Below are 72,089 nucleotides of genomic sequence, written 5' to 3'. Positions count from 1 at the left end.
ATTTCACAGAAAAATTGAGTTGTGACCACGTTGCGTTTTGCACTGTTTGCTGTCGCAGCCACTATGCCTACCCACGCAAGTGAGATACCATTTTTCTCGGGAGACCTGGGGGAACGCTGGGTGGGTGGAAATTTGTTGATCCACGCAGATTCCGGAACTTTCCACCACAGAAATGTGAGGAAAATGCGTTTTTTTCCCAATTTCTTAGCTTTGCAAGGGATTCTGGGTAAGAGAACCTGGGGGTAGGCAGTCGAGTCACCCCATCCTGAATTCCCCTGGGTGTCTACTTTTCAAAAATATATAGGTTTGCTAGGTTTCCCTAGGTGCCGGCAGAGCTAGGGTTCAAAAACAAAAGGTAGTCTCTTTGCCCAAAAAGGCCACAATTTCACAGAAAAATTGAGTTGTGACCACGTTGCGTTTTGCGCTGTTTCCTGTCGCAGCCACTATGCCTACCCACGCAAGTGAGATACCATTTTTCTCGGGAGACCTGGGGGAACGCTGGGTGGGTGGAAATTTGTTGATCCACGCAGATTCCGGAACTTTACACCACAGAAATGTGAGGAAAATGCGTTTTTTTTCCCAATTTCTTAGCTTTGCAAGGGATTCTGGGTAAGGGAACCTGGGGGTAGGCAGTCGAGTCACCCCATGCTGAATTCCCCTGGGTGTCTTCTTTTCAAAAATATATAGGTTTGCTAGGTTTCCATAGGTGCCGGCAGAGCTAGGGTTCAAAAACAAAAGGTAGTCTCTTTGCCCAAAAAGGCCACAATTTCACAGAAAAATTGAGTTGTGACCACGTTGCGTTTTGCGCTGTTTCCTGTCGCAGCCACTATGCCTACCCACGCAAGTGAGATACCATTTTTCTCGGGAGACCTGGGGGAACGCTGGGTGGGTGGAAATTTGTTGATCCACGCAGATTCCGGAACTTTCCACCACAGAAATGTGAGGAAATGCGTTTTTTTCCCAATTTCTTAGCTTTGCAAGGGATTCTGGGTAAGGGAACCTGGGGGTAGGCAGTCGAGTCACCCCATCCTGAATTCCCCTGGGTGTCTACTTTTCAAAAATATATAGGTTTGCTAGGTTTCCTTAGGTGCCAGCAGAGCTAGGGTTCAAAAACAAAAGGTAGTCTCTTTGCCCAAAAGGGCCACAATTTCACAGAAAAATTGAGTTGTGACCACGTTGCGTTTTGCGCTGTTTCCTGTCGCAGCCACTATGCCTACCCACGCAAGTGAGATACCATTTTTCTCGGGAGACCTGGGGGAACGCTGGGTGGGTGGAAATTTGTTAATCGACGCAGATTCCGGAACTTTCCACCACAGAAATGTGAGGAATTCGCGTTTTATTTCCCAATTTCTTAGCTTTGCAAGGGATTCTGGGTAAGAGAACCTGGGGGTAGGCAGTCGAGTCACCCCATCCTGAATTCCCCTGGGTGTCTACTTTTCAAAAATATATAGGTTTGCTAGGTTTCCCTAGGTGCCGGCAGAGCTAGGGTTGTAAAACAAAAGGTAGTCTCTTTGCCCAAAAAGGCCACAATTTCACAGAAAAATTGAGTTGTGACCACGTTGCGTTTTGCGCTGTTTCCTGTCGCAGCCACTATGCCTACCCACGCAAGTGAGATACTATTTTTCTCGGGAGACCTGGGGGAACGCTGGGTGGGTGGAAATTTGTTGATACACGCAGATTCCGGAACTTTCCACCACAGAAATGTGAGGAAATCGCGTTTTTTTCCCAATTTCTTAGATTTGCAAGGGATTCTGGGTAAGAGAACCTGGGGGTAGGCAGTCGAGTCACCCCATCCTAAATTCCCCTGGGTGTCTACTTTTCAAAAATATATAGGTTTGCTAGGTTTCCCTAGGTGCCGGCAGAGCTAGGGTTCAAAAACAAAAGGTAGTCTCTTTGCCCAAAAAGGCCACAATTTCACGGAAAAATTGAGTTGTGACCACGTTGCGTTTTGCGCTGTTTCCTGTCGCAGCCACTATGCCTACCCACGCAAGTGAGATACCATTTTTCTCGGGAGACCTGGGGGAACGCTGGGTGGGTGGAAATTTGTTGATCCACGCAGATTCCGGAACTTTCCACCACAGAAATGTGAGGAAAATGCGTTTTTTTTCCCAATTTCTTAGCTTTGCAAGGGATTCTGGGTAAGAGAACCTGGGGGTAGGCAGTCGAGTCACCCCATCCTAAATTCCCCTGGGTGTCTACTTTTCAAAAATATATAGGTTTGCTAGGTTTCCCTAGGTGCCGGCAGAGCTAGGGTTCAAAAACTAAAGGTAGTCTCTTTGCCCAAAAAGGCCACAATTTCACAGAAAAATTGAGTTGTGACCACGTTGCGTTTTGCGCTGTTTCCTGTCGCAGCCACTATGCCTACCCACGCAAGTGAGATACCATTTTTCTCGGGAGACCTGGGGGAACGCTGGGTGGGTGTAAATTTGTTGATCCACGCAGATTCCGGAACTTTCCACCACAGAAATGTGAGGAAAATGCATTTTTTTCCCAATTTCTTAGCTTTGCAAGGGATTCTGGGTAAGAGAACCTGGGGGTAGGCAGTCGAGTCACCCCATCCTGAATTCCCCTGGGTGTCTACTTTTTAAAAATATATAGGTTTGCTAGGTTTCCCTAGGTGCCGGCAGAGCTAGGGTTCAAAAACAAAAGGTAGTCTCTTTGCCCAAAAAGGCCACAATTTCACAGAAAAATTGAGTTGTGACCACGTTGCGTTTTGCGCTGTTTCCTGTCGCAGCCACTATGCCTACCCACGCAAGTGAGAAACCATTTTTCTCGGGAGACCTGGGGGAACGCTGGGTGGGTGGAAATTTGTTGATCCACGTAGATTCCGGAACTTTCCACCACAGAAATGTGAGGAAAATGTGTTTTTTTTCCCAATTTCTTAGCTTTGCAAGGAATTCTGGGTAAGAGAACCTGGGGGTAGGCAGTCGAGTCACCCCATCCTGAATTTCCCTGGGTGTCTACTTTTCAAAAATATATAGGTTTGCTAGGTTTCCCTAGGTGCCGGCAGAGCTAGGGTTAAAAAACAAAAGGTAGTCTCTTTGCCCAAAAAGGCCACAATTTCACAGAAAAATTGAGTTGTGACCACGTTGCGTTTTGCGCTGTTTCCTGTCGCAGCCACTATGCCTACCCACGCAAGTGAGATACCATTTTTCTCGGAAGACCTGGGGGAACGCTGAGTGGGTAGAAATTTGTTGATCCATGCAGATTCCGGAACTTTCCACCACAGAAATGTGAGGAAAATGCGTTTTTTTCCCAATTTCTTAGATTTGCAAGGGATTCTGGGTAAGAGAACCTGGGGGTAGGCAGTCGAGTCACCCCATCCTAAATTCCCCTGGGTGTCTACTTTTTAAAAATATATAGGTTTGCTAGGTTTCCCTAGGTGCCGGCAGAGCTAGGGTTCAAAAACAAAAGGTAGTCTCTTTGCCCAAAAAGGCCACAATTTCACAGAAAAATTGAGTTGTGACCACGTTGCGTTTTGCGCTGTTTCCTGTCGCAGCCACTATGCCTACCCACGCAAGTGAGATACCATTTTTCTCGGGAGACCTGGGGGAACGCTGGGTGGGTGGAAATTTGTTGATCCACGCAGATTCCGGAACTTTCCACCACAGAAATGTGAGGAAAAAGCGTTTTATTTCCCAATTTCTTAGCTTTGCAAGGGATTCTGGGTAAGAGAACCTGGGGGTAGGCAGTCGAGTCACCCCATCCTGAATTCCCCTGGGTGTCTAATTTTCAAAAATATATAGGTTTGCTAGGTTTCACTAGGTGCCGGCAGAGCTAGGGTTAAAAAACAAAAGGTAGTCTCTTTGCCCAAAAAGGCCACAATTTCACAGAAAAATTGAGTTGTGACCACGTTGCGTTTTGCGCTGTTTCCTGTCGCAGCCACTATGCCTACCCACGCAAGTGAGATACCATTTTTCTCGGAAGACCTGGGGGAACGCTGGGTGGGTAGAAATTTGTTGATCCATGCAGATTCCGGAACTTTCCACCACAGAAATGTGAGGAAAATGCGTTTTTTTCCCAATTTCTTAGATTTGCAAGGGATTCTGGGTAAGAGAACCTGGGGGTAGGCAGTCGAGTCACCCCATCCTAAATTCCCCTGGGTGTCTTCTTTTTAAAAATATATAGGTTTGCTAGGTTTCCCTAGGTGCCGGCAGAGCTAGGGTTCAAAAACAAAAGGTAGTCTCTTTGCCCAAAAAGGCCACAATTTCACAGAAAAATTGAGTTGTGACCACGTTGCGTTTTGCGCTGTTTCCTGTCGCAGCCACTATGCCTACCCACGCAAGTGAGATACCATTTTTCTCGGGAGACCTGGGGGAACGCTGGGTGGGTGGAAATTTGTTGATCCACGCAGATTCCGGAACTTTCCACCACAGAAATGTGAGGAAAATGCGTTTTTTTTCCCAATTTCTTAGCTTTGCAAGGGATTCTGGGTAAGAGAACCTGGGGGTAGGCAGTCGAGTCACCCCATCCTGAATTCCCCTGGGTGTCTACTTTTTAAAAATATATAGGTTTGCTAGGTTTCCCTAGGTGCCGGCAGAGCTAGGGTTCAAAAACAAAAGGTAGTCTCTTTGCCCAAAAAGGCCACAATTTCACAGAAAAATTGAGTTGTGACCACGTTGCGTTTTGCGCTGTTTCCTGTCGCAGCCACTATGCCTACCCACGCAAGTGAGATACCATTTTTCTCGGAAGACCTGGGGGAACGCTGGGTGGGTGGAAATTTGTTGATCCATGCAGATTCCGGAACTTTCCACCACAGAAATGTGAGGAAAATGCGTTTTTTTCCCAATTTCTTAGCTTTGCAAGGGATTCTGGGTAAGAGAACCTGGGGGTAGGCAGTCGAGTCACCCCATCCTGAATTTCCCTGGGTGTCTACTTTTCAAAAATATATAGGTTTGCTAGGTTTCCCTAGGTGCCGGCAGAGCTAGGGTTCAAAAACAAAAGGTAGTCTCTTTGCCCAAAAAGGCCACAATTTCACGGAAAAATTGAGTTGTGACCATGTTGTGTTTTGCGCTTTTTCCTGTCGCAGCCACTATGCCTAGCCACGCAAGTGAGATACCATTTTTCTCGGAAGACCTGGGGGAACGCTGGGTGGGTGGAAATTTGTTGATCCACGCAGATTCCGGAACTTTCCACCACAGAAATGTGAGGAAAATGCGTTTTTTTCCCAATTTCCTAGCTTTGCAAGGGATTCTGGGTAAGAGAACCTGGGGGTAGGCAGTCGAGTCACCCCATCCTGAATTCCCCTGGGTGTCTACTTTTCAAAAATATATAGGTTTGCTAGGTTTCCCTAGGTGCCGGCAGAGCTAGGGTTCAAAAACAAAAGGTAGTCTCTTTGCCCAAAAAGGCCACAATTTCACAGAAAAATTGAGTTGTGACCACGTTGCGTTTTGCGCTGTTTCCTGTCACAGCCACTATGCCTACCCACGCAAGTGAGATACCATTTTTCTCGGGAGACCTGGGGGAACTCTGGGTGGGTGGAAATTTGTTGATCCACGCAGATTCCGGAACTTTCCACCACAGAAATGTGAGGAAAATGCGTTTTCTTTCCCAATTTCTTAGCTTTGCAAGGGATTCTGGGTAAGGGAACCTGGGGGTAGGCAGTCGAGTCACCCCATCCTGAATTCCCCTGGGTGTCTACTTTTCAAAAATATATAGGTTTGCTAGGTTTCCCTAGGTGCCGGCAGAGCTAGGGTTCAAAAACAAAAGGTAGTCTCTTTGCCCAAAAAGGCCACAATTTCACAGAAAAATTGAGTTGTGACCACGTTGCGTTTTGCGCTGTTTCCTGTCGCAGCCACTATGCCTACCCACGCAAGTGAGATACCATTTTTCTCGGGAGACCTGGGGGAACGCTGGGTGGGTGGAAATTTGTTGATCCACGCAGATTCCGGAACTTTCCACCACAGAAATGTGAGGAAAATGCGTTTTTTTCCCAATTTCTTAGCTTTGCAAGGGATTCTGGGTAAGAGAACCTGGGGGTAGGCAGTCGAGTCACCCCATCCTAAATTCCCCTGGGTGTCTACTTTTCAAAAATATATAGGTTTGCTAGGTTTCCCTAGGTGCCGGCAGAGCTAGGGTTCAAAAACAAAAGGTAGTCTCTTTGCCCAAAAAGGCCACAATTTCACAGAAAAATTGAGTTGTGACCACGTTGCGTTTTGCGCTGTTTCCTGTCGCAGCCACTATGCCTACCCACGCAAGTGAGATACCATTTTTCTCGGAAGACCTGGGGGAACGCTGGGTGGGTGGAAATTTGTTGATCCATGCAGATTCCGGAACTTTCCACCACAGAAATGTGAGGAAAATGCGTTTTTTTTCCCAATTTCTTAGCTTTGCAAGGGATTCTGGGTAAGAGAACCTGGGGGTAGGCAGTCGAGTCACCCCATCCTGAATTTCCCTGGGTGTCTACTTTTTAAAAATATATAGGTTTGCTAGGTTTCCCTAGGTGCCGGCAGAGCTAGGGTTCAAAAACAAAAGGTAGTCTCTTTGCCCAAAAAGGCCACAATCTCACGGAAAAATTGAGTTGTGACCACGTTGTGTTTTGCGCTGTTTCCTGTTGCAGCCACTATGCCTACCCACGCAAGTGAGATACCATTTTTCTCGGAAGACCTGGGGGAACGCTGGGTGGGTGGAAATTTGTTGATCCACGCAGATTCCGGAACTTTCCACCACAGAAATGTGAGGAAAATGCGTTTTTTTTCCCAATTTCTTAGCTTTGCAAGGGATTCTGGGTAAGGGAACCTGGGGGTAGGCAGTCGATTCACCCCATCCTGAATTCCCCTGGGTGTCTACTTTTCAAAAATATATAGGTTTGCTAGGTTTCCCTAGGTGCCGGCAGAGCTAGGGTTCAAAAACAAAAGGTAGTCTCTTTGCCCAAAAAGGCCACAATTTCACAGAAAAATTGAGTTGTGACCACGTTGCGTTTTGCGCTGTTTCCTGTCGCAGCCACTATGCCTACCCACGCAAGTGAGATACCATTTTTCTCGGGAGACCTGGGGGAACGCTGGGTGGGTGGAAATTTGTTGATCCACGCAGATTCCGGAACTTTCCACCACAGAAATGTGAGGAAAATGCGTTTTTTTTCCCAATTTCTTAGCTTTGCAAGGGATTCTGGGTAAAAGAACCTGGGGGTAGGCAGTCGAGTCACCCCATCCTGAATTCCCCTGGGTGTCTACTTTTCAAAAATATATAGGTTTACTAGGTTTCCCTAGGTGCCGGCAGAGCTAGGGTTCAAAAACAAAAGGTAGTCTCTTTGCCCAAAAAGGCCACAATTTCACAGAAAAATTGAGTTGTGACCACGTTGCGTTTTGCGCTGTTTCCTGTCGCAGCCACTATGCCTACCCATGCAAGTGAGATACCATTTTTCTCGAGAGACCTGGGGGAACGCTGCGTGTGTGGAAATGTGTTGATCCACGCAGATTCCGGAACTTTCCATCACAGAAATGTGAGGAAAATGCGTTTTTTTCCCAATTTCTTAGCTTTACAAGGGATTCTGGGTAAGAGAACCTGGGGGTAGGCAGTCGAGTCACCCCATCCTGAATTTCCCTGGGTGTCTACTTTCCAAAAATATATAGGTTTGCTAGGTTTCCCTAGGTGCCGGCAGAGCTAGGGTTCAAAAACAAAAGGTAGTCTCTTTGCCCAAAAAGGCCACAATTTCACTGAAAAATTGAGCTGTGACCACGTTGCGTTTTGCGCTGTTTCCTGTCGCAGCCACTATGCCTACCCACGCAAGTGAGATACCATTTTTCTCGGGAGACCTGGGGGAACGCTGGGTGGGTAGAAATTTGTTGATCCACACTGATTCCAGAACTTTCCACCACAGAAATGTGAGGAAAATGTGTTTTCTTTGTCATATTTTTAGCTTTGCAAGGGATTCTGGGTAACAAAACCTGGGGGTAGGCAGACGAGTCACCCCATCCTGAATTTCCCTGGGTGTCTAGTTTTCAAAAATGTATAGGTTTGCTAGGTTTCCCTAGGTGCTGGCAGAGCTAGGGCTAAAAAACTAAAGGTAATCTCTTTGTCCAAATAGCACAAGATTTCACTGGGAAATTGAAGTGCAACCACGTTGCATTTTGAGTTGTTTCGTTTCGCAGCCACTATGCCTACCCACGCAAGTGAGGTACCATTTTTCTTGGGAGACCTGGGGGAACGCTGGGTGGGTGGAAATTTGTTGATCCACGCAGATTCCAGAACTTTACACTACAGAAATGTGAGGAAAATGTGTTTTTTTTGTCAAATTCTAAACTTTGCAAGGGATTCTGGGTAACAAAGCCTGGTGGTAGGCAGTCGAGTCACCCCATCCTAAATTCCCCAGGGTGTCTACTTTCCAAAAATGTATAGGTTTGCTAGGTTTCCCTAGGTGCCGGCAGAGCTAGGGTGCAAAAACTACAGGTAGGCACTTTGCCATAAAAGGGTCAATTTGTAACTGCAAAATTGAGGTGTGACCACGTTGCATTTTTCGCCGTTTCCTATCGCAGGCACAAGGCCGACCCACACAAGTGAGGTACCGTTTTTATCGGGAGACTTCGGGTAATTCAGATTTCTAAATCTACTGTTATTACCAAATGAGCTTTCTAGCATTTCTCCCTTTCAATGACAGACATTGTGTAAAAAAAAAATGAAAAATTTGAAAAATGACCAATAATTCTCAAGCTAGTATGGGTATTCCCAATTTTGAAAATGTGCAATTATATACTGTTTCTGAACTCTATATTTTGTACCCAATTCAGAAATACATAGGTGTCTTTCATACAGATTTTTCCATGTATACATTTTCTAAGACAAAGTGCTCTATACCCAGTAAAAGAAAAAAAACCATTGCAAGTTGCTGCTCAGTTTTTGGATCTGGGTTCGTTGGGTTCTTGGTGAAACTACAATTCCTATATATCCCCACAACCAGGAAGGTCTAACGGATGTAACAGTATATTGCTTTCCAAGAGCTGTCAAGATTAGAAAAAGTTATAGGTGAAAACGTTGAGACAAAAGGCTGTTTTTTTCAACAAATTTTCTATTATTCCAAGATTTAACTGTTAGTTTCGATAAAGAATCCTTCATGGATTTAGACAAATGACCCCTTTCTGAATTCAGAATTGTGTTTACTTTTCGAAAATGTACAGCTTTCTAGGATCCATTATTGCTTTCAAACTCTTTTCTACCATTAATTGGAAGGAGGTGGAAAGCTCTAAAAATAGCAAAAATAGGCTATGTCCCAGAAAAATGCCAAAACTGTGTGAAAAATGTTGGTTCCCTGACAAAAGACTGTCATTCCCTGAAAGCTGAGAAAACGGAGATTTCAGCCCCCTGGGCGCCTTTGGAATCCACATGATGTTGGAAGAAAAGGACGCAAATTTGGCGTGGATAGCTTATGTGGTCAAAAAGTTACAGGGGCCTAAGCGCGCACTACCCCAAATAGCCAAAAAAGGGCTCAGCACAGGAGGGGAAAAGGCCCAGCAGCGAAGGGGTTAATTTAGAAAAGATCGTAAATGTTTCCTTGTTGTTCCGCTACTCTAGCCAATCCGTGCGCAAAACTCACCAACAAGCTAATCAGGTTAAGCCATGTCACTACCTTGCTCAACCAATGAGAATCCTGTTTTCAGAAAAGGACCAATCAGCTAACAGCTCGTTCTGGTCACATGAACCAATCAGCACGCTTGCTGTGACGTATGTTAACCAATCGCAGCGTGAACCCTGTGACGTATACTGCCGCTGCAGTGAAGCTGCGCGCATGTCAGTGTCACTCCGTAAACTCACCCCTCCTTTACAAAATATTTTCACAGCACCATTTTAAAACAATCCCTTTCAATGGATTTCAGTTAATTACTACGGAAAAACAAACCATTTGTCTGTTTCGTTAAATAAAGTGATAGTTTTACCAGACATTCAAGATTTCATTCTCATGAAATAGATGACGGTACTTTCACAAAAAACAATTTTACGCATTCATACGGGAAAACCTATTCATGTATACATGAAATCTTTGGCAGGTCTCTAACCAACCAATAGAAATCCACAACCGCCAATTAGAATAGACGACGCTACCTTATCCTTCACACAAGCTCGGAAAAAATCCTACTACTCTTTTCACAACGAGTTTTAAAACAGGCCCTTAGTCCCTTTACTCAGAGCTACGATTTCATAGGCAAACCTCACTATACATACAACCTGTCATACCTAAAATCCCTAAACTCGTGTTGTACGTCCACAACACTTAGTGATATTTCAGTACCACTAACTTGAAAACAGAACAAATGAACTGTGTATCTTCACCTGTCACACTACTCTGCCGGCTCATGGAATTTTTCTCACTGCTGGAAAAAACCTTTCGACAACATATAACAACTAGACAAACTTAACATGTGTTAAACATGTATCCTATGTAATTACCATGTAACATGTCAGTTACCATAGTAACCGAACTCTGCTACCAGAGATTTGATCCAGCGGGCCAAAGGAAATTCAGTCTCATATGTACAACTCTACACCACGATACGCACCATTACTCATAAATTCAACACTAGGCCCATAGATGACTGAGACATGAAATGACCAACTGAATCATATGACCTAATTTATCTAACACTTATAAAAACATTTAATTAAGTCAAGATCATAGGCAATGGATTAACTAATGGTAACTCAAATGAAACAAACAAGACCAGCTTGTCATTTCAAAATCTATTTTATTAACTTTATTTATCGAGCAAAGAGCATATTAAGAATTTAATCCTTTATTAGCATTTTATTAAGCAGCATTATTTTATTAGAAAGGCACATTAGACTGTCAGTTTAAATCAAAATAGCATGAGAAATGCTTAAAACATTATAGTACTTATTCCCTAGACCCTATTTCCCTAACTTAACTAAAGAAACCTAAAGGGAAAAACATAAGTTTGAAAGGATCTTACATGAGACAAAAATCCGACAGCATCTCTGGAGCACAGGAACGAGCCAGCAGAGCTCTTTCCAAGGGGGCAATTTTTATACCTTTTCTCTATCTAAAACTAACTAAAAGAATACAAAAAGATGACCAACTCGAAGCGTGATTGGTCAAGAAATGTCAGTCCATGAAGTCATTCGCCTTTCACATTGCAAAAATCATATTCCTTAAGAGCGGCATTGTCTCTTGACTACGTGTGTCACAAGCTCTTCCGAGGCTTGCAACATTAAGCAAAACAATTCTTTGCTTCCGCTGCCCAATCTTTTCCGCCACAATGTCCTGTCCTTGGCAATGAAAGGTATACAATGATTATCTCAATGTTCAGCACAGCTCGACTTCCACAAGTTTATTTTTCAAAGAATTATGAAGAAAATGTTTTCTTTCATTCTCTGCTGTGCAAGGCCCAGCTCGACAGCACTTTGGACATCCATTTTAGAAATAGGCCACATGCCTCTTTTAGCAAGACTCTAGTATGCATGGAAACACAAGACATCAATTAATTCAAGTAATGATAATTATTCTGTTACCCACCCCCTTCACTACTGTTAACCCATTAGTCTATGTTACCTAACGTTAAGCACAAAAGACAAACAAGAACTCTGTTACATGAATAACATGACATAAACAAAAGCACATTCAAGAAAATGCACATGCTATTATTTTAAACAGCCGCAGTTTCAGTTAATGTTTGACAAAACAAAAGACAAAGTTAATATATTATTAAAACGTAGTGACAAATGCAACAGGAGCGCATAATATTAGTCCCACGTGTTCGTGAGGATGCACATTATTCTAGGTTGAATTAATACAAAAACATGCAACACTCGTTAATGTATTATAAATTATGGGAGTTTGAATCTGCGAACAAATTCTAATCTCATCTCTGTAGTCCGCTTCATCACGGCGCATCATGGCACAAGGATAAACAGATGCGTGACGCATCTCCCGTCAGAGGGGTGGCTCATTGCTGGAGTCGTGTCGCAAGCGCAACACAACTCCAGCAATGCTTGTGGCCTGCCCATACACAATGTGGTGCGTCAAGTCTTAATCATGCTTCAAGCAGGCACAAGGTTTTGACCTAGCGGCGTTGGAAAAGTGAATGAGTGAAACCTTGTAGATTTCACTCTTCCGAGGCGTTACTGTGCTGGAACGCCCACATGAAGCCTGACGCAGGTTTCATGTGGCGCAGTGCTTTACAACAAGATGCATCTCCCTAGATGCGTCACGTTGTAAATCCATCGCAGCGTGATGCTAGCTTTATGCCGCCGCTGCATCAAAGGAGTGGCACAATGGCATTTCAAAAGTGGCGCACGGGGCTAGTAAATCTGCCCCAGTGTCTATTATCGATCAAAGTGAAATTGATGTGTCCAGTAAAAACACAATAAATAAAACTGTGCAATAAACATAACTTTACAGGCTCAGCCCACAGTGATGATCATATTGAGCATCAGTCTACGTGACACCAGGAGCGTGCAACAATTGTGGTGTAAATCAATGAGTTGGTTGCTTAAATGGTATTCAGATCTGCCATGTTTAATCGGGGCATTAATGGGATATGCTAAGTTTATTATGGGTGGGGAGTTACATATATTTACTTTCACCACAAATCAACAATTAAGGGGCTCTAGTGTCATCTTTGATTTCACCTTTGAAGCCATATAAAAGGTCTTAAAAGGCCCCTAGCCTCCTCTTTTCATAGAGCTGTGGCCTCTTCTTCAGTCCACCTCAAGGCTGTCTCATGCCAATGTGTTGTCCTGGGGAGAGATGGTACCTTACATGTCATAGTAATGGACATTCTGGCTCATAAGAGAGCTAGGTCTAGAAACCTTAGCTCTGTGTGCCTTAGATCACTTAAAGAGACACAGGTGCAAATCTCCAGACTGTATAGGTCAGTGCAACTAGTGATTGTGGTTAGCCTTTTGCTTATTTTCTCACAGTAATGCCCAACAATCAGACAATCCAAAAACGTGTTTAATATCTACACAATGAGACAATACCAAAACGTGTTGAATATCTGCCCCAGAAATATTCCATCTCTAGCGTATATTCTGAGTAACCACTCAAGAGTAGGTGCAATCCAGTATGTTAAACTCAATATATTGAAACTTTGCGTTGCAGGAGATTTTGTGAGGGTGAAATAACTTCTCCCGTTCTTTCTGAGTTAGGTAATGTAAACCAAAAGTGTATCCTGTCTCCCAAAATAATCAGTCGCTATGCCCTGCTCCTTAGTGCTCACAAGGCACAGTACATGTGTTCTTATAGAACCTTCCCCCACATGCCAATCATGTGGCAAGCTTCATAATCAGGTCCTCACCTGGTGAGGTGCTCACCACCAAGTGGGATAAACCTCACAGTGGGATGGGGTCTTTGATATTCATTATGTTCTTAATGCAATCTTAGTATGGAAAACATTAACAATATCTCCAGGGACTCCTAAGTCCTAACACACTTCTTTAATGAGAGGGGCCCTGTGATATGGTCAAAAACATAACAAGACACAAAGAGGCAATTACTGAGCTAGTGTGTCTATTTTAGGTCGACATGTTTCACCTGCTTCCCAAGATGTGCAGATTTCATTAGGACCTCTAAGATCCTTGTATTTATAATCTATATCTAGCTGGAATTATGCATCCACACGCATTCTTTGCAGGATCAAGAGATAGTTACCCAACCCTTCTATACAAGGTGGTTCGATTGAAAACTGGAGATTATCCACTTGTAAAATCCTGAAAAAGGAGAGAGAACACAGAAGCAAAAATATGTATGTATTAGAATATGAGTAGCTTAAACAATGAAACCTGTGCACTACACTACACCCTCTAAAATGGCGAGATCTCAAAGCCTTTCAGTAACAGTCTAAAACTATATGCAAAAATCAAGTAGAGTCTTTGGTCAGGTAGGCTTGGGCAGAAATAATTACAACAGTGTTGGAACTGGCACTTTCTGTTTGGCTGAAGGGATACCCATATCAAGGCATAACCTCCTGCTTACGTCAAGGGCAGGTGATTACATTCGCCGTATAATCTGTACTCACTCTTCGGAAGCTTGGCACTGAGCAGTCAGGCTTTCTTCAGAGGCAATGTGTAAAGGAAAGACACAGCAGTCTCTCACGATAAATACACTGAGCATCACAAAAGAGACTTCATACAGGATGTATGCAAATAACATTTAAATTATTATATCGGTACAGTGGATTCATCCCGTCGGTTTGGGAGTGGTCGAAAGGAACAGGCTCACAGGTATGCTTATACAATGCATTTGGAGGGCTTGTATAATAAGGTTTTTTTTAGTTGGGATCGCATGTAGCTAATTACATTTTGGTATTTTTGACCAGCAACAGATGGGGCAGTTGCATAGGAACTTCTATAACTTAAAACGATTATGGTGAATCGCCAGATCTGATCAAACTTGAGGTATGCCATTAGGTTTCAAACACTGTGCAAACATGCATACTGCGTGGATAGTCCAGGATTTTTTAGACTAATTAAATGATGTTATTAATGCAGGATCCATTGTTATTGATGCAGGATACGCTTTTCCACATTCCTACCGGCAGACTTCCCATTCTTCTCTTTTTTTCTCCTTCTTTCCTGGAGACTTGCTGGTCCTTCCCTAAAGTTCATCATCAGCTGCCTTCTTCTCAGTAGTTCTTCTCAGTTGGTTATTTTGCTTCACACACAGAAGTATTGTTATTGCAATAGTGCCATCTATTGGCCAGTCACAAGGTTTATTTTTTTGTGGTTTAGGAACTCGTTGTAAAAAATGTAGTGGTTTGGCATTGCTCGTTGTTTAGCCTTCATGGTTAAGCAATTTGTGGTTTGGGGAGTAGTTGTTAAATCGTATATCCCCGTAGAAATGAGACACAATGCACCGTGCACAATGATATAGGTTGCACCAGACCAGTAAACTCACATACACAGACTAACGTTCAGCAGAGCTACATGAGATAGAATGAGGTACTACTATGGGTAGATCCCCACCTACGAGGGTCGCACCTTGTGAATCGGACACCGCACACAATGAGCATGCAGTCGGCATGACGCACCTGAAAGCTGTGGCATTATCGACAAAACGGACCAAGCGGGAATTCCACAACAAGACATTTATGAGTGTCAGGGTCCCAGCAAAACCGGCACCACACACCTTAGATGCAGGCAATATTGCTAGGGATCCACACTAGACAATCCAGTCTCCAATCACAAGTCTTAATTCCACGCTCACACTGCGCTACCCGATGGAATTCCGAAGCTGATGTGGGCACTTGAGAGGGCATGACTCTTCAGATGTCACAGGGAGATGGAGTCAGTCGCTCACTGGAGACCATTGATGACACTGAACAGGAGGTTCTTTGGACAGCACACTTCAGGGCGTTCACGCTTCAGTAAGTCTTTGGCCCAGGCCAGCCGATATTCAGAAAGGGCACGCAGTCCCCTTCATGGGCAGTTATCCTCCATGTGCACATCCAAGTCCTCTGGGAATGTGCACCACCTAATCCTGGTTCTCCGTACCACATCCCCACAAGCGTATCCCCACCCTTTGTGCAAGGATGCACCAGAAGTTATACTATTGTGTGTCTTTGAAGTTAGGGGTGGTTTAAGGGGTTTCCCTTTGAACCGCATATGTCTCCCCTATATATTAGGCCTGTCTGCCATGGGATCATTGAATGTAGACCTTAATCTTTATTGAGGCTGTGACCTGGCCCCCAGAGGCTAAGGGCCTTAATATGAGTCGTCTCATGGTGGCGGTCTCCCGACTGCCCTATTACAACCAGGGCGGTTGGTCCACCCTAAGACTGTCAGAACGATGCTTCGCTGGTGGTTGGGAGGTGGTCCTGAGGCGGCAATATGTTTGGCAGGACCACCAAAGTCCCACCAAGCATTATATGAGTTTCCTTTCCAACACGGTTTTCATAGCAGTGTGCCCACTATGAAAACCATGGCAGAGAGGAAACAAAAGGGGCCCTACAGGGCCACCTGGTGCCTCATGCCATGTGAATGCACACAGGGGGCATAACAAGTACCCCCCTGTGTGCATGCACCCCAGTACCTGCACGGCAGGTACTTCAGCAGTCCATGCCATGCTTGTACTGACTTTGACATTCCGTTTTGGTGCCTATTTCATAGGCACTACCCTGGGAACACCAAAAAACCACCCCCCAGACTGGGAAAAAACTCCTGATCTGGCGGGCGGCTCGTACTAGGGTTTGGTGGTGCAGGATCGGGGTGGTCCCGCTCCTGCACCGCCTAACTTGTAATGAGGCCCTAAGTGTCAAAACCTCTATCTCCAATCTATACCACTTGGACCTCAAATGGCAGAGGTCTTGTCGTTCTAGTGGAAAGCCCATGGTTTATGACAGTGGTGAGGATGCACGATGTACTCCCCAAACCCCTGGTGTCCACCGGAGCCAGGCAGCATGGTACACAAGACCTTTGGGGAATTAATTGAATGGAAACATCATGAGGCTAGTCTCCTGCAATCCACTATTGCAGCTTGAAGTAATTTCAACCCCTTCCCCATGTTAACCTATGGGACGTGCATGCCTCATAGGTTTGAAAACACACACAGATATTTTTCACTACCTGGGTGCAAGTGTGCTTATTCACACACAGACTAGCGATGGCAGTTTGGGCACCTAGGACCAGATGTAGGTAGCCAAATACCGGTCATTAAAGGCCGAAATTCAGTAATTTCGGCCGTTACCAACCGGTATTTAGAATTTGAAATGTAGGAGGCAAATATTTTCCGATTCTGTAAATATGAGTCGGTAATCTACCGAATCGGTATTTACCGAATCCCTATTTACCGAGTTCTTATTTACCGAATCAGTAAATAAGAAATGGTAAAAAATGTCCATCGAGATGTAGGAAACCCAAAAAATACCGAATTCCATGAAATTCTGTATTTAAGAGTCGGTATTTACCATGGATTGAAAGCAGGTGGTAACCAGGTGCAGGCTATAAAAGAAGGTCCCAAAATGCAAAAGTGCAACCAGAATGGTGGCATTCTACGGCATAGCAAGGCGGCTACGGCTACAGGCAGCAGGAGAGAGGGTATGGAGAAGAGAGGAGCAGGTCTACAGGCAGAGGATAACGCTCTTCCAAATGACTGAGCCAGAGATACTGCAGAGGTACAGGTAACACCCCAGAACCATCCTGGACTTGATTGGGGACCTCCACCCACACCTTGATCACCCAACACCAAGGGCGCACGCCATCCCACCCCATGTGCAGGTGCTGTGTAGCCTACACCTGCTTGCCTCTGGGAGCTACCAGAGTGTGATCGCTGCAGTTGGTGGTATGTCCCTGAGCTACCTGTCCCGTTTTTTCCGGAACTTCCTTGATGCCATGATGCAGAGAATGCATCATTACATCCGGTTCCCTGACACACCTGCGGAACTTCCCAAGACCAAAACTGATTTGTATCAACTGGCACACTTCCCTCACGTGATAGGCTGCATAGATGGCACCCACATTCCACTCTGTCCACTTGCAGCCACTGAACACATATACAGGAAAAGTAAGTCAACGCACTCCATCAATGTGCAGGTGATATGCAATGCTGGCAACATCATTACAGACATTGTGGCTAAAATTCCTGGGAGTACCCACAACTCGTACATATTCCAGAACAGTGGGATATACACAGCCTTGTTGCTGGACAGTTTGGGGATGGAAACCTGCTCGGTAAATAACAGTGACACAGCCTGATAGTCATAGCAGAGGAATGTATCATGAGCATGTAACCAATGGACCTTTCATTTTAACCTAGGCGATAGTGCATATGCCCTACGGTCCTTTGTGCTCACACCCTACCTCAATCCAACTACCAGGAGAGAGAGGCGTTATAATGTAGCTCACAGGTTTACTCGCAACTTAGTGGAGCGCACATTTGGACTCCTCAAGAGCAGGTTCTGCTGCCTCCACAAGAGTGGAGGTGCATGTCAGTATACTCCCATCCTGTGCTGCAAGTTGATAGCGACCTGTGCCATGTTGCACAATTTTGCCACCAAGGAAGGCACAGAGGTGGAGCTCACACATCACGAGGATATTGATGATGACCAAGAACAGGCAGAGCCCCATGCAACAGGAGCAGCAGCAACGGATGGAGATTGAAACGGGCAGAGATCCCACGTCGATATTTCTAAGCAAGTAAGGAGACACAGACAGGCATAGTATGTGAAATATGTAGTTTAATTGTCACTAAAGTATGTTAAAGGTTCAACACCATGGTCCTACAATGTCTGTGTCCATGACTGGGTGGTCGCAATTCTCCACACTGTGACCTGTCCTGTGGGTTGAGGCCTTTTTTAATATTTGCGCCAGCGCACTACAGTGTGGGATGCACGAGGCTGGGTCTCAACACTTCCGGTGGTGCCTGGGTCAGAAATTTGGCGCCTCCCGCTCCTACGCATCTCAGGAACAGGAGTGCTGGAGCCACTCCTGCTGGTGGACTCTTCAGTTTCATTGACACCTGTGTCTCCACCAGTGCCTGCCTGTTTTGTGAGCATCTGCTCCATGGCAGAGGTGACTCTCCCCATCCCCCTTGACTAATCTGTGCAGCAGTGCACAATTGCATCCTGCATGGGGACAGAACGCCGGCACAGCAGTGAGGTTGCTGCGGCAAAGCGGTTTAGGGCTTTTGACTGCTGGCCCTCCCTGCGCCGCTCTGAGTGGTCTCTATCCAATTTGTCACATAGAACACTCATGTACTGTGTGATGTCTGTCATCCCCTTTGCAATTGACTGCATGCTCTCAGCCATGTTGCCTATTCCATGGTCAATGCTGGATATTTTGCAATTGATACTGCGCACCTGCCTGTGCACTGTCAACATTGCCTTCGCCTGCAGGCGCTGCACCTTTACCATGGTGGCCTCTAGTCCACAAAAGACCCCCTCTCCTTCCTGGCCTTCACCTCTCTCCCGTGCCCTTCGGCCAAGGACACTGGCCCGCACAGCGGCTGCAGTACTCTGCTGCCTGGCCTTGTCCGCCACAGGTGAATTACTTTGCATTTCACCCTCCTCATCTGAGGTTTGCAGGATCCTCAGAGGGGGCACATGTTGGTGTTGGGGAAAGTGCTGCTGTTTCCAGCTCTTGTGTCCCAAAACACAGAGGTGATTGAGGCTGTGGTGTTGTGGGTCACTCAGGTGTTGTGGCTTCCTGCGCTGTGGTGTTGTCTTTCTCAACAGAGCTGTGACCTGCTCTTTCTTTCTTCTTTTCCCTCCTCTAAGTTGTTGGTGCCCTCTCCTCCCTTTCTGGAGCTGTACTGCGTGAGAACTCTCCTGTGGACAGATATGGACATTGGGTAAGTGGTGTCGTTCACCTGTGTGTCATGATTAAATTACATTTCATTCACACAATTGCCTAGTCTACATCAGCTTCTCGAAGTACTGTGTGGCATACTGAATTCTATAGTGACTGCATTGAATGTATGCACCTATGACTACGTCTCCCATGATGCATTGCTGGATATCAGTAAAACCTGTTCTGGAGTGTTATGCTTACACACACAGTGGGGAAGGGGGATAGGGAAATGGGTGGGGATTACTGTCCATGCATCTTACCTTGCTTCTTTGCAGCTCTGGCAGAGCTATCAGCGTCCCCAATTCCATGGATGCTTTCTAGCTCCAGGTGGATTCCACCAGCTCCTCAAGGTCTGTTAGTCTTGGTGCTCTGTTTTTCCTCCACCTGTGGCTCCAGCTTCCTTTCTTTGTGCAGCAAGTTTTTTCTTTGTGATGATACGCAGATCGTACCATCTTTTCTTGCGGTCATCAATCTCCCTGTGCGTCACCCCAATGGCATTGACCTTCGTGTGGATGTCTAGCCATGTATTACGTTTCACAGACTCTGCAACATGCAGAGACTGCTTACCGAAGATTTGGGTGTGGTGCAGTTCTGCTGGGCTGAATTTTTTTTTCCTCCTGCGATCTGCTGCATCCTCTGGCCATCCTGGGACTCGATTCTGGTGATCAGGTATGCTCAGGGAAGCCTGCTCCTCTCTGTTTCCTCCTGCTCTGCAAACAGTTCAGTTGCTCTGCACCTGCATGGGTGTGGCCACTCCCAGGTACTGGGGAGGGGTGGTTGAATCTGATTGGTTGGTTCCTCTGTAGCTTTGTTGTGGGGTGTGGTAGGTGTTCCTGATTGGTTCACAGCCTCACATGGGTTCTTTTTCATATTACCAATTCGGTATTTTACCGATTCGGTATTTTACCGAATTGGTAAATACCGATTCAGTAATTCCCATTCATTCCTATGGGCAAGGGGGACCATAGGAATGAATGGGTATTACCGAATTGGTATTTACCGATTCGGAAAAAAACGATTCGGGACATACCGATTTCATTTTCCGAGTGATACCAAATCGGTAATGTTTACTGAATTTTTACCTACATCCTGTTTTCCGAATTTTAAATACCGATTCGGTATGAGTCGGAATTTAAGAGTTGGTAATCAGGATTTACATACATCTGGCCCATAGTCCTCAGCACCAGGGGTGCAAGTGCACTCGCCTGAGTTTGTAAAACAAACTGGACATGTCTTTAACTAATACGTGTCAGTACTCACGCACTACTCTGTGAAGGCAGGTGGCACACGCAATAACGGGCACCATAGGTGCCAGTTCGCACCTATAGCGGTCTGCAATGGCAGGCTGCTCATGAGTATAGTCACAATAGATGTCTGTGCTCACACACCAGTCCGCCATGACAGATTGGCCAGTCTTCCATAGCATTTAGTCAGCGTCACTTTCCAACACAGGTAGGAAGGGTGCCTGCACTGTCATACAGTATTCAGAGTGGGAAAGTGCCCAGAACCCGGAGGCCACTCCACAGAATCAGCAAAACCCAGACAGAAAAAGCTAAAAGTTTAGGGAAATGCTATCTGATAAGTATCAGGTCCAGCAAATAGTTTCTCCACAATGTTAGGAATTCATAGGTGGCCTGGTTTAGCCAATTGTGTCCAGAGCTAGTAGGTTAGTTCTATGGTATATACATTCTTTGTAATACTGCTATCCTTTCCTAGAGGAAAAGCAAATAACACTTTGAATCACTGAAAAACAACTATATTCTATGATTATATTTGAAACCATGTAAAATGTTTTAATAAATGTGTGCACCATGGTTAATGTAAAAGGAAACTAGACAAAAACCATCAATACTGAGCCAGTATTTGGGTCACATATTTGGCCAAACAAATTCATCCTCAATTGAAACCCAACTCACTGCCCTTGTGTCTATTGAGCCTGCTACATAATTATCCACAGTCATAACCCTTTCCTGTAAAATGATTGTATTTTTCGGTTCCAGCTTTACCCACCTTTAATTTATCTACAATATCCTTGAAATTCATCTCTTCATCCTATAACCAATTGCTCCCTGTCTCCTACATTCAAGACGCTCCAAGTGATAGTGATTTTGCTCTTTTAGTGTTGCCTTTCAAGAGTCAGAATTTATCACCTAGTGCTTCAGTAGTTGCCATTGACAAGATGTCATTAATCTAGTGTGAATGTAATATATTTTATTAGCTTCAAGTGAGAAATCTAGCACCATCAGCAGCACTCATTACCTCGATGTAAATGAGTTTACAGTTCATCACATCTAAAAGCCTTTTCTCAACTTTCCTTGCAAAATAAGGCATTGGGATAGTTGAAGGTTCTGCATTGTGTACAGTGTTGTGTGTTTCATTCTTACTATTGGAAATGAGCACATCTCTACTGGGGCTTATTATACAAAGGTTTTATTGCAACTTACTTCGCCAGTACTCCTGATTTACTCCTGGAATTCAAAGTGAATCAGGAGTATTACAAAAGTAAGTGTAATCTTCTCCCAGCAAACTGTTTCTGAATGAACGCATCTGGAAGTGGTGTTGCTGGCTATAAATATGGCTGATAATCTGATTTACCTACACCCATGGCCTCAATTCCATTGGGCCATCTGTGTAGGTTTCCAAAAGCGGAGCCAGTTGGGAAACCGCCATCAGAAACATGATGGTCTGCCTGACTCTCAAAAGAACCGGCAGACCATCAATTTAATGGACAGGGTACTCCACCCCAAATGCGGTGGAGTACTCTATCTAGCAAACTCTGAATCACGCTCATAGCCACTATGTGTAGGGCAACACGACAGATTCCTTGAGCAGAAGACAAGAGTTATTTTGAATAGTTGATGTTCTATCTAGATCGAGCAGGCCCCAAACTACTCACAGAAGAACAATAGAGGATAAAAGATTAGTGCACCCTCCAGGAGAACAATTACGTGGGCAGGGGTGCCCTCTCTGGAACAAACCTATAGAGGGCAAAAGAGGAACACTAACGGTCTGACCCCAGAAAACACCTTATAGCACAGATCTTCAAACGATGGGGTGCACCCCCTCAGGGTTCGTGACTGCATTCCCAGGGGAGCAGAACTGCATCTGCAAGGAAGGACTTGTAAATGAAGATGGCCTGGAAGCTGCAACATTTATCTGGCATATTCTCAGGCTGTCTTCTTTTATATGCAGATGTTAAACTGCATAAAAAGTGTGCAACTGTAATCCTGAGGACCAGGGCGCAGTCAGTGAGTAGGGTGACGGGGCTCTGAAGGCTAAAAACAATATACTAGGTAACTATGTAATGTTTTCGCCTTCAGAAAATTGAATATAAAAAAAATGAAAAACACTAGGGGGCATATGCATCAAGCTAATTTGCGATCGCAAACGTTGCAAACTGCAAAAAAAGCATGTTTGTGACCGCAAATTAGCCATTCAAAATAAAGGAAACAACATTTGTGGAAAAAAATTAAAAGTGTAAAAATAAGGAATCGTTAAATTTGCAAGCATCAATTTTGAGATTCCGTAATTGTGATCAACAATTTAGCAGATACATATTTGCGAATCGCAGATAAGGAATCGCAAAGCCATGCAAATAGCGATTTCTGTGATTTACGCTATTTTGCAAGCGCTTTTACAGAATATTACAGGCAGATGTTAACCAGGGGTAAGAATTCCCTACAGGTGATAAACATCAGCAAACTATTTAAACAGACCCAGGAGGCTTCAGAATCTTTCACAATGGCAGCTCTCCATGTTATGGCGAGGAGGATGAGGCTCCATGCAGCAGCGCAGTGAAGAAGAAGAAACAGGAGTTTATTTTCAGAGTGCGCATCACATTGTTGGGATAAACAGATGAGGAAATCAACGACAAGTATAGGCTAAATGGTGCCATGATACTTGATCTAATTGCAGAATTGGATCTGCTAATGCGGCACCAGACTCGTAGGACCAAAGCCGTTCCCACTCATGTGCAGGTTCTATGTTGCCTGCACCTGCTTGTGTTAGGCAGTATTCACGGTGTAGTAGCTGTAGCTGGAGGGGTGTCACAAAGTTTCTAGTCACATTTTTTAAATTAATTCCTGAATGCCATTATGACAAGGATCCACATCCACATTAGCTTCCCCTCTACTCCACAATAATTGTTTAAGACTAAACTGGACTTGTATCAGGTAGCCCGGTTTCCCCTTGTAATAGGTAGCATAGATTGTACGCATGTTGCCATTTGTCCACTAGTAGTGAATGAATACATTTTTAGGAACCGTAAATCCTATCATTCACTTAATATCCATGTAGTCTGCAATGCTAACAATATCATAAAAGACATTGTGGCTCAATACCCTGGAAGCACACATGATTCCTATATATTTTGACACAGTACATACACACTCGTCTGCTTGGGGTGATTTTGGAGAAGGACATCTTCTTGGTAAACATATGTTATGATTTCTCTCACACAATTGTTAAATGGCAATGCATAACTGTTGTGAGAAGTTGGCCTGGTATATAATGCTCACTAATTCTAGTGATCACTTTGTACCATGCCAAGCAACCCTTATGATGATTGGTTGTAATTCAACCTTGTAGACAGTTATCCTAGTGGTAACGTGGACAAAGCAGTCTTAGGCTAAACTCTGAAAGGCATGTGAAGCCAGCTGCATTACCATACACAACCCCCTTGAAAACCAAATGAAAGGGACACCACACAGATATATATTGAAAAGATATATTGATTTATTAACTATAAAATCCCCTGGACTCTTTATGAGCACAGAAACACAAGCGTTAAATCACAAGACAGTTTAAAATACACAAAAGTTGCACAATATGGATGAGCCATAGGGGCCACCTAAACCATATACTAAGAAAGTGGTATAAGAGATACCAGTCAGAAAGGGAACAGGCCTAGGGCCTTGGGAATCGCTGGAGCTATTCGAGACTAGCAGTGACTAAGTCGGAAAAGGCCCGCGGGACTCGGGTGCAGTGTTCAAAGTGCACGCACTTTCCAATGTAAAGTCTATGGTGCGTAAAAAGTACAAAGTTAGTTAGTTAGGAACCCTCCGAGTGACCTAGAACGCTGAAACTTAAGACAAAGGCCCTTGAGATGTGTACCAGTGTAGGAACACCGGCGGAGCTGAGTTGCCTCACCCACAGGAACTGGGGGGGAAGGGTCGAAGTAGTGTCGGGTTTCGTCACGCTGGTCGATGGTGCTTGGAGCTGAAGATGCTGCAGGCGGCTCGATGTGAAGAGTTCCAGTGGATCCAAGGGTGGATCTGAAGTTGTGAAGACCTGAAAGCAGAGGGGACAATGTTCAAAGTCACTAGCCAGTGACTACCGTGGAACCAGATTGGAACCAGGTGATGTCGGGTGCAAACAGGCGTTGTCGTGTAGCTTCTCTCTGCAGCCACGTGGACACCGGGGGTTGAGGACGTCCAGGAGTCGGTCACGAGCTGTCCCATGCAGGCTTCTCGCTGTTGGCAGTGTCGGCGACCTGATCGGAGCAAACAGGCTTTGGCTAATGCAAGCCACGCAGGAATCGAAAGATGCTTAACACTCGGACCAGCAAGGTCAGAGCGAGTGCTCCTTTTCACAGGAGCTTGGGCAAGTCTGGAGCCACCAGACCCGCTGTGTAGTTTGTCGGTTTTGTTGCCAAGATGGCCGCTGACCACGTGGCTAGTGGCCGGGATGGCGCGTCGAGTGGCACAATGCAAAAGGGCCCCACGCAGATCGTGGAGATGCTGGGGGGCTGATCTTCGGTGCAAGGGCTGCTCGATGGTGGGGGTTCTCAGTCCCCAAAGCACAACACCGAGGATGCCTCAGATGCTGCGCAGTCAGCTTTTCGAGTGTCTTCCAAGATGTCCGGTCCCACGTCACTCGATGCCTCCACGGGTCCCTTCTTTGCAGGGACTGTGGTTCGGGCTCTCAGAGGTCTGGGAGTCTGGGTCTTGTCAGGCTCTGGGCTCGGTCTCCGGCGGGAGGCGGCGGCAAAGCAGATGTCGAGTTGCTGGTTGGTGCCTGTGTTCACAGGGTGGCCACTCCTAGGCCACAAGGGAGATTCTCTTCAGTCTTCTGAGCAGCAGAATGTCGAAGTCCAGTCTTCTTCTTTATTTCAGGTTGATTCAGAATGATATGCTGTGCAATGGCACTGCTCCCACTCTTATTCCCAATCTGAGGGGTGGATCACCTACTAGGTCCCTCCTCTGGGAGGAACCAGGAAGGGGGCGGTTACACCCCCTTTCCTTTGTCCAGCTCCTCGCCAGGCCTGGGTCTGGAAAGTCCCAGGACCGGTTTGGACTGGCCTATGCACGGGGACACCTTGTGTGCCCCGGGCATGTCTGATTCTATTCAGCCCTGTCCTACCCAATACACAAAACCCTGTCTGGGGTGGTGCTCTCACCTCCCAAGGCAGGAAACCCTTTGTCCAGGCCACCATCTGCCGAGTTTCGGTCAGCAGCAGGAGGCCAGACTCGTGTCTGTGGTGGCAGCATCCATTTTGTGATGCTGAGGCTCTGGTTAACTTTAACCGGGGTTAAGGCTACACACATGTCGTGTCCCTCTAGAAGGGTGGAATGCTATCCCCGTTGACAGAACTGTCGAGGGGATAGTATTCCAATTCGTATGACACCTTACTCGACATGTTTTGATAAAGCCAAACCAAAGATAGCATTTAACCGCGAGGATTATAATGCACTTAAGAGTATATGGTATGGCAATATCCCGGAACAGCTTAGGGAGTGGTTCCCGACAGCTGCAGACAGGCTCAGCTCATGCTAGAGCACCATCTCACATATTTCCAAGCACTCTGCCTCCAGGATTGATGAGGCCTTCCATAGGAGTGGCTGATAGGAACATATGTGTCCAGTTTAAGGTTAGATATAGGGATACTATATCTAAGTAAGAGGTGATTACACCAACTTACCCCAGCTGAGTGATCAGCCAGTTTTGTCAAATATGGAGGCCAGGCCAGGGGTGGCACAATACATGCTGCAGCCCATGGTAGGCCTTGGATGCACCTATGCCCTGGGTACCTAGGGTACACTGTTACAGGGGCCAATAAGTTGAACCAGTTCCAATTCGTAATGCACCTAAAGTGCATTGGCAGTAATTTAGAGAGAGAACAGCAGGCTGTGGGTCTGATTAGCAGGCCCACAGCCACATTAAGTCATAAACCAGTGAAGCAAAAATTTGGGGTGACCATAGGATAGCAGACCCTACTCTCCTACAACTGTCACTAACCATTTGCTTACAACCCTGTAGGTGACAGCACATACGCTGTACGCAACTACATAGTGACACCATACCTCAACCCAACCACCCCAAATGAGCAGAGGTATAATACAGCGCACATCCCCACACAAAGTGTCATTGAGTGCAATTTTGGGCTGATGAAAAGTCGTTTTCGCTGCCTCCACAAGCTTGGCAGAGCATTGCAGTACCGGCCCGCGACCTGCAAAATTGTCGCTGCATTTGCCATTTGGCACAATATCGCTACCAGGAGAGGCATACCCCTGGAACTGTCAGACAGCGAGCCTGAGAAGGGACAACCACCCAGTGCCACAACTACGACCAGCAACTGAGGCAGGCTTAGCAGAAGGGAGAAGGAGACGTGCAGAAATTATACAACATTATTTTTGAGGTGGGTAATGATGAGACACGACATAGCATGTTTGAACTGCACTGCATGTATTTGCATTTAACTACGTGGTTGTGTTAAAACACACATACCAAGTGCAAATTAGGACATTGATTGTAAACAACATAAACAACAATATCTCATCATCATACTTGTGACAGTCACTACTATGGCATTGTCAATGGTTGCATCACCATCTGTGAGCTAGTCTGGCAAGTCCCCACTATTTTATTCAGCCATGCACTCTCAAACACCTCTCCCTGGCCTCATTTTTGACCTTCATGGAGGCTTCGGAAGGTGTTGTGCTCCTAGTGGTGTGACTGGCACCAACAGACTACTGAGGTTGGATGCCTCCTCACTCCCCTCTTACCCGTTACATTGCTGTTACCAGCAGTAGCAGTCTGGAATTGCTCTGCGGCATTAGTAACCTGGACCAGTGCCCTGGCTACATCCCCACAACAATGGCTCATTTTGAGCTGCATAGCCACTGACTGCCAGGACAGCAGTGCTGTATTGTTGCCCAGGCGGTTGTTTGATTCTGTGTTGTCATCTAGGCGCAGTATTATTTGGCGATGCCTTCCTCTTTGTGACACTTGGTCCTCCTGCATCACCCTGCTTAGCTCCTGCATGACCTCATTGGACCGCCTATTGCCTTCACCCTCTGTTGTTGTCAGCTCTTTCACACAGTCACTCATTACTGCCATGTTTTTCACCATTTTACTGAGTTGTGCCTGCATCGATCTCATGTGTTTTGCTGGCAGGCGCTGCACCTTCAGCATCTGGCTCTCCAGCCCACCCCAGACATTTGGACTCTTGTCCTCCTGTGATGACATCAGTGCCCTTGACCTGCACCTCTGGCTCTGGTTTGTGCTGCGCCGGACCTGTGACTGGGGTGATGATGTGGCTGTCCCTGAAGGCTGACTTGTCTGTTGAGCTGGTTCACTCTCCTCCTCAAGTTCCATGGGCTGCCGTGGTGGGACTGGGGACCTGCGTCTAGTGGGTGCAGAGTCTGTGCTTTGTGGGACCACAGGTGTTTCCACATTTGCCTCAGCCAGAGTCTCCTGTGTGTCTCCGCCTTCACTTTCCTCTGACTGATCTGCTGCTGTATCTGTGATGTTAAACAGTGCAATATTTACTCATGCTAAAAGGAATGTTGTGTCACATTCAGCATTTTTTTGCCTCATTAAATTACTATCTGACACACAGTGTTCATGTGCTTTACTCCCTTTTTATATGTGCCTTCCAACACATTCGGCTGTTGCAAGAACAATGTGGACTGAAGTTTGATTCTGAACACTAGAGCTGAACTGGGATGATGTTTCATGATTTATAACATCTTTAAATGGACATTTGCATGCATCTTACCTTGTGAAGTACTGACCGCTCCTGAGGTATCTAACTGCGTCACTCCCACTATAGCTCCAGGCTGGTGTATGGACCTGACTAGGTCCTCCAGGGGTGTAGTCCCAGGCAGTATTGCTGGTCCCCCTCCAGTCTTCTTATCCTCTTTGAGCCTGTTCCAAATCCTCTCCTTCGCACGTCTGCACAGGTCATGCCACCTTTTCTTCAGATCGTCAATTTGTTGGTATGTGACCCCCACTGTGTTTACTTTTGTTTTGATCCTGAGACAGATTTTTCTCTTCTCTTACTCCGGTTCCTGGAGAGATAGTTTCCCGAAAATCTTATTGTGGCTCCTCACTACCTTCTCAATGAGGATTTCTATTTCTGTTTCAATTAAATTTATTTTATGTTTTCTTGTTGCTGCACTCTTCCCTGGTGCTGCTGATTGCATGTTTTTAGCACAGGACAGTTTGGCAAGCCCAAAATTGCTTTCTCCTGCTGTGCTCCTGCACTCAGCCTTCTCCTCTGTCTCTCTCAGTGCACTGACAAAAGCATGGGATGGATCCCTTCCTGGTTATGATGTCATCACCATGCATCAAAAGCGACTCGTAATTTGCGAATTCGCTATTTGCGATGTCACTAATAGCGATGTCGCAAATAGACTATTTCTTTATTAGCAATTCTGTAATACGCAATCGCTATTTGCGATTGTGATTTTTGCTGATTCACTAATTATTTGCAAATTTGTTCATGCATTGCATATCGCGATTTCTTAATAGCGATTCTTTAAAATCTGCTATTAAGGAATCACTAATTCTGAGTTTGATGCATGTGCCCCTAAGCAAATTAAATAAATATTTGGAATATATACTCTTTTACATTGTAACTAATGCAATCATTGCAGATTTGTGTCTGACCAGAGAGTCACCATATTAAATCCGGGTTTGCACAAGGGGGAATAGTATCTTGTGTATTTACAGAGGTAAAATTTCCAAACTTGTGTTATAAAGCTCTCTGGCTCCAGCAGTTAAAGCATATATTAGCTCCTCAGCAGCTTTTTTGTTTGTTGCTTAACTAGTTGCACAGGGTCCAGCATTATGAGGGGCCGAATAAGGCCAGGAACACTGGAATTATGAAGCAATGGAGGACCAAAACATGTGGCAGGGTGTACTAAATTATGCAGCAAGAAAAGGAAAATTATGTGGCGTGATAGAGCACATTTTGTGATAAATTCACTTTGTTATTTTGCCATTTTTTTTATTTGTTAACACTATCTGGGCATAGGTTACACCTCATTAATACCGGTTTAATACCTAAAAATGGCAAAAAGCAACAGAAAGGTGACCAGTCAAGCTTTGCAATAGACCTTTTACTGAGCAGCAACACAAAAAAGAGTATGGGTTTAATTTTCCTTAGTAGCATAGAGATGAGAGTCCCTTTGCTGCAGAAAGGTGGGGGCAACATGGTGAAGCTCATTATTTTCTTAAAGGGAGGAGATGTGGCCTAATGCTCCACCTCTGTGCTCATCCATGCCTCTCCTGCTTCCCGATCCTTGCCATGAAGTTTTGCAGGGTGGGCCCTGACTTCAAAACATTTTGATTTAGGAGCCCGAGAGCAAATAATATTGAAGACCTCTGCCTTAAAGAGGCTAGGGCTTTGTAGAAGAACAGAGTGGGCTACAAGGGAATATAGGAGCTAGTCTCAAACCAATCTGAAGGAGTGTGCACATTTACCCCCTGACCTTGGCAAGGCCCCTATTCGAATGGCGAGCATTAGGGAGTTACTCCCGGGGCTCACCCTCATTGCATCTGCAAAAACAAAGACTCCCAGAAACTCCTCAAAAGAAAATATGCTTCAGAATCCAGACCCGCAACAGTCCTTAATACACAAAGCTAGCGAGAGCCCAGACCCCTAAACACCGGCCACCAGATGATATCCGCACACTTCTCACAGAGTTCCGCAAATACATCACTTCTCTCTGACAATATTTCAATAGAGCTTTTTCAGACCTTGATCAATCTCAATAATATGGAGTCACATTTGGACCAGATAGACCCTACTGTGACATCTAAAACCCAGAAGAATAACGATCACACAGCATGGATAGAAGCATTGGAATGTCAACAACACTCACTGCTGAATAAGCTTGATGACCTAGAAAACCAATCTCACTGCCACAATGTCTGTATTGAAGGCATTGCTAGATCCCGAGGTTCACCCCCAGGCTTTTATTCACACCTACTTGAGCTCCCAAAAGATGCCCCAGTCCACTGGGACCATATCCACAGTGTCTACTCAGCTTAACAGCAACAACGTAACCTGACCCCTGATGTGCTTACCCGAGTTCACAATTTCAAAATGAAGGAAAACATCTTAACAGAGACTCGCCAACAAGAATCTTTAATGTTTCAAGGACACTCCATCTCACTTTGTCAAGATGTCTCTATCAATTCATTGGCGCAATGAAAAGAATAGCCAGAAATCGTGCAACATCTCCAGATAGAAAAGATACTCTGTTGCTGGACCTACCCATTCCAACTCCTGTTCACATACAAAGACAAGCGCCAGGTGGTGAGGGACCTCTGAAAGTTGGTAATTCCAGGCGCTGTGCTCGTCACCTAAGGCAGCTCGAAAACTCTGTGGGCAAAAAGAGAAAGAGCAACATGTACTGTCCGCTGAGGAAGATGACCTGCTCTGAAGCGAGACAACCAGTGGCACATGACTGTACAACTGCTGCTTACACATGGCTGATCTTGCTGTATGCTGGTAATAGCAGTTTGAATATTCCAAGGATGGAGGAATGTCGTAATCTGACAATGGCCGAGTTAGCGCTTAGCTGTGCTACACGTTTTCCCGCTTAAATTGGCTATACATGAAAACGCCATTTTGTAGGTTACGGCGGCCATCTTAGACCATAAGCGGCCTCGTGGCTAGCTTGCCCTTTAGTCCGTTGTCCGTGCCACTGACCACTCGAGTTCGCCCAGCAACAGGCTATTTTTAGTACTGGTCAACCCGTACATGCGCAGTCCGCACTGACCAGTCGTCCCTCAGGAATGTGCCGCCAAACTGACCAGCGGGGTTGTAACCCTCCAATGAGCTGGCTGTGTTCCAAAAGATGACCTTATATGTACATAACGCTTTGTAACTTTGTGCCGCCTATCTTTTATTACCTGTAAACTGTATAAAAGAACGAGTCACACCGATGTTCGGTGTGATACTTCTTGCATTACCGAAGGGTGCTGTAGGAATGTACCACCACCCCATGGGGTCTTAATAAACTTGTTCTTTGAATTTTACAGTTTCCGTGCCAACAGTTCTTGAATGTAAGTGGGTTATCTTCGGAGCATGTAGGCCTTGGGAACCCGATACTACAAATTGGCGACAACGAAGGGACTCATCGGCGACTCGGATGCCCGAAGGAGAGGTCGTGACGAAGGTTTGGAAACTCGCCATGGACGCGTACGCTGCCACCGAGTGACCCGAGTCTTGGCACCCGCGGTGTTTCTTCCTTTCCTTCTGTTCTGACCTTCCAGGTGGCGCCGGTCTCCGACTGAGTACTCAATCGTCTGCGTTGCTGGATGAGTGCCGTTTGGCTGATTCGATTAAAAGACCTTGGCAGTTGGAATCTGGACCTTTGAGACTTTGGGTAAGATTTGTGGTCGGTAAGGTAGTCTGCGGACGCTTACTGAAGTCCTATGATTTGTGATCGGTAAGGTAGTCTTCGGACGCTTGCCGGAGTTCTATGACCTATGATTTTGATTTGAGTTAGCTAACGTTTGTGAATTTGTGACCTTTGAATCTATGTGTGTAGTGCACTTCACATAGGCAGGCATGTAGAGATGTTTCTCTAATTTTGTTTTATTCCTTTGAGCGGCACGTTTGTGTGGAGTACTGTAAGTGCCAGTTTATACGGTATCGCGCTTTCGTGATACTTTTTGAACATGCCTGTTTTAAGCACACTTCGAGGGATGTGCTGTTTTGGAAATGGTACCACAATTAGGTTAGCGGAAGCACAGCCGGCTCCCCCAGAAGGAACACCAAACCGTGATATGTACATTAAATTTGGCCTTCCCCCTATAATGTACAGGAAATTATGGCATAAGTATACTGTGATCGTGGGCGAACCGCGGACTGGAAAATCAGGCGAGGAGGCCGGATATAGTGAGCGATAGTGCTTTATTAAGTTTATGCCCGGTGGGTTGCGGGGACAAAGGAAGAGGTCGGGTCCGATGCCCTGGGCCGGGTGTGCGTCTTCTTCTCTGTACTTCCAAGTCTTCCGAGGGGTAGATGGGCGTCCTGGTCTTGCGTGTAGCTGTCTCGGTGGGGTCGGAGCACACCTCGGAGGGCAATAAAAGAAGAAAATGGGAGCCGTTAGTAACTTGGACTCGAGGTCCGATCCCGTCACCGTTACCCGGGCGTGTGAGGAAACGAAAGGGAAGTGGGGGGAGGTACGGGTGGAGGGAGGAACGGGCAAGAGTCGAGGATGGGAAAGAAAAAGAAGTGCACAGGGTGGTGGGCAGAGGGGTGCTCTTTATACAGTGCCTAGTGGATATCTATATACAAACTGCCTAGTGCCTAGTGGTGACGTGCCTAGGATAGCGGGGAACAAATTTACAACGAGAGGGGATTCCTACTATATACACAGTGCACCTAATGTGCTCTTAAGGGGAGCTGGTACTCACGCGCTCCGCCGTAACTCTCGTCCGAGTTACGGCCGCTCTTCAGCCACCTCCGTGGGACTCCACCACTCTTCGGTCCACTCCTCGCTGTCTCCGTTCCCGTCTTCTCCGTCCGTCACCGCTCTAGCCGAAAGCTCCTGCCACGATCCTTCGACGCCGTCAGTCTCTCTCCTTCCGTCTTTTCTGTCTCCGGCCGGCTGTAGGGAGGCGGGACTTCCGGGGTCGTAGGATAGTCCTTCCGGTTCCTCGTTCCACTGGATTGGATCCTGCATGGGAGAGAGGGGCGGGATTTCGGTCGTCATGGACGCTGTTGTCGGGGACCCTTCGTGTCTACGTGGGCATGATGCGGGGCGAGGAGGCAACAGAGGTGAGGGGTCGACTCGGGGTCGGGTGTCCCAAGGAGCGGGATCACATTCCCTTCCCCTAGCTGTCTTTCTTGTACCCGGTGAGGAAACAGGGTATCGAGACAGATAATCAGCGTTACCTTGTTCTAAGCCCTTCCTATGTACGGTTGTGAAGTGGTAGGGTTGAAGGGACAAGAACCAGCGAAGGACTCGATCATTGTGCCCTTTATTCTGAGGCATCCACTCGAGGGGAGCATGATCGGTATATATGGTGAATTGTCTCCCTTCTAAATAATACCGGAGGCTTTCCACGGCCCACTTAATGGCAAGTGCTTCCTTCTCTACCACGGCATAGTTTTTTTCTCGTGGGAACAGTTTCCTACTTAGGAAGAGAATAGGTTTCTCGTCTCCCTGGGGGTTCTTTTGCGATAGGACCGCCCCGAGTCCTTGTTCGGAGGCGTCTGTCTGTAGTATAAAGGGCAGTGCATAGTTAGGGCTTACTAACACAGGATGGGAGGTCAGAGCGTTTTTCAGATCGGAAAACGCCTGTATCAAGACGGTTGTGTTCGTTTTAAGAAGGGCGTCCGTTTTCACGGATTTCTTTAAGAGGTCCATGAGGGGGGCTGCTCTTTGGGAAAAGTTGGGTACGAAGCGTCTGTAGTACCCCAATAGCCCCAGGAAAGCACGGAGGTCTCTTTTGGTCTCAGGAAAGGGGAGGGATTGGATGGCTTCAATTTTACTTTCCTGTGGTCTTATTAACCCTTCACCCAGGAGGTAGCCTAGATATTTGACGGTCTGTGCGGCTAGAGTGGTTTTCGCAGGATTTATGGTAAAACCATAATTCCCCAGGGAGGTGATGACCTGTTGAAGGTGCTCTAGATGCTGTGTCCAGTGGTCACTGTAAATGACGATATCATCAAGATACGCGCCTGCATATAGTGAGTGAGGCCGTAAGATTGTATTCATGGCCCGTTGGAACGTGGCTGGGGCGCCATGAAGACCGAAAGGGAGGACTAGAAATTGATACAAGCCATCAGGGGTGGAAAAGGCCGTCTTTTTTCTGTCCTCTTCTCTGAGGGGGATCTGCCAATACCCCTTACAGAGGTCCAGCGTGGAGATATATTGTGCCTTCCCTATACGTTCGACCATTTAGTCGACGCGGGGCAATGGATAGGTGTCGAATGTGGATATTTTGTTGACCTCCCTGAAGTCTATGCAGAAACGGACAGATCCGTCCGGTTTGGGTACCAGAACTATCGGGGAGTTCCACTCGCTTATGGATGGTTCGATGATTCTCATCTTTAACATCTGTTCGGTCTCGTTTCGTATTACCTCTCTGCGAGCCTCAGGGATTCTATATGGCCTTTGTCTTATTACCTTCCCGGGTACTGTTTGGATGGTGTGTTCGGTGATGGTTGTGTGTCCCGGGGAAGAGGAAAACACATGTCGCAACGGAAAAAGGACTGTCTCTAGTTCCTGTCTCTGTTGTGACGTGATATCGTGGTCAATACAGGGGGTGAAGGAAAGGGGATCTGGGTGGTGTGCTCCCGATAAAACCGGATGAGGACCTTCCCATTTTTTTAGAAGATTGACATGATATATTTGTGTCACCCCACGGTTAGGATCAATGTCTAGCTCGTAGGTGACCGGGGTCACCTGACGCAGGATGGGGTAAGGGCCCTGCCACTGTCCCAGGAGTTTTTGATCAGAGGAGGGTAGCATCAATAGTACAAGATCGCCTGCTACGAAGGTTCTGGGTTTGGTGCCTTTATCATACTGTCCCTTTTGCTTGTTCTGGGCATTCTCGAGGTTCTGGCGTACTATGTCTCTGATGACTGCTAGGTGGGTTTTTAGATTTTCCATGTACTCTGGAAGAGGCCGAGTACGGTCTGGTTCAGCTTCCCAGGCTTCTTGGGCCATATCAAGCAGGGTACGAGGGGGTCGCCCATATAACAACTCATAGGGCGAGTATCCGGTGCTGCTCTGGGTAGCGCAACGGATGGCAAACAGGGCCAGGGGTAGCATATCCTCCCACCGTTTGGCTTCCAACCCCAGCAGTTTCTTAAGGGTCTGTTTCAGGGTGGCATTGTACCTCTCGACGAGTCCGTCGGTCTGGGGGTGGTATGCAGAAGTACGGATTTGTTTGATTCCTAGGTGGGAGCAGACCTGTTTCATCAGGGCAGAGACAAAAGGGGTACCCTGATCGGTTAAAATTTCTCTGGGAAACCCCACCCGAGTAAAGACTGAAATGAGGGCCTTTGCAATGTTCTGTGTGGTGGGCTGCCGCAAGGGGAGAGCTTCGGGGAATCGGGTTGCATAGTCCACAATGACCAGGGCGTAGCGACATCCGCTGCGGGAGGGTAACAGGGGTCCGATTATGTCCATCCCTACTCTGCTAAAGGGGACATCAATCACGGGAAGGGGTTGTAGCGGTGCCCTAGGGGGTCTGTATCTACTATGTCTCTGGCATACTGGACATTCTTTACAAAACCTTTTGATGTGTTGGAAAACCCCAGGCCAGTAGAATTCGTCCAAGATCGTTTGGCTAGTCTTTTCCTCTCCGAAATGGCCTCCCAGAAGGTGGTTATGGGCCAGGAAGAGTACCTTCTCCTGAAAGGGACCGGGGATCAGGAGTTGGGGATTCTGCTGGTTCCCACCCTTGCGATACAATAGCCCGTTTTTCTTGAAAAAGGAGGGACCTACAATAAGGGGATCCTCTTGTTCCACAGCCCTTCCCCAGGCTTCCTGTAATAGAGGGTCTTCCTGTTGTGCTGCCCTAAATTCTCGGTCCGTGTGCCAAGGATGGTCATCCGGGATCACTGGATAGGCGCCTGTATATTCTCTTCTTTCCTTTCTTTTCTGTGCTTTGGATTTGATTGGTTTGCGTGCCTGTACGGGGGAGGACATTCCATTTGGAAAGGGTGCTTCTTCCCACCAGTGGGTCAGGGATTCAGTGGTGTCTCGTAACAGTTCCGGTAATCCTGGATAATCGCTCCCCAGAATCGCCTGTTCCGGTAGGGTGGGGATCAGTCCCACAGTGAGAGCGGTACCGGGATCCTTGTCATGTCGGACCTTTACCTGGGTGGTCGGATACGTCTTTGTATCCCCGTGAACACACTGAATGGCTACCGTGTTGGACGAAGGTTGAATAGGGTGTGATAAAGGCTGAGGTCTGAGGACGCTCTGTCGACACCCGGTGTCTGTTAGGGCCATTAGGGTTTGTCCATCAAAACTCACTGGACATCGAAACGGAGGGGGGGTGGTCCCGGGTACGGGACACACATAGTTACACACCAGACCAACTTCCATCGGCTCTTCTTTGTGCGGACATAATCTGGCGATGTGACCAAATCCGCCACAGCTATAGCATTGTGGTCCAGGATTGACAGGACGTTGTATCATTGGAGCGGGGAACACAAGTGGAGGGTCAGGCCTTCTGGGAACTGAGGGACGAGGAGGTCGGGGACCGGTAGGAGGGTGCGATCTGTGGGAGTGATCCTCTCTTCCCCTCTGAACTTCCTGGGCCCGGCTATAGGCGCTTGCAATTTCAATTGCCGTGTCCAAGGTCAGGTGGGCATGCTGGCGCACCCATCTTTGTGTGTTTGGGAGCAGGGATGACAGGAATTGTTCCAGGTATATCTTTTCTAGAATGTTCTCTTTAGTGGAGGTATCTGGTTTTAGCCAGCGATTGGCTAAGTCTTTTATCCAGAAGGAGAGGGCTCTAGGGGTCTCTTGGGGACCTTCCTTTAATAATAATAATAATACCGATATTTATATAGCGCGAACAGCTACCTCACAAGGAGGTGTCCCGGCGCTGAGTGATCATTTTTTCCAGGTAGGAATGGACGGAGAAAGGGGAGAGAGTGTTTAGTTATTCTGGGAAAAGAGCCAGGTCTTTAACTGCCTCTTAAAACTGGCTTCCGTTGGAGCCAGTTGGATGTTGACCGGTAGGGCGTTCCAGAGTGTCGCCGTGCAGGCAGAGAAAGATCTGCCTCCGAGTCTGGCTCTCTTGGCGCGGGGGATGGAGAGCTGGTTTCGTGAATTAGAGCGCAAGCATCTCTCCTGATAGTATCTGGTGAGTCTAAGCTTTAAATAGGAGGGGCAGGTCCCCTTTTGGGCTCTAAACGCCAGAGTTAGAGCTTTAAACTTGATTCTGCAGGCTACAGGGAGCCAATGCAGATCGCGCAAGTACGGAGAGACATGCTGTTTAAAAGGGATGTTTTTTAGCAGTCTCGCAGCCGCGTTCTGCACGATCTGCAGTCGTTGCACCAGATATTTGGGTAGGCCGAGGTAGAGGCCGTTTGCGTAGTCCAGTCTGGAAGTGACTGTAGCATGGACCACCGTCTTGCGACAGTCTTCAGGCAGAAGGGACAGAAATTTGCGAAGGTTTCTTAGTTTATGGAGACAGCACGCAGAGACCTGCTGTATATGTGAAGAGAAGGAGAGACTCTCATCCCATCTTACTCCCAGATTTTTCGCGTTGGTGCTGGGTAGAGGAGGGATACCCATTTCGGAGGGCCACCACAGGCTTGGGGGGGGCCGAGTATGTTTGCCAAAGAAGATGACTTCCGTCTTGCTCGCATTCAATTTGAGTTTGTTTGCATTCATCCATTTGGCAACATCTCGCAAGCATCCCTTCATATTGCTGAAGGCTGCCTCTGAGACGTCCGAGAAGGGGAAAATTAGTTGTGTGTCGTCGGCGTATGAAATCGCCTTGACACCCCAATTAGCAATAAGGGAAAAGAGAGGAGCTAGATAAATATTAAAAAGTAGTGGACTGAGGGCCGAGCCCTGAGGGACACCACACCAGAGGGGTTTAGGTTTTGAGGAAAGGGGGCCCAAGGCTACTTTCTGGGTACGATCCGTGAGATAGGACTGTAGCCAGCCCAGAGCCTTATCTTCCAGGCCTGTGTTTTTTAGCCTTGACAGTAGCCTCACATGATCCACAGTATCAAAAGCGGCAGATAGATCCAGGAGCACCAACATAGCCGATGCTCCTGAATCTAAAGACCACCTGATCGACTCAGCCACTTCTATCAGAGCGGTCTCAGTGCTAAAGCCCGCCCTGAAACCCGACTGGGTTTCATGTAGTGTGTCTCTTTCTTCTATGAACCTGTTCAGTTGGCGCTGTATCAGTTTTTCAAACATTTTGCCAGGGGCTGCTAACAGGGAGATTGGCCGGAGATTGCTCAGATCATCCGGGGCACCGTTTGGTTTCTTTTTTAAAGGCAGGAGTGTGGCATGTTTCCAGCAATCAGGGAATAGACCAGTTTTGATAGATGTATTCCAGATATGTAGCAATGAAGTGGCAATTGAGTCCGACATCATTTTCCAGAGCTTGGGCGGGCATGGGTCATCAGGAGCCCCTGATTTACATTTTAGTAGTTCCCTTTTGGCCTCGGCGAGGGAAATAGGATGGAATTGAGCTAAGGCGGGGAGGGAAGCCACATTATCATTTGTGTCGGACATGATTGTGGGCTCGGGACTGGTGAAGGTGTCGTAGACTTTCTCGATCTTCTTATCAAAAAAGACCGAGATGTCCTCGCAGAGTTTCTCCGACGGAGTCACTTCAGTTTCAATTGCCCGAGGTTTAAAAAAGGATTGAACAATTTTAAAAACTTCCTTGCTGGATTGTTCAGCTTGCTGAATGGAGGTCGCAAAGAACAATTGTTTTGCTTTTTTTATGGATTTGTGGAAAACACGCAGGGCTTCTTTATAGCAAATTTTTGCTGATGTGGAATAGTTTATCCGCCAGAGACGCTCTAGTTTTTTGCAATGACTTTTTTCAGCCAATAGCTCAGTCGAGAACCATGGGGCCGAAGGGGATTCTCTGCGTGATGTAGCGATTTTTGCAGGCGCGATAGTATCCAGCGAATTACCTATCCAGAGATTTAGAGCCACAGCGTCCGAGTTCACATCTGATGACAGAGTTGGAGTAGTGGCTGAGAGAGCAGGGCAGAGCAGGGCAGCTTTACCTGTCGTAGTCGTATGCGGTACGTTTCCTCGTCAATGCCCAGCCGTTCAAGGATGCATTTCTTTACGTCTGCATATGGTGTGTTGCCCTGAATGTTCGCTTGTTGGTAGGCGGCCTGTAGATCACCCGTTAGCAGAGGCCCGAGATAATGAGCCCACCGATCGGCAGGCCAGGTGGCCGCCTGTGCTAACCTTTCAAAGTTAGTAAAAAAGAAGTCAGGGTCCTCCCCCGGCACACACTTCTGAAGAACCACCGACGGGAGGGAGGACATCGGTCTCGGTTGACCTAAGACATCGGTCAATTTCCCCATGGCTTGTTCATGGGTGGTGCCCTGTCCCTTTAAGACATCATGGAGTTGTCCACGGTCATCCTCAGCTGTTTTTAGAAACTGCTCATTAGTTTACCCAGCTGTTCCTGGGACTCCGCCATCCTCTTCATCACGGCCTCCATACCTCCAGGTAATCCCACTTCTGACACCAGATGTGATCGTGGGCGAACGGCGGACTGGAAAATCAGGCGAGGAGGCCGGATATAGTGAGCGATAGTGCTTTATTAAGTTTATGCCCGGTGGGTTGCGGGGACAAAGGAAGAGGTCGGGTCCGATGCCCTGGCCCGGGAGTGCGTCTTCTTCTCTGTACTTCCAAGTCTTCCGAGGGGTAGATGGGCGTCCGGGTCTTGCGTGTAGCTGTCTCGGTGGGGTCGGAGCACACCTCGGAGGGCAATAAGAGAAGAAAATGGGAGCCGTTAGTAACTTGGACTCGAGGTCCGATCCCGTCACCGTTACCCGGGCGTGTGAGGAAACGAAAGGGAAGTGGGGGGAGGTACGGGTGGAGGGAGGAACGGGCAAGAGTCGAGGATGGGAAAGAAAAAGAAGTGCACAGGGTGGTGGGGAGAGGGGTGCTCTTTATACAGTGCCTAGTGGATATCTATATACAAACTGCCTAGTGCCTAGTGGTGACGTGCCTAGGATAGCGGGGAACAAATTTACAACGAGAGGGGATTCCTACTATATACACAGTGCACCTAATGTGCTCTTAAGGGGAGCTGGTACTCACGCGCTCCGCCGTAACTCTCGTCCGAGTTACGGCCGCTCTTCAGCCACCTCCGTGGGACTCCACCACTCTTCGGTCCACTCCTCGCTGTCTCCGTTCCCGTCTTCTCCGTCCGTCACGCTCTAGCCGCAAGCTCCTGCCACGATCCCTGACGCCGTCAGTCTCTCTCCTTCCGTCTTTTCTGTCTCCGGCTGGCTGTAGGGAGGCGGGACTTCCGGGGTCGTAGGATAGTCCTTCCGGTTCCTCGTTCCACTGGATTGGATCCTGCATGGGAGAGAGGGGCGGGATTTCGGTCGTCATGGACGCTGTTGTTGGGGACCCTTCGTGTCTACGCGGGCATGATGCGGGGCGAGGAGGCAACAGAGGTGAAGGGTCGACTCGGGGTCGGGTGTCCCGAGGAGCGGGATCACATATACAAAGTCAGATCCTGAATTGCAATGGCCTCTACATGGGTCGTTCGATTTACGAAAAGTACAGTTTGTGGAATAATGTTTGTTTCAACGCAGGTCTAGACAAAACATGTTTGATTGTGTGCGAATGTGGGAGAAAGCGGTGCGTGAGCGAATGAAACGTGAAGTTGCCTTGGCGGACAAAGAGCAGCGCAAGGCTGCTCGTGATAAGGCTTTACAGCTTGAGGAAAAGGAGGCTCAGGAGAAGAAAGAGAGGGAGGAACAGGAACATAAATTACAAACGACTGGTCAATACCCTATTCGTCGACCGCTTTATCCTGTCCTTAATAATGAAATTGATGATTTTTCATTGCTAGATCGGTCACCGCCTCCGTACGTTTCGCCTACGGCTCCAGCTGCAGATTCGGAGGATGATGGACAGGATAAGCCGGAAAAGAAGGGTGTATCTGCTCTCAGGTTTTCTGCGGAGAGATCCGCACATTTACGTAGTTGGGCTCGTAAAGTGAATACGAACTATGTTTCTCAGTCTGAAGTTGTTACGGAAAGGGGTAGATGGACGGATCATGAATTACTGTATTTTCTGGCTAATTTGGCAAATGAAGTTGTTACCGCATATTGTCAACTTTCAGATACGTTAGAATCTAAAGCTGTGTCAGTTCACCATGAGAATCTGAATAAAGGTTTATTTGATCTTGCAGATGTTGATGCCTTTTACAAGCTACTGATCCAGCTGCGAGATGAGACTACCAGATTGCGGGACGAGCGGAAAAAGAATAAGGAGTCCTGGCCGGAGTCTAATGTGCAGTCTAAGGAGTGTTCTCTCCGGGGTTCAGATAAGAATTCTGCATTGCATGTTATGCCTATGCGTGAAGCCGCAGCCTTGTATGTTCCACCTAAAGGGGAAGGTACAGATGATGATAAATTGTCAAAGGATGCAAAGGGATATTTTGTATATAACTGGGTGTATACGCCTTGGAACAGAGCAGATGTTATGGCGTTGAAAAATTCTTTACCTGATCTTCGTAAAAATCCAGCGGCATTCTATGAAGGGGTGGAAGGGGCTATTTCATCTTGTGTGATGACTCTTGTTGACATAGATCTGTTTTTTGGGTTAATTCTTCCACCTGATATGTGGAGACAGATTCGTAAAAATAATGATGAAACGATACTTGGGGGAACGGCAGCAGATTTAGACAGGGAACCGGCATGTAAGCCTTGCCAGTTGATTTTGGACCTCCCGGCGGCTATTTTGATTAAATTAAAAACGCTCGTACCTTCTAAAAAGATCGATTGGACTATGTTAGCTTCGTGCAAGCAAAAGCCAGATGAAACGGTTTCAGATTTCTTTACACGCTTCGAAGAGGCGTTTCATGATTACAGTGGTCAATCTTTAACAGAGGATACGGGTAGGCATTTGTTTGTCGATAAGTATGTAGCTAATCTCCTACCGGAGATTTTCAAAGCGATTGAAATCGAGTGAAAGTTCCTGGGCCACGGCGACCCCTGCGTCTTTGTTAACTATGGCTCAGTATTATGAGCGACAGGAATTGGAAGCTAAAGAATGTATTGATAAGAAAGCGAAGGAGTTGAAAACAAAAGTGATGTTGGCACAGGTTCGTGGAACGCAATCTAGAGGGAATGATAGAGGTAGACGAGGGACGGGCAATGCATCGTACGGGCGTACAGATATAGCGGAGGATCAATGTGCTTACTGTAAGGAGTTTGGGCATTGGGCTGATGATTGTCCGGTACTGCGTGAACAGCGTAGTCAGCGTGGTCGAGGAGGTGGAAGGTCGAGAGGAGGTTATTCGGGAGCAAGAGGTAGTGGAGGTGATCGTAGCAGGTTTGAAGAGAGGGGCCGTGGCCAGGATGAACGTAATACGTTTGATAGACGGAACCAGTATCAGATATCAGAAGGCTAGAATGTGGAACATCAGGATTATGTACATGCATAGGATTGCGTAGGATGGGGTACGGAATCAGTTGAAGTGCCAGTAGATCAGAGTGGTCCATATGTATCAGCGGGCATCCTGGGTTCTACTGATCAATTTCTAGTTGACACAGGAGCTACTCGTAGCGCTTTGTCTAAAAACTTGGTTCCGAGGGCTCCCCTGTCTGGCGATATGATAACGTGTGTAGGGTTTGATGGCACACCCACTCCTAGCCCATTATCGAAGCCTCTTGCACTTTGTCTCGATAAATTTTTCAGTTTTGTCCAATTTTTGTTATCACCTTATACCCCAGATAATATTCTGGGCATTGATTTGCTTAAATATTTTCGAGCAACAATACGCTGTGCTCCCGAAGGGGTGCGGGTTATTCTAAATGACAATTACCCAGATCCGAACAGATTTTTTACGATTAAGAATACTGAAGCATTGGCCTCTCTCCCGCACACGTTATGGGCGATCTCAGACACGGATGTGGGAGAGATGCGTATTCCACCTATTAATATTACTGTTAAGGAGGGGGCCTCTCTGCCACGGGTACCACAGTATAAGATTTCGAGGGAAGGTGAAATTGCCCTGACGCATATTGTTCAAGATTTGATAATTGCGGGAGTGGTGGAGGAGGTTCCTTACAATGTTTGTAACAGCCCTATTCTTCCGATTCTTAAGATACTGACGACAAAGTCTATCGGTTTATTATTGACTTGAGAGAGATTAACAAAATTGTCATTCCCCAATATCCGGTGGTGTCCGACATTACGACCTTGCTTACATTGGTGCCACCAACGGCCACGACCTTTAGTGTAATTGACTTAAAAAATGCATTCTTTTCCATTCCCGTCCACCCTGATAGCAGATATTTGTTTGGCTTTACGTTAAATAATAAATCATATAGATTTTGTCGTGTTCCCCAAGGTTACACTGAGAGCCCGAGTATCTACAGCCAGGCTCTGAAAAGACAGCTTGATTCCTTTGAGTTACAATCTGGGGTTGTCCTTATCCAGTATGTGGATGACCTTTTTCTCGCTGCAGACTCTTATGCACAATGTGAGGAGAGTACGATTGCGTTGCTTTCTTTTCTGGCACAGAATAATCACAAGGTTTCTAAGAAAAAGCTTCAATACTGTAGACCCAAGGTGACCTACCTCGGTCATCTTTTGTCTAAGGAGGGGCGTGCATTAACATCAGATCGAATTCAGGCGATTTTAGACACACCAGTCCCCCGCACGCAGAGAGATGTACGTGCCTTCATAGGTTTAACGTCCTTTTGTAGACAGTGGATCATGGGGTTTTCGCACATTATAAAACCTTTGTTAGCATTACTGTCCAAATCTACACCAATGCCCCTTGAATGGACAGATGAATGTCAGAATGCTTTCGAGCAATTGAGACATGCCCTTTGTTCCGCCCCTGTATTAGGCACACCAGATTACACGAAAATGTTCACATTGTACGTGCACGAGAAAGATGGGTGCGCGTTGTCAGTGTTAGTGCAAGCACACGGGGATAAGCAGAGACCATGTGCGTATTTCTCTGCCATTCTTGATCCTGTAGCACGAGGGTTACCTGGGTGTTTTCGAGCAGTGGCAGCAACAGCAGTAGCTATACGGCAGAGTGAGGGAATAGTGTTATCGCACAAATTGTTGGTGCTAGTCCCCCATGCAGTAGATGCCCTGTTAAATCAAACAAAGACCCAATATCTCACGAGTGCACGTTTGACAGGATATGAGCTTACACTTTTGGCGCCACATATCACACTGAAAAGATGCGCTACCCTGAACCCTGCCACTTTATTGCCCTATCCGGTCGAGGAGGGTCAGGAAGAAAAACATCATGATTGTGTTTTCCTGACTGAGGAACAGACAAAGGGTCGTGTCGACTTACAGGATATGCCACTTCCAGATGTGGATGGGGAACTGTGGGTTGATGGATCGTGTTTGAGGCTGCCAGATGGTACGACTTCCGCAGCATACGCGATCACGACACTTAAGACAGTGGTAGAAACAGCTAGAATACCACAGAAATCGGCTCAGGCAGCAGAGCTGATAGCGTTAACACGAGCCTGCGAATTGAGTGCTGGCCTATGTGTGAACATCTACACAGACAGCCGGTACGCCTTCGGAGTAGGGCATGACTTCGGGCTACTCTGGAAAGAGCGTGGGTTTTTGACTTCTCATGGAGTTCACATTATGCACGGAGAACTAGTGCGTGATCTCCTAAATGCGTTGCTTTGCCCAAAGAAAGTAGCGATAATAAAATGTAGTGCCCATAAAAAGATCACTGATAAAGTGGGTCAGGGAAATGCCTTTGCGGACAGCATAGCAAGACAACGGCTATGTCTCGAACTGACTCCCCCATGTACGTGGCACAATCACAGGCTGAGCGATGGAGCGATGCTAGAGCAGAAATCTTAGATATTCAGAAATCAGCTACTGAATCAGAACTCGCGGCATGGGCAACAGATGGGGTACTAGATGATGAAGGTTGCTGGAGAAGCAAGGACATGGAGAAATGGAAATTGCCTGCAGCTTACTTGCAAGCGATGGTCCAGATGACACATGGGTTGGCACATGTGGGAGCTCTCGCAATCACTCGACTGCTAACACGAGTTTGGGAACATCCCGAGATTGCTAATACTGCCAAGAGAGTAGTGCAGACCTGCCTGGTATGTTTGCAACACAATCCTGGAAAAGGGACCCATTCTCCAAAAGGAGGGTTTGTTCCACCTTCCGCACCATTCGAGGTACTCCAAATGGATTACATCCAGCTTGAGCGTTGCAACAATCTGAAGTATGTCTTAGTGGTGGTATGTGCTTTTAGCAAATGGGTAGAGGCTTTCCCCACGAAAGACAATACAGCTCTGACAACAGAGAAGGTGTTGCTCAAGGAGTTTTTTCCTCGCTTTGGAGTTTGCAAATTTTTGTGGAGCGATAATGGGCCTCATTTTGTTGGGAAAATTGTGGAGTATGTACTGAAGGGGTTAGGGATTCAGCAGAAGTTTCATGCTGTGTTCCACCCTCAGTCGGCAGGTCTGGTTGAGCGGTACAATGCTACGTTGAAACTCAAACTTGCTAAGATTGTGGCATCCACGTCATTGAAGTGGCCGGATGCCTTACCGCTAGCATTACTCTCTCTTAGATCAGTACCCCACTCCCGAACTGGCCTCACACCATATGAAGTGGTGTTCGGAAGGCCGATGAACATTTGGGGAGTGCCTAAGCCGCGATTGATACATGATGTGCCTTGTATAATGATGAATGATTATTTGGCACGATTAACAAATGATTTGCTTTCTATTCATCAACAGGTTCGAGAAGCGCTCCCTGACAACTCTACTGGAGAGGGCCATGATCTTCGCCCTGGTGATCATGTTATGATCAGATCGTTTGAGAGGGCGAGCAGCTTGGAACCGAGGTGGCGGGGCCCTGAGCAGGTCCTTCTGGCGACCCGGACAGCAGTACGAGTGACCAATAGGAAGCGGTGGGTGCACTCAACTCACTGCCGTCATGTCTCTCCTGATCTGGTGAATCCTGCTGTGCTGACTGACTACAAGGAGATTCTGGATAAAGAAAAGAGCCCAGCTGTGACATCGGCCGAAGTTGAGGGAGCCTTCCCGGACCACACTGTTTCTGGACGAGAGCGTTACAATCTGCAGCCACGATAAAGAAGATTTTTTTTTGGTTTTTCGAGACTGGTTGGTTACCGCTCTGGGGTTTGTGAAACGGAAACCGGGAATTCCAAGGGGGGGGTGATCAGTTCTGCCAAGTGTAGCGACACCCGTCTTGGCCCGGAGAAGAAAACAACGGCTACCTCGGAGCTCAGCACCGTATTTTTCTTTTTTTAGGTATATGCATACGTGCATTGAGACTTTGTGAACTTTGTGAACTATTTGAGAACTTTTTGAACTATGGCGTCGTCTGCAGCACGAGATAAAAGAATACTTGGTGCCATCCTTTTCGTCTTGACCATTGTGGTAATAGCGGTGATAGCTTGGGTAGTTGAACTTGTGGTACCTGCACGTGAACATTTGCTGCCGACTACCCCAGCTCCATCTGAACATTTTCACTTCACTTTGCCCTACCATGAAGAACGGCACCGACAGACTTATTTGAACAATAGCTTTATTCAGATCCTACATCATACGCATAACATGACAAATACGTCCAACTGTTGGGTGTGTGGGATGTTGCCTGGGCATCAGAAGAACGGGGTACACCACTCATTCCACTCCCGTTTTCACATAATGGATCCTGCAATGCCTGGTACACCCTTTTATTCACTTTGAGATGGCCAACAAAAGGGGGGGTACTTTTCCGTCTGAATAAAATTTGCTATCATGATCAGGATGGGTATCCACGAGCTGAGGGTACTCGATTTGAATGGGAGGAGTACCGCCCCGATAATGTGTCTGCCCCACGTGTTTACAGTAATCAGCGGAATATCAACGTATCCAGTTCGCATGTCATTAATGTTATTGCTACAAAAGCTGATTTGTGTATACGCAATAAAGGTACAATTTCGGTTGGGAAAAGTGAATGCAACACCACACTCACATTTGACAGTCCAGTTGGCATATCATTTGTAGCATCTCGCAATACTTACTTTATCTGTGGAACGAAGGGTTATCATCAGCTTCCGTTGGGATGGTTAGGCACTTGCTATGTATCTTTTGTACTACCCCCTGTATTCATTGCCCCACCAATGTATCATAATGATTATATTTTGTATCACGACTTTGTACTGAATCGTGTTAAACGTTCTGTTGTTTTAGATGACATTGACCACACCGATACTGCCTTACAGCAATATGTAGACTTTAATTTGGGACTGTTTTCCTTTGTGGGGGCCGCCCTGAATAGTCGAAAAATACGGCGACTGACCCGTGTTGTTGAGGCTGTAGCCAATGATACTGCTATTGCACTTGGAAATATTACGGAAGAGCTTCAGATTTCTAGGATTGTTACACTCCAAAATAGGATGGTCTTAGATGTCGTCCTAGCTGACCGTGGGGGAGCATGTAGAATTATCGGAAGCAGCTGCTGTGTATACGTACCTGACAATTCTCCATCTGTTTATGATGCCATTTCAAAACTACATAAAATAGCTGCTGAAATACACCCGGACAATGGAACTTGGACACTTTCAGGATGGTTCTGGTCAATGCTCACCACTTGGGGTTGGAAACTGCGAACGATTCTATGTATCATTGTTGGAATACTGTTCTTTGTATGCTTATGTATCCAATGTGGACCAGCTTTATGCTCTATGTGTTTATCAGCTTGTGTACCATCAAGACGAGCTCTTGCCCATGACAAAATGATGCTTCATAAAGAAGTAACTCAAATAATGTTGTTAGATATTGAAGATGAACACCCTGACTATGTTCACTATGAGGTAGCTTCAGCTAAACGCTAAAAGGGTCGTCTGTCGTAATCTGACAATGGCCGAGTTAGCGCTTAGCTGTGCTACACGTTTTCCCGCTTAAATTGGCTATACATGAAAACGCCATTTTGTAGGTTACGGCGGCCATCTTAGACCATAAGCGGCCTCGTGGCTAGCGTGCCCTTTAGTCCGTTGTCCGTGCCACTGACCACTCGAGTTTGCCCAGCAACAGGCTATTTTTAGTACTGGTCAACCCGTACATGCGCAGTCCCCACTGACCAGTCGTCCCTCAGGAATGTGCCGCCAAACTGACCAGCGGGGTTGTAACCCTCCAATGAACTGGCTGTGTTCCAAAAGATGACCTTATATGTACATAACTTTGTGCCACCTATCTTTTATTACCTGTAAACTGTATAAAAGAACGAGTCACACCGATGTTCGGTGTGATACTTCTTGCATTACCGAAGGGTGCTGTAGGAATGTACCACCACCCCATGGGGTCTTAATAAACTTGTTCTTTGAATTTTACAGTTTCCGTGCCAACAGTTCTTGAATGTAAGTGGGTTATCTTCGGAGCATGTAGACCTTGGGAACCCGATACTACAGGAAGGCTTTTTGTTATAAAGGTGGAGCCAGCCCCTATACCTTTTGTCTGATAACATGAATTACCATTACCTCAATGCATTGACTGTTACACCCACCAATCCTAGCCCTCATTTGGTCTTCACATTCTCCCCTCTTGCCTCCTGAGGATGCCCAGTCCTGCTCACACAATCTAGCCCAACCTGTCTCTCACATGGGGATACACGCTATTCTTACCTGCAAGAGACATATGGCAGCCAACAGACATAGCCATCATGTCCCAAGCTCAACTAGCTCATCACCGATAGTAGTCCTCGGAATCTCACTCTCACACAGATCACCATTAATAAAGAACTATTTCTCAATAAGAACAAGCACATCTTCACCATGAAACTCCAGACCATTGTTTTGATTAATATATAGGCCTCAACTCCCCGTTTAAGCACAGACTATTGCTACAATGGCTCAAAAACCAAGAAGTCCAATTGGAACTATTTCAGGAAACTCACCTATGAATTAGAGGCTGACGGTGGTTGACTCCAAATTATTGGCACCCTCACACAATTCCATTAAAATAATGCAAAACATTGGGAGTAGTCATACTTCTTTGTAGAGACTTTACCTTCTGGGTCGAAAACACATGTAAGGAGTTCGAAGGCCTCCAGGTGGGCATTCGTGGGACTTTCAGCCTTGGCCCTGCTTACTCTGTACAGCACTAGCAAGGACAGAGACAACTTCTATTCTAATCGTTCTCCAAGGATCACCAAGTTAGACTCCGGTGAAATAATAGTGGGAGGCGATTTTAACATGCCGCTCAACACCCCATTAGACTGCTCTCATTTGGGTTACACAAATACTCCACCACCACCCTCCCTGTCTCAAGAGCTCATAGATCTTAAGCTGGTAGACGTGTGGCATCACCACCATTCTGGTGAACAGAATTTCATGTTTGACTCATATGTACAAAAGGCTTATTCCCACATTGACTACTTCCTAAGTTTGAGATCCTACTTATCCAGTTTAATTGACTCGTCTTTCGAAGTCAAATCATTCTACGACCATGCATCTATCTGGCTGCGAAAAAACACAACCTCACCAAAACCCTTTCCAAGGCCCTGGAAAATTAACGAAGTGGCCTTGTGACACCCCACCCTCACAGACCCCCATCAAAGATACTATAGAACACTATTTAATGGAGAATGCCACTGGCTCAAGCGCTATTCGGAGGAGATCTAATCTCACAACCAGCCACATTTGTACATCTGGCCAAACAAACAAGAGCTGACCTAGAACCACAGCTCTTTCGGCTGAGTTGAGACACAAACAGGGGGACTCCACAAGAATCATCAGGGACCTGCGTAGAATCAGAGGAGAATTGGAAAACTAACAAATGAAGGGTGCAAAAAAGAAACTCATATCAACCAAACAGATTATGAAAAGAGTGACACAGCAAACAGGCTATTAGCCTATAATCTCTGCCAGGCCACCACAAGAAGCCATGTAAAAACTCTAAAATCTGAAGATTGTCAGTTAGTCTCAGAGAAAGCAGAGATCCAGGCTGTCTTTCACCACTACTATTCTTCCCTGTTCCAGTACTAGGATCTTGCTGCATTGTCCCAAGATGAGTATCTTGGAAATGTTATTCCCCCAGACTTCGAAAATGATTTCCGTTCCTTAGAAGGTGTGATATTTCCACAAATGAGGTACGCGAGGTCATAAAACAGTTGCCCGCAAAGAAATCCCCAGGGCCGGAAAGATTAACAGGCACGTTTTACAAGGCATTTGCTTCTCTGCTAGTCACACCCCTGGCAAAGGTTTTCAACCACTTTTTGATGACAGGGTAGGTGACAAATACAATGGGGTAATCTAACCTTGTTCTCCTACTCAAACCAGGCAAAGATTCCCTCGAGTGCACATCTTACAGGCGAATAGCCCTTATTAATTGTGACATAAAACTTTTCTTGTCCAGCCACTGCAGGACAGCCATATTCCACCCGTACTTATTGCATTCTTTAAAGACCTTTTGCGGCCAGGCAGCTCAATATCTCAAGGATGGGAAGGCTACATAGCCTGAAAATGTATTATGCCGCGCCTGCTTTGCACCCTACCAACAATCCCTCTCATGTTACCCAGATCAACACAGAAAAAAATTAGGCAAAAGATGCTAAATTTTGTATGGCATTGCAAATCCCCAAGAGTTGCACTTGTGACTCTTGCACGACCCACGGCGGAGGGAATTTCTGGGTTTCTTGGGTGCTATCACTTATATTAGTGCAGTGCTTATGCACCTAGCCCTAGACTAGAATTACAACAGGGACCATAAGCCCTGGATACAGGCCGAAAAGGTACTCTCTCCCATCCCACTCCAAAATTTGCGAGGCCTCCCATCCTCCACCCGAACAGGATCCCAAACCTTTCTCCCAATGACAACAAAGCTGTTAGCTTCCTGGCATTTGATCCTCTGCAAAAAAGGCTTTCCCATCTACCCATTCCCCTACACTGTTCATCAATACCCTGGCTCCCCCCTGAAAGATCAGATCAAGGATTTTGTGCCTGGAATCTATTTTTCATTGATGGCCACAGGATGTTGGGCAGCAGAGATCACTTTAGGCTGGATGTATGTCGTTACAACGCATACTTTTACTCCGCGTACCATTACAACGCGGTATTTACAACGCATACCGCTACAACGCATAGCGCTTTGGGGTGCTGGATAGTGGTAAGTATAATTTACTATTCTAACTCCAGTCCCCGTGGACCCTAGGGAAGGTGTTGGATAGTAAATTAAACTTACCTCTTATCCTAGAGCGCCCCCCAGCGCAATGCGTTGTAACGGTATGCATTGTAATGCCCGCGTTGTAGTGGTAGTGCGGAGTAAAAAATGCGTTGTAACAGGTGAATCCACTTTAGGCTGACAGGAGCTCTTCATTGGGTGGGAAGAAGGCATCTTCAAGATAAGTTGTGTAGAGAGGAGACCCACATTGAATCCCTTTTTAGCAACAACATGAGGTGCAAGGGCATCTCTTGGCTCTACAAATACATTCGGGAACTCTGTCCTCACAAGACGCACGCTTATACAACCAAATGGGAGAGAGATCTAGAGACAGACATCCATGAAAACATGTGGAACAGCATCTGGCAGAGGGTCGCAAAGTCCTCTATGTGTCTTCACCCAAAACAGAATTCTTACAAGTTGCTGACACAATGGTACCTCCCATGACGAGACTACACAAGATAGGACTAAGCAAGATGCTTGGCAGTTCAAACCTGTACTGGAAGGATTTTGGGGAGTGAGGCACCTGAGTTGTTACACACATGGTGGCTATGCCCCTGCATCTGTGATGCCCTGGCGACCACAGGTCCTACCCTATGACCACCCCTTTTGGAAAACAGATTGTCCACCTCCTGTTGGCCACTCGCCTAAGTATAGCCCATATAGGGAAATCACCGAGCCCACCTACACTCAATATGAGGTGGGGGAAAGTCAGGTCTATTTACGCGATGGAGATTCCTTCAGCTAAAATTCACAGCCATGTGTATAAATGTGACAAGACATGGCACCCACTCATGACTTACGTTAAAAGGGAGAATAGAGTGGGGGGCACCACCATGGCGATGTCCGAAATTCTCTGCAGTTCAGGCAGGAGGAAGGCTAATTACTGCTTTGTTTGTCTTTTTCTATGTAATCTGTAACACAATGGTGTGACTTAGCTGTTCGGCAGCCATATTGAATGCAACTAAGGCAATGTCACTGTTTCATTTGAATTAAGACAATGATATGCATGCGAAGTTGCCTCTCCCCATGTGCCCCCGCCCCATGTTATTGGTAACTTCAAAAATAAAAATGACACTGAGTGAGTATATAAGGAAGGAGGGAAGGAAGAAACAAAAGGGGAAAAGGAAGAGAGGAAATTGATAAGGCATGAAAAAGATAGAGGAATATAAGCAAGTCTTGTCAGTAAGTAAAATTAAGCAATTAGGAAGAAAATATAGGAGAATAAGGAGAGAGAAGAAGGTGATGGAGGAAGAAATGGAAGGTAAGGGAAAGAATGAAGAATGAGTGGAAAGATAAGATAAAGAAGTGCACGGACTAAGAATTAATTAAGGTAATAAAGGAATTTTGACCACAAAGAGACGAGGGAACTAAGGTTGTCACCTGTCAGGATGTTGTCTGAACTCCATGTTTCCTGCCATTTCTTTTAATTTTACATGATTTATAATGGCATTTGAAGTCTTCTCTTACATTTACTGAAATCTTGGACACCCATCCCTATGAACAGCAATTTATTATGCAAAAAGCAATTAACCATGCAGTAACTAAGCATATATAAAGTTATATGAAGTAGAGTAGTAGCTAAGATGGTGACATTTAAACCAGAATATCGGAGTTCTAATTCTATTGTTTTCATATGAAAAACATTGTATTGTTCTTAGACTCAAGGCTCTATATTCCTGCTAACCAGCTATGTTGAGTTTAGGAGTCCTTAGAAACAGTCTGACCATCTCTAATGAATACTATTTCAAAATTAGATTGCCATAAAATGTTGACAATTTAATGTATGCTTGTCTATTTTAAATTTGTTTTTGCTCAGTGCAATGAAGTTCTTTCTTTCTTCCATTGATCCAAATAGAGTTGACTTATTATATAATTAAACCCTTTGCTAAATGTTACATACGCTGATTTGTTTTGGTGGAACCTGTGGTTCCGTAGTTTGTGGGTCCGTGGTTCGTAGATTCTGAACCCGTTCAATAAAGGTTGTCGGAAATAGACGATTTTGGTATCAGCGGACCGCAAATCACGAGTGTGGTGTGTACGAGTGTTTTCGTCATAATCGATCAATGGGAACACTACGTATTCAGGGATTTTGTTTGAACCCTCGGGTTCCATTTTGTGTACGGCAGCCATTTTGTGTGGTTGCCCTCACATAGGCCGATGACTGCTGCCGAACGTGTCCTTGGGACACGTACACCTTAGCTGACTCTTGTTTGACCTGGCCAAACTAACTCCCTTGCCCGAGGCTGACCTCGCTGAGCCAGGTCCTTGTTAAGCAGCTGCTCAGATAAAGATCAAAGAGCAGGACATTGCTGAGTTTATGGTACACTGCACCCATCCTTCTATCTTGCTTCTCATCTGTTTCTGTTCCTTCCTTTATGGCTTAATCACTGATTTTGGTTGAGGTTTCATGATGGGTTTGTCCGGACTGATCGAACAGGATATTGGAATGTGCTTGGTCATTTCTGGTGGGCTGGACAACGGAAAGTGGGATTGTCGTCATGCGCTACTTTTGAAATGTCACGTTCTTATTGGTCAGTTTGTATGTAATCAATGCTAGCCTGGAATGTGATTTTTGGCATAAAAGACCATGCACCGCTCATTGAATTTGTGCAGTCTCTAGCGAACCACCCGTGTTGTGCTTCGTAGATCTCTGTTCCTGGTTGCAGCCAATAAACTTGGTCTTTGACGTCATCAAGAAGTGTCCCGTGTCTCTGTTTGCCGAGGCAGGGGAATCCGAAGACATTGAGCGTTATCCCTGGCGCTGCTGGGTTCTAAACCCGGTTCTTCAAACCTTTTTCCTCCATCTAACGAACATCATTCCATTTGGTATCCAATCTTTACAAAGGAAGATCTCATAAACATAGCCATGAGAGTCCTTTACTACAAAGCTATGAAAATCAGGAATAGGCCTCAAAATACATTTAATAATTGTAATAGGTTTGCCTAAAACATAGCTTACCAGCTACTGAAATTACAAGCATTTCACAATGAAATATAGAACCATTATGGTAAATAAGCTCAGTTTTACAAAATAGAAGCTTATTACTTTCACAATACAAAAGCCGTATTTTTGTCACCAAATGCCAATTTTCTTTTTTTTTAGTAAATACATATTTGGTCTCTGAAAAGCTTGGTATTTTCACTAAGCACTCGCATCTACCACAGTCATAAATGGACAGCTACTGCCTACCCATTTGTCATCATCAGCAGATTCTAGGGATGACCACTATATGTCAGGATTTTTCATCAGAATTATAGCAGCTATAGACACAATTATGTCACAATGACTGGAATAGATCATTGATAGGAATCATTGGGCCACGGGCACCACTTTTCATCTGTTAGTTACAGTTATGTTATGTTATAAGTTTTATAAAGTGCGCGGTTGCCCCAGCGAAGGGGCGTCCCAGCTCTAGACACAACAGTCAAAGGCAGACCAGGTGACGCACAGATAGACAGATTATATGGGGAAAAGATAGGTTTTATTGACTTCTGATGCTCACGGCAAGGGAGTTCCACAGCTTAGGGGCGAGAGCACGGAAGAAGCGCCCTCCTGCCCGTGCTCTCTTGACTCGGGGAACTATCGCCAGGTGCTGACCAATAGAACGCAGCTGGCAGGTAGGTGTGTAGGGCACAAGGAGATGAGCTAAAGTATCTGGACATTGAAGGTTTATAATTCTATGAGAGATGCAGAGAGTTTTGAACTGGATGCGTTTCTCCACCAGGAGCCAATGCAATCTGTGAATCGAATCGGAGGTGGAGCAGGTTCTTGGCAAGCCCAGGAGCATCCGAACCGCAGCATTTTGTGCCCTTTGAAAGCGGGGTATCTCTTCTCTATTCCCCCAAGGTACAGGAAGCTAGCACAATCCAGCTTGGGTGAAATGGTGGCCTGGATGATCACTTGTTGAATGTTAAGATCGAAGAAACCCAACAAGGGTTTAAGACCACGTAAGTGCCCAAAGCAGACCCCAGCTTTCGCTTTTGTTTGAGCCTGAAAAGTTAGGGCGGTGTCTACCCATACTCCAAGGTTTTTAACTGTCTGCTTTGGGACATGTGCACGGCCCAGAGTGGATGACCACCAGAGCTCACTCCATAGATGAGTATCTTTACCCACCAGCAAGATCTCAGATTTAATGGCATTAATTTGGAGACAGTTGGGGGTCATCCAATCTGCTATGGCTGTTAAGTCGTCATTGAATTTAAGCACATCCTGCCCGAGTCATCAGATAGTGCGACCAGCAACTGTGTGTCATCCACAAAGGATACCACAGTTAATCCTCTGTTCCTGGCTACTGCTGCCAGGGGTTGAAAATAGATGTTAAAGTAGGGCTAAGGGCAGAGAACTGAGTAACCCCCTGGCACACAGCAAGCAACTGAGAGCATGATGGGACACTGTATCAAATGCAGCCCTGAGGTCCAATAGGATCAGAGCTGAGGTACGTCCGGCATCCAGAGAGCACCTCAGATGTTCTGTTACAGCCAGGGGGGCGGTTTCAGTGCTGTGACGTGGACGGAAGTCATTTTGAGAGGGGTCCAACAGATTGTTATCTTTGATGAATGCAGTAAGGATGGAATTATGTAGACTTCAGTAATCTTAGATACCAACGGGAGGAGAGAGATGGGCAGAAATTCTCCAATTTTGAGGCTTCCAGCATAGGTTTTTTAAGTAAAGGAACCATTTTGGCATGTTTCCAGGCCAGCGAGACTACCGGAGAAGACATGAATAGATTAATGAGATTGCAGAAAGGAGAGAGAAGGTGAGGTAGTAATTTCTGAAAAAGATCTGGTTTGAGAGGGTCCACTGGGGATCCTGATTTAAGTTTATTACAGATAGTGTGCATCGCTTCTTGAGCGAACTGGGCAAAGGGGGGGAGCCTGTGCTAATCGTAATGTGGGGAAAAGTCCCATAAATGTTGTTGACCTTCTCGATAAAGAAGGCGGCGAGGATCTCACATTGCTGATTGGAGGAAAGAGAAGGTGCTATAGGCTGCCCTGAGGATTTTAGATCTTTAAAGTAAAGCAAAGATACATTTTGCAGGGTTGCTGCTGTTTCTGATTTCATCTGCAAAATATGCAGCTCTTTCCATCTGGATGGCCTTATGATAACTCTTGATAGCTAATCGGTATTGCATTTCTTTCAGGGCTGAATCATAGTCTCGTCTCTATGCCCGTTCCAAGGTTTTCCAGGCCACAGCCAAGTTATCATTGTAACACGCACTCGACTGGGTTCTCTGGCTCTGGGACCATCTGGCGGTAATAAGGGTTTCAAGAGAATTCGTCAGCCAATCAGATAGAATACTGTCAGGGTTGTCCGGGAGGCTAGGTGCTCGAGGGCACGGAACTGCTCAGTATCCAGTTTAAGCCAGACGCAGTAATAAGGGCATCCCTGAAATCTTTGGAAGGTCCTGGGGAGTGATAAATCAGGAGCCCAGATGGTGTGAAATTGGCATTTAGAGAGATTTTGAAGCATGCACATTCACAGCCCACTAGGCCTCTTTAGTCAGGTTGCAAGTGTAGCCAGTTTTAAAAATAAAAGCAATACCACCACACCGGGCCCCTCTGTTAAGTGTCACAATCTTATTGCCTGGGGCAGGGCCGGACCCGGCTCTGCCCCGGTACTGGCAGTTAACCATGTCTCCATGAGAAAGAGGATATCCGGGGCCTTATCATGGATAAGGTTGAACACCTCTGCAAAGTGCTTCAACAAGGAGCAGCAATTCAGGCTAAGAAGCTTAACAGTATGCAAAGAAGGAGATGTGGGATGTGTGGCTCCCAAGGAGCTGAAACTGCATTGCATACAACTAAAGGTGCCCTCCACTGGGCCAAGAGTCGATGGGCACATGGACATACCCCATTTGCCCATAGCTATAAGGTCATCCCGAGAGAATGCCAGTATAGTACAGGCAGAATTGGCAGTATGTCTGGCGTCTGACGTTCAAGAATGGACGGGCACAGGTGGGCTTGCCTTTGCCGCACCTTGGCGTGCCAGCGGTGCGTCCGCGCCATGGCAGGCATTAAATGGCTGGGGTTACATCTGGTTCCACCCGGTCGAGCACCTGGTTGGATAAGTAATATCAATCAGGGTTCCACCCGGTCATGACAACGCAGGAGACCAAAGAAACCTAACACAGTAAATGACGACACAACAGTTTAGAAACCAAAGGATTGTAGAAATAAAATTCGGGAGTAGAAGCGAGCATCAAGTAGGATGCCTAAAAGCAATTGACAGAGTTGAACATCTGTGCCACGGCAGGAATTAAATGACCGGGAGGCACAACTGGCTCCTCCCGGTCGAGCACCTTATTGGATAAGGAACGTCAATCAGGGCTCAGCCTGGCTGTGGCAGCACGGAGACCAAATGAGCCTAACACAGTAAATGATGATACAACAGTGTAAAAACGAAAGAGTTGCAGAAATAAAATTCGGGAATAGCAGTGAGCGTCAGGTAGGATGCTTAAAAGCAATTGAATTATTTTGGGAACTTGAATTCTGGACAGGAAGGTCGTTGCCCCAATTTCATTACTGTGGAGACGCAACCTTCCTCATTAGTTTACCTTGCACAAGGTAAACTAATGAGGAAAGTAGAACTTGAGATAAGAACTGCATTCACAAGATAAATATTATCATTCAAAACCAAGGTAGAAACAATACTCCTTCATTTAAAAAATTATTTTTGTAATTCATTGAGACAGGAAGAGAACACTTGGATGGGGGACTATTTATAATAAAAAGATTCCGTAATGATTACTGGAAATTATACCTCTACTATACCCTAACTCAGGTAGGAATTGTTTTATTTAGTATACGACATCTATGAAACAATAGTAAAATTGGGAATTGTGCAGGGAAGGAAGACACAATGTGAATTATGTCCCAACAGTTGGCCAAAATAATAAACACCAACTGACAATAAGGAAATAAGAAGCCAGGAGCAGAGAACACATAAAAGACTCCCCCCTATAGGTAATCATATTCTCGACATAAGATTGCAAGTCATAATAAAATAGAGACTGCCAGTAAGACATAATATTAGAAATTTAACAAGTCCTTCTTACGTTACAGTATAACCAAGTAGCAGGAACTCCAACAGGCTTCCGGTACTACAATTTAAAGCCAATTAACACAGGCTGGGACATAAAATTATACAAAAGTGAGTATCCTTTGTAAGGAATTATATAACTCACGCTTTATACAGAGTTTGTCAGTAGATGCGAGTCCACAAAATAACAAATATATAATGTTAAAGCCCTGTGTATATGCTCACTAATATTTCTGCTGGTTTCGCATATTGAGAATATGATGTATGAACAATAGATCTTGAATCTTGAAAAGAAAAAAGAAAATGAGTTTTTTTGTTTAATAAAATGGCGAGCAATGAACAAGAATATGAGAACATAGGACCATATGGTCATAACATGATTAACAACAAGATGATATAGAAAAAATGTATAGAGGTTTTGTCAATTTGAGAAATGTTTTGTAATGAAAACTTTTGTTTATCTATTTTTCAATTAGAATGTTTTTAATATAAGAAAGTATTGTCCTGAATAAGGTGACCAACGTTTTCACCGCCATGTCAACAGTTTCTTTTTTTCAATGGTTTTTATAAAATGTATTGTAATGTTTTAATAAATTGTATGATGTTTTTATGGAATAATGATGAATAACAGATCAGATCTTTTTTATAATAAAATTTAATATAAAAACGCAAAACCTTTTGTTAATCTTGCTCTGTCCATTTCTGATGCATAGCTCATATTGTTCAAAATCATCAGTATTTAAGAGTTAAATGTGAATTGTTTAATCCTCATGATATATTTGTAAATTTGTTAATTTGTTTTTGGACTCCAAGAATTGACTAAACTTACAGGTCACCGTAGAATAAGGAAAAACAGGGAAACTACTTAACGTAGTCTTATCTGTTAGTCAAAACCAGGAACAGGGATTTTCTTGCATTTGTTGATGTTATGTTATAAATGTTATAAATGCTTGTATAGCGCTCTATTGCCCTGGCGTCTTGGCGCTGGGGTGTGCAGTTCAGCCATAGTCGAGAAACCTAATCATTTAGCCAGCATTGAAAAGATAAGTTTTAAGCTCTTTCCTGAAGTGAGTATGACTAAGCTGTAATCTTAGGTGGACCGGCAACTTGTTCCATAGTAGAGCTGCCTGGTAGGTTGGCCGTCATCCACCCCATCTTGCTAGCCTAAACTTTGGGACACATATGAAACCAAGCCTAGAAGATCTAAGTTCACTTGGTGGAACATATGACATGAACAGTTTCTGGCTATCCACTGAGCCACCACCATGCAAGGCTTTATGCACTAAGCAGAGGGCCTTGAATTCGATCCTTTCCTGGACAGGAAGCCAATGGAGTGCTCGCCTGCCCATTGTGGTGGGATGCCTGTAAGGTAGTTTAAGAACCGTTCGTATGGCTGCATTTTGTAAAGACTGGAGCTTTTTCAGCTGGTACTTGTCAATGCCTAGAAGCATGGCATTACAATAGTCCAGTCTGGACAGAAAGAGGGCGGCCATTACTGTCTTTTGAAGTGTCACTGGAATGAAAGGGAAAATCTTCCTTAGAGTTTTCAAAAGGAAGAAACTGGTTGATGCTAGACTATTCACCTGTGTTCCCATGGTAAGCTTTTCATCCAGGAAGAAACCAAGGTTTTTTAACTTTTTAACTGGCTGTGGGCATTCTCCAGCTTCTCTTGGCCACCAGTTGCTATTCAAAGCAGGTAGACCCTTTCCAAATTCCATGACCTCCGTTTTTCCAGTGTTGATCTTGAGAAAGTTCAGACTCATCCAGACCATGATTTCTTTAAGGCACCCGCAGAAGTTCTGTGCCGTCTGTTCTGCACTCTCTCCTACTGATACCACTAGCTGGGAGTCGTCCGCATAGGAAACAAAAGTAAACGGTATGTTGCCACCTTATTCAGGACAAAAATGAAAATATACGATGTCCCTCATAAATTCACAGCAAATATTGTTAAAAACATGTGTAAAAAAGTCATTTCAATTACTCCAATATGCATTTTGATGGCATGAAATCTCAGTGCAAGGCATATATCTTTATGGTACTCAAAATGACATTTATGAGGCATTTCGTCTTCCATACACATCACCCCAAAGGGGTGTCCATGCAACTCTGCCCCACAAGTCGAAATTGTTAAGCACCATACTCTTCTCCATTTATTTAGCCTTAAGGGTTGTCTGTGAGAGTGGAAGGGCAGTTTGGAATTGGAAGTTGTACAATCCTGATGAGAATTCGATTGATATTCAATTGACTCCTCATGGAGGTGTAAATTATTGGAATTGGAATGTGAGTAATCAGGATGGGAACTCAATTTCTAACCAAATGATTCCCTTTTGGGGTTAAGAATAAATGGAGCAGAGTTACAGCCAGTCTAGGAGTAGAAGTAGATGTTGTAGCAGGTGGTGGATTGGAAAACAACACAGGGTCCTAATGTGAAAAAAGAAAGTATATTAGTATGCAGTAGGTAAAAAATATACATTTCAAGGTTAGATTTGACTACAATTTTGCTATTACAAAATTCATTGTAAAATATAGTGTTAGGATTTAACAAACCAAGTGATAGAAATCCCTAATATTGTTGTAGTGACAATGTTAGAGTAAGGACATACCTGTGTATCTAGTTGGATAGAGGTGAGTGATCTACTGAAATCTTGAGCCAGGCTGCCTTCCTCCCTCGCTCTATCCTCATACACAGAGTTTAAAGCAAAGCATGTGAGGAAAAAAGAAGAGACAAATAGATGCCCATCAAGAGGCTGATTTGTACAAAGTGAATCTAGAAGGCAAGGGGTTAATCCCAGCTTGCGCCCCTAACCAAATTGTGTGATTTTAGGCATATATTTTATTTCCAGGAACCTCCTTTTCCCTCATTCCCTCCTATTAAAGGACCTTCAGACACTTGAGTTCAGAATCCAAGCACTACAAAAACACAAAGGTAAAATTATGCATTTGTGTAAATTTATGATGTTTTGCTATTCACAAATTAAATTTACAAGTAGTATCCTTATGACTGCAGAGTCTTCACTCTAGTGGTAGAGGCTGTGTACATAAAAAGACATTTTTTTAGATTTTTATGTGCAGATTTACATGAAAAGCTTGCAGGACTCAGCTCGTGCATGGGTTCTTAGAGCCAAGCCACACCCTTTTAATTTGTTGGCTCGCCCACCTCTATAGTTAGGTTATGTTCAAATACCTACCATGAGTGTTGACCTAGTACACTTCTAATACCCTAGCCAAAATAACTAATCTATTAGAAAGAGTTGCTGTTTGTAGAAATAAAATATATATATATTCGAAAATATGGGTGAAGGAAAGATATGAGTGAGTGATTGATTGTTGGTTTGTTTTTAGTGAGAGGGATTAGAACCTAACCTGACCTCACAGTAGTGTTGTTGTAAAGAGACAGCCCACATATCAGATACGAGTGCATGCAGAAAGGACAGATTTCTTGATGTGGGTGAGACAGAAATGAGAGCAGGGTGCTCCTCAAGTAAGAGATTGAGCCAACTTAATCCGGGAGAATTTCTCCTTCACTTGATTCTTCTAATCCTGCCACTTTTTTTAATATCCCCTTGGTGTGCGATCCTCCTCAACAATGCATTCAGAGAACCTGACACCTCCGCCTTAAGGGTGCTATTTGTGTTCCACTGAGGGTGAAGAAAAGTTGCTCAATTAGTGGCTTATTGTGTTTTACCACAGATTTAACTACAAGGGCTGTCTCATCCTAAGTCAAATTTCTCTTCCTCTTTAGAAGTGGAGTCAATAGTCCTCAGGCAGACCGTGGTGCCTGTAGGATATGAAAAACAAAGAGGTAGAAAGCAGTGTGTATAGTGTGGGCAATATTTCTGTTGCTGGAATAGAATAGATCTCTTGCATGCATAGGTTTTCCTGATGCGGAGGGCCCTGCCCTGGTTGTGGTGGTCTCCTCTATGTGTGCATTAGGTAAAATATGGTTGTAAACTTTTTAGCAGTAACTTGACAGCTGTAATTTAAGTTTATGTGGCGTCCACCCCTAAACCGACGGGATAGAGACATGTAAGTCTACAATTTGCAGTTATTTTACACCTAGAAATCATGAATAACCAAAAGTAGCATAGTTAGTACAAAGTGTAAGAGTACATTTACACATGAGTCAAATCTACATTTTTAAATGTACTTCTGTGAAGGCCCATATATATTAACACCATGCTGTCTCCTAAATATCTCCTGGTAGATATAAAAGTACCACATTGTATTTTTACTACATTAAATGGAATTTGCTTTAAAATAATATGGCATGGATGTTTTCCTTTAGGCATAAAAAGAAACCCTTTCTACTTTGAATCAGTGTCACAGAAAAAGAAGGAGTGTTTGGCTTTGGATTATTATAACAGTAACCTATGCCCAAGAATGTACTTTTTGTATTATAAACAAGCACACTGCAAAAATATGTTTGAGCACTACTTCATAACTCCTTCATCAGTGTAGCCAAAACCTTTCTGAAATCCACAATCCATTCCAATCACTTCTGTGTTTAAAGAATAAAAGAAGAGAGCATAAAAGTACAAATATGTGTGTTTAATAGAAAGCGTTTAAAAAACAATATTTGTTGTGCATCGATTTCGTACTGTATCTTTTCACAGTTAATATTTTAATTTGTACATGGAAAACCTTGAATGGTATGAGAGAAAATGTTTTTCTACATTTTGACAAACAAAATGTCAGTTGTGAGAAACTTCCTCATTGCAATGTGCAAAAAACTGTTTCGTGCTTTTCAAAATGTCAACACATAGTAAACTGGATTGTTTTCTGTCAATGAGAACATTCCATAAATATGTGCTCTAAATTATTTTTAGCCAATGTTATTGGATTTAGAACATGGACCAAGAATCTAGACCTTCACGTATACTTACAAATTAACAAAATTAAAGATTGCTATTGATGATCTGTCCGTTAAATTGAAATGAATAGATTTTAAATTGAATGGGATTTCACTAATGTGGGAATTAAATTTAGGACGTTTTCTAAATGTGTAATTTTTCCTTGTAAACTTTTCAGTCTGGCAGATGAGCTTGTTCTTATATGTTGATGTACTAAGTAGGAAATGTAGGGGTTTGAACTAGGGTAATTTTCAGTCACTTGTACTTGTGTCTTGAACTAGTTCCTTCGATCATAAAAACTGATGATTGAATTTCCACTGCTGTGACACATTATTGTCACCACTGTTATATTTCCAAGATAGGCCCCTGTAGTGAAGCAGCTTATTTCTTACATTGTCCTCACAAATAACATTTTCAGCTGTGACCTTTTGCACATATTTGCATGCATGACAATGTTGGATTAGTTGCTCTGAAACTAAACTTCTTTTCACATCTAGCTTCGCACAACATTATCACAACACCCTGACCTCATGTACAAGGTCTTGTTTCTTACTATGTACAAATGTCATCACTATCTTCTTCCACGGGGTGACATGGCTATCTACATATCCATAACATTGCTAATCTATATGCACATTGCAAGGCTGCTTTCTATTATAAAAGATTAGCATCCTGATAGATTAGCAGATCAGATACTTCCGCAGACACCCAGGTCCTTGCATGCTGAGAAATCACCACACAGTGGTCTGACATCTCATGAGGGGTGTCCAATTTGTGACCAAGACGGGTCCTTCACTCTATTCCATCAGGTAATGAGGTTGCTTTGCCCGCTTTAAACCTACACACTCTAGGTACACTTAGAGTTGGGTTTGCATCGTAGGAGTACACTTGATTACAGCCTTGTTGTATATGCTTGCTAAATTTGTTTAGCACTGTGGTAGAACTATATCTACTAATTACACTTTTGGTGCTTTTAATCATTTTTATATGCTTCTGTCTACAAATCATTGCAGCACACAGATTTTATGCAAGAATAACGTTGATTCAATAAATACTATTGAAAACGTCTCACTGTGTGTTCTTCGTATATTTCTCTAAGAACTCTTGCACCTGCCGAGTGCTTTCAGTTTTGCAAAACTCGTTTTTCTGCAATTTCGCGGGATTCGCGGGGCGCGAACACGCGCGAGATCAGATTCGGTAGCCCCGAATTTGTGCAAATATGCGATTTCTTTTTTTGCGGCGTGTTAGTTCGCAAGGTTTTGTGCGTTTTTGCGAGCCGCTTGTAGCGCAAGGCGCGAAGTTACTCTCGCGGTCGTTCAAGGGCGCAGCCATCTTGTTTGCATGACGTATTTCCGTTTTCGGGCGCTAAGTGTAATCTCGCAAAGTGTGCGGCTCGCCAGTACATTTTCGCAAGTGTTCGCGATGGAAAATCTCGCGCGAACTTACCCGCGCGGTCGTGAACGGGCGCGGCCATCTTGTTTCTCATTCATTGCTATGGTTCTGGGTATGCTTTTTGTATCCTCTCTAAATCTCTGCCATCCTTTGCTTGTTTGAAGTTTTTTTTGATCTATTTTACTTATTATCTATCCCTCTATTTTTCTAGCCCTATATTTTTGTGTTTACTGCTACTTTTGGTTAATTTTAAACTACTTTTTTAAACTCTTTTCTTTTCTTCTCTTCCCTATTCTATTTTCTTTATTCCTTTCCGCCCAGACCATGGTGAAGGGAGCCGGGAAGCATCCCGAGAAGGGGAAGGGTCCCGCACCCCGTGCCCGGCTCCCGTGCGGGCGTTTGAGGGGGGAGCAGGTCGTACCCTGGGAGATCTTTAGCCCGGAGGAGGTGGCCGCACTCATTTTTTATGTTCAGCGCCGCCTCACCAGGACCATCATGGCAGGCGGCAGGATTGGTGTTGGGTACGGGATCCGGGAGCGCCGGAAGCGGTGGGAGAAGGTGTGCCGGGCCATGTACCACCATTCTCGGGTCCGGCGCACCTACAACCAGGCCACCCACCGCTGGATGGATGTCCTGGACCATGAACGAGATCTGTTTGACCTGCTTGGGCTTGGTGAGTAGTAGTAGCTATTTCTTTACTACTCTGTTTTCTCCTGCTGTGTGTTATTATATTGCACATTTTTGTTTTTTTACCAAGAGCAATAATGCTGCTCATTACATTGTAGGTAAAATATATTTCAAAATCTTCTGTGCATTTCAGGTGCACTGCTCTCCTTCTCAGTAGTGTTGCTACTATGCTTATTTGTTTTCGATTTTGTGTTCATTTCATTGGCCTGTGAAATTATGTATGAGTGTAGTTTAAAGAACTGCTTAATGCTACACACTAAGGTTCAGATTTTTAATTACCGGCGCATGCCTGCAAAGTATCAGGGAGGCGCCAGTAATTGTGCGCCACGCCACCATCCCCCATGGTGCGCCGTATTTACAATGCGGCGCACCATGGGCCCAAAACGTCACCAAAGCGTTACGCATCTGTGCCGTAAAGGGGGCGCATTGCTGGAGTTGCGTCGCAACGATGGCGCAGTTCCATCAATGCTCTGGGGTGCCCTATTTCCCCAATGCTGCGTCAAACCGTACGTCTGCTTCAAGCAGGCGCAGGGATTGAGTCACGCATCATTGTCGTTAAAGTGAGTGATTGAAATCTTGTAGATTTCCCTCAGCCACTTTTAGGATGCGTTCCTGCACAGGAACGCCCTCCCTTGCACCGGAACGCCCCCTGATGGCGCAGGGCTTTACAACGTGATGCATCTCCCATATGCGCCAGGTTGTTAATATACGCCGCACCATTGCGCCTCTTTTGTGCTGCCACTGCGTCACAAAAGTCACGCAACAATGGAGCAAAAGAGCCGCAAGGGGCTTCTAAATCAGCCCCTACAGACTCAAGTCCAGTCCTTCCTTTGTACACATGGCGATAAGAAGAAATAGTGGTGGTGGATTGATAGTTTGAGTATTTTAATGACTGGTTAATGTAGTAGGAAACTTTAGTGTTGTCGCTGATCTGCAATCACGATGGACTTTGTCTGTCACTTCGCGTGCTGCGGACTGCTGCCTGCCAATCCTAGGCAAACCTTTTTAGTACTTTGTTTAGTGAGTTACATAAGAAGTTTCCAATTCGACGGTCCGCAAATCAAGCAATACTAATAACGTAGTAGACCACATGAGATTGCTCAATAATATATCCCGTGGAATAGTTGTCTATTTGCTATTTCGCCAAAATATTTTGTTAGTTCTTTTTAAATGTTTGATTTGGTTGACAAATATCATCCATGTTTTCTGTTATTCTTTCTTTCATGTTGTACATCAGCTCCCCCCAGGGGCAAGAGGAGGACACAGGAGGAGGAGGAGGGTGCTGTTCATGATGCAGGCCAGGATCGGGCAGGCGAGGGCTCCTTTGCTGGCCCCAGTAAGTTTTAATTTTAATATAGAGTACTTATTTTTTCCTAGCTTTCCTCATTCGATTTTTTCTAAATCGTCTTTGATCTTCTTGTAGACTGGATCTAAGTTCTTATCCTGCCTCGACTATGACTCTGTGTGGTATTACTAGATTATTCTTATTAGTCTGTCTGTGTAGCTAACTAAGATTGCACATTTGGCAATTCCATTGGACTCCCATTCTAGTCAGCAATAGCTCTATGCACTGAGTGCAGTCCTCTGGGATTGTCCTTAATGTCGTTTCAAGTCTTCTAAATGTTTATGCTTTGACAATTGCCAACAATAAAAAGGTGAATGACCACCAAGAAAGAATAAGATACTACATTACTTTTGGTTTGGATAGGAAGACAATCCATTCTACTACTGTTGCAGGGACAAATCTGCACAAACAGAACTATGGGCACTAAATAATGCATTGCTTAGCTTATCAATTATAATAGGTGCTGTTAGACTTTCCACATACCTCAGTGATAACAGACTTTGTAGTTGAACCCCCAATCTCCTTACTGACTAGATAGTGTGGCAGAGTCATTTAGCTTCAAAGTCACCAATGATTGATCCCCAATGATGTCAGAGGCACGGACTCATGCTTGCAAAAATTCCAAAACCTTTAGCTCATCCACTCTAGTCTGAAGGACCAAAAAACACAGAGTCTATTTAAGTTTAAAAGCTTTATTAAAAGTAAACACATTTATTAAAATCAAGTTTGTCATAAAAGTAAACGTTTAACTGAAAATGGAAAAGTGCTTAGTGTTGACGATTAATTGGACACATTTCTTGTGGTCGAGCCGAGCTCTCACCTGGTTTGAACTTGATCCTGCTCGTGTTCTTAGAAGTCAAGCTTCTGTCTGTTAGGAGAAAAAGTGGTGCGTGTTAAAAATAAAAAGCAAGCATTCATCTGTTGTGCCAAAAAGTGCAGCAAGACAACAGCCTTCCCTGGAAAAAGGGACATTTTTACTTTAGAGTAGACAGTCACAAATTATTAAATTGTATTCTGTTTTTTCACATTTCTTTCTTCCTCCTAGACCAAATTATTAAATGTACTTTGTAGGTGGAACATCTGGAGGCGGGGCCAGCGCGGAGGTGTTGGAGGCATTAGATGAGGACAACTCTGGGGAGGAGGCGGTGGAAGTGCCGGACAATTCTGTGAGAGAAAACACAGTGGTGGCGGGCGGAGGTAAGCTATATATTCCTTGCTTATTGAGATTGAAGACTGCAGAGTGTGCTTTCTGCACGGGTCTATTATAAATCAACCAGGTAGTAGCCTCCTCTAAATGTACTTCGACTTAGCTGTGAAGTTTTTGGCGAGAAGAATCCCAATCAGATCTGAGATGAACTTGATGGATGCGATGAACTAAAAGCGAAAGAAGGGTGTAAGTAAGTGTGGAAGGACGAGAAATGTAATGATGACTGGCAAAGAAGAATGATATGTGTTTGCTTGGTCCCCGAGGTGGCTGGGAAGGAAAGAATATGGTATGGTGCATGGCTGGGTGAATGATGAAGCAAGGATGGGTGGAAGGAGAACAGCCTGGGTGGGTGAAACAGAAACTGTATGTGTGCATATACTTTGAATGGATGGATGCCTGGATCATGGTACTATCTGATTCTTAGATAGCATATGTGTATCTAGAGAGAGTAGACGGTCACTGGATGAACTAAGTGTTACTTTGAAGAGCATGTAACACCGCACCCGCACGTCCGTTCCAGTGAAGTTGTAATTTTGTCCAAATACTACCATGAATAGTAGCAGTAGTTTGTATTGCAACTGCAAGCACAGTATATATCCGGTTATTACGGTGGACACTCCCTACCTCTCTTAATAACTTTAGTTTAGTAGTAGTACGTCATTCATGTGTGGGTGTATCACTGTTCACTCAATAATAAGCAAAGCACCTAAAGTCATCCCATATGTCATCAAACACATCCCATGTCAAGTGATAGATAATCAGATTATTTAGCTTCTTCATTTTCCTTTTCTAATACTCATTTGCACTATAGGGTGAAAGCTAAATTAATTAAGCAGTAGCCCTTTTAACAGAGTATTCTCAGTGCCACCCGTAATAGAAAAGTAAGAGCTTCACCACCTGCATGTACTGGACCGGTACAGTAACGCAAGTCTGTCTCACTCATCATGGTGTGCGTCTGTTTTTCTCGGGTGCAAGTTCACTGCGATGGCATTATGCCGGCTTGCATAAGATAACGTACCAATTTTCCTAAACAAGAGAGAAGAAGAAGAATAAGACTGCTGTACTGTCATAGTCGACTGTAATGGAAGTCCATAGTGCTCGTAGAATTTGTTCCTTAAACTCCCACTAATGTTAGAGCAAGGATGAAGAAGTCAGAGGTTACATAGATACTGTCCTCAATAGTTATGTACTGTGCTTTCAATTTGCTACTTGTACTGTGACACAACTTTCTGCTCAATCATTTTGTGTTAATCTTAAGGAGCATTGGTTACAGACTATGTCTTTCTTTCTTCATATAGTTGCTCCTTCCAAATCCAACAAGCCATCAAGGAGGAGGGAGCTGGCTCGAATGGCCCGGCAACGGAGGCTGGATGCCACTGTCGCTGAATATCGGCGGCTGGTGGCCCTGGAGGAGGAGGAGACGCAGTCTGGTACTACTACAACAACATCCAGTGGGACAGCTGCATCCTCCTCCGTGCACTGACAGGCTGCCAGTCAGCGCAGTGCTCCAGCAGTACGGAGCCGGGCAACCATAACCAAACGCCACCGCCGAGCAGCAAAGACAGCAGCTGCCCCCCACAGGATTTTCAAGGCACGCCGGCGCCGCTTATGCCTCAGAGTGTCCTACCTGGAGCAGGAGGTCCTAAGCTATAAGAACTTGTTGGAGGGCCTCCGCTTCGACCATGCCACCCTCCGCAAGGAGCATGATGCCCTGGCCGCTAAAGTCTACAGCACCCTGCCGTAGTGTCCCTTGCCCCTTTTTTAGAGACTTTTGAGGGGTGGGAATTGGGAGTTGGGTTTTTTGGGGACTTTTGAAGGACAATCGTTGGGGTTAGGGAGGGTCTTGCGGGAGATTATTTTGTTAGGGCTATAAAAATATACTTTTTGAAACTTTATCTGACCATACCTGATTTTTACTGCTTTTGATTCTGGTGGGTGGGGGTGTAACAGTAAGTTTGTTTTCCTGAATAGTCCTAGGACTTTTGTAGTACTACCGTCAATCTCTCGTCTCTCCTAATACTCCATTATACTACCTCCAACCAAACGCTTATCTTACCTTTAATTTCTGTTTGAAAGTAGGGCTAGGCCCAGGGCTGGCTCCACGGGAAATGGCGATTAAGGTTGCAATCCAGGGCGGATGAAATTTCCTCCTCATTGCGGTGGTACTAGTGGTGTGACACAGTGGCAGTTGCATGACTATGGAAAAAAAGAAAATGAAACCTGGTTTGTCCTTACTGCAGCATTACAACGGTACGATAGAGAATATAGCAGGTGACAGTACACTAGATTACAACAGTGCCACAATGTAGCCTAACAAATGGTAAGTATTGATAGTATAACTTGTACTTGTGTAGGATTTCTTTGACATTGGCTACTACTACAAGAAATAGTACTGAAGCTGAGTAAGTCTAGAATATATCCTCGGATTCCTTCACCAGCCTGTTGCTATGACCTTATCCTCCCCAGCAAGTGTGTGGAATTATTGATGTCATTTAGTCACACATCAAGCAAAACCACACAGCCCGGGGGAAGAGGGTTAGGGTTTGTAAAATGGATGGGAATGGGGGTTTCTTTTTGGGTAGGTTTTGTTGAGAGAAAAAAAAGAAAGCCAGCATGGACAAACAATAATTGAACATGAAGAAATTTTTGGGTACAAAGCTAACCATAAATCTTTTACGTGACATAAAGGAAGTGCATGCACTACTGAATGCATTGTTACTGAAAGGTAAGTAGTACTTTCGACAACCGTGAATGACAGAATGCGACAGTACAGGGCTACATTAAATTAGGTTTAAAAAATAGCCGAAGTAAAACCTATAGAATGGCTGTAGGGATCAATTTAGAAGCAGAGAGAGATCCAAGAAATGCAGTCACACACACTCATAGAAGAAAAGAATGGATACTGTATCTGTATTGTTGCAGTTCTCCTGTTGAATTTGGTAAGGAAGTTGCATGCAGCAAACAATTCCTCTTATTAGCGGCACTCCTCCATTCCAGCTGACGCTTCGTCCATCAATGTTGGTGACCAGAAGACACCCTGTCCACTGCCTGCCTGGCGGATGCTGAATTGCGGCTCGCTAATGTGAAGCCTGACTCCATCCTTTTTTCCCCATTGCACAGACTGAAACCCGGCCTGTAATTATTGAACGAAAAACAGCACTGATAAATACATATAAGGTATGTACGCTGTGTAGTGCAAAAAGTCACACTTTGATTTTCCTAATAGACAGTACAACATTTTTGAAAGTGCGTACTCTGTCTGAGTCACCTTTTGAAGGATAAATAAGTATGGGCAAATTAATTTAGCGGATCTTTCCCCTCAAGCTAGGTGTACTGTAAACTGTGTTTTAGAACAAAATTAGACCTTCCCAGCAGTGCTCCCACCCAGACCCTTACTAAAGCCAGTCGCAAAAATGTAGAAGACCCCCAATCAGATCTCAAAAAACGAGGCCTAGCAGAAAACTGGTGACAAAACGTACTTCGAAAGTAAAAGTAGGCCCAAATACCCCCTTACCCACCGTGGATTGTATTCAAACCACTTGCAAGCAAGCAAAAGTATCCATAGCCAGAATCGCTCCTAGACTCGAAAACCCCCCACCCAAACACATGCAATAGAAATACTGCTAACCCTAACGAGCCCTAAGTTAAGAATAGTGGCAGAGGCTTTCTTTAACTATGCCAAATCCCCCCTTTCCCACCATGGATTTTCTTCAAATGACTTGCAACCAAAATTACACATTCTCACGAGTGCTCTAAGACCCCAGAACTCAGTTGCAAAAATCCAGAACACCCCGAAACACATGCAATCCTGCTGCTAGGGCTAACCCTAACAAACCCTAAGTTACAAAAAGTGCCAAAAGGCTTTTCCTTATGGATTTTGTCCCAACCACTTCTATCCGGTATTAGACCTTCCCAGGAATGCCCCAAGACCCGCCAACCCACCCGCCAAAAAGCACAACACCCCCAAACAGCCCAAAAGGAAAATCTCATTCTTACAATATTTCTCGGCCTTCGGTCCAAACGCGCTGTGCAGCTAGGCCATATCTCCAGTTTTCCACCACGGATTTCCTGAAAAGCAAATGCAATCAAGATTAGAGTTTCCCAGCAGTGCTCCCAGGCCCCAAAACTCACCCACAAACACCCGGAACCCCCCCAACGAGCTCCTCAAAGGCAAGCAAGTCAGCAAAAACACAAAAAAAATTCTGCCTCCGATT

Source organism: Lissotriton vulgaris, chromosome 8 (genome assembly GCF_964263255.1).
Source record: "Lissotriton vulgaris chromosome 8, aLisVul1.2, whole genome shotgun sequence".
Taxonomy (NCBI): Eukaryota; Metazoa; Chordata; class Amphibia; order Caudata; family Salamandridae; genus Lissotriton; species Lissotriton vulgaris.
This window is presented reverse-complemented; position numbering follows the sequence as displayed.